Genomic DNA, 71334 nt, shown 5'->3' with positions numbered 1-71334 from the left:
TTCTTCCACGTGTTCCCCACATGGCTTCTCGCAAACAGAACTTCTTATGGCTTTCTTGCCACTCTTCCATAAAGGTCAGATGGTGGAGGTGGAGTTCCCGACTAATAGTGGTCCTGTGGACAAAATGGATTATAAAGTGGTGCTGCGCTGTTCCCAGCAGAATGTGAAAATATGCTGCTATATATAAATTCAATGAGTCAATGATGGCCATAAAGTGCAAGGAATTTTGCTAATACCACCGTTACACTGCTAAGGTAGTAATACAATATATAAAGATAAAATAATAAATATTCATGTGCAAAGTCCAACAGCTTGCCAATAACACCTTAAAATTCCAAATAAATCGTGACAGCTCTTGGGTTTCCTAGATGCACACTCACAGCATTTAATGCATTGTGCCTCAACAGATGGAACCAATTCTACTAGATCTATACTAGTGATTTGTACACCACATACTAATTTGATTGACGCCTTGGAAGTGGGTTCTTTAAAGTTTATTTCACAAAATCTTACATTGTCCTTGCTGTTGAAAGCATGGAGAACTCAATCCTTATTGCAACACATGGTTTGCACTGTATGCTCCTGTTTGGGAGAATGAGAATTGCAGGAGTTTAGACACTTTTAGTAACTGGTATTGGACCCCTATCCCAACTATACCTCTACAATAAAAATCTTTTCCAGAAGTAAAGCTGGATACACATTACACAACTTTTGTTCAATTTCCTTTAGATTTACCTTCAACTCTGTAGTACAAGGACACACCCGATTGCCTACAAATTAAAAGGCTTTAGGTTTGATCTCATATTAGTAAATCTAAAAAAAAAAAAAAAGGAAAGTTTAACACAGAAAAAAATAAAAATAAAATAAAAATGCATAAGTGTGTCGCCAGCTTAGGGCTGACCATATATTTTCATGTACAAACTTTTAGATATACCAAAATCCTATCATATGAAATCAAACCTAAACTTTAATTTGTAGGTAAGTAGATGGGCCCTTGCAATACATAGAAGGTAAATCTAAAGGAAAAGTCAAGAAATGTTGAGAAACGTTGAGAAACGTCAAGAAAGACTCCTGGAAAACGGAAAATTGTATACTCACCTTTCCGTAATTTTCCTTTCCTGACGCATCCCATGGCAGCACACACACGGGGTTGTGACTCCGCCTCCACAACCTGATAGGACTGGTTAGCTATAAGATTTGAAGAGGAGTCCACCGTTGCATTCTCAGTAACTATCACCTTAGAGGGGTGGGATCTGTGTGCTGCCATGGGATGCGTCAGGAAAGGAAAATTACGGAAAGGTGAGTATACAATTTTCCTTTTTCCTGACGCATCATGGCAGCACACACACTGGGAAATAACTCGCTACATGGGAGGGTGCCTTTCAGAAGTTTTTTATTTACTCAAGTACAAGATATGGATGAGTTTGATTGAATAATTGATCTCCCGAACTCAACCGTAGTTAATTGAGCCGGGTCTATTCTATAGTGTGACATGAATGTGGTTTTTGATGACCAAGTTGCTGCCTTGCAAATAGTCTCTGGTGATACTCTGCTGTACGCTGCCCATGAGGCCACCATCGCCCTCGTTGAATGCGCTTTCAGGTTTCCCGGTATTGGAAGGTGTTGAACTAAATATGCTTTCTTGATTTTGACTTTAATCAACCATGAGGATATTGTCCTTGAAGAAGCTGCTTGACCTTTTTTGGCGCCATGCGGAATGACCAGGAGGTTTTCTGACTTCCTGAATGGAGCGGTAGCCTCCAGGTAGGCAGATATTGCAGACTTCACGTCCAGAGGGTGTGGATTTCCGTCTGTGTTGAGAAAAACAGGAAGATTGATCTCTGGATTAAAGTGGAAGCTGGATGCTACCTTTGGCACAAACTGTTCCGAAGGTCTGAGTACGACCCTGTCTGGGAAAAAACTAGGTGTGGTTCTTTGATTAATAGAGCTTGCAGCTCGGAGACCCTTTTGGCCGATGTGATTGCAACTAGAAATGATAGTTTTAGTGTCAAGTCCCATAGGGATATTGATCCCCCCGTCGAGAAAGGTTCTTTTGTTAAAGCTTCCAGGACGATCGACAGGTCCCAGGTCGGAAAAATTGGTTTTCTAGGAGGCCTTATTTTTAGGCATGCTTTCTGAAACTGAATGATGAGGGGGTTTAAAGCCCACTTGATTCCTGTCATTGCGGATATGGCAGAGACGTGAACTTTTAAGGTGCTTGACCTTAAACCTTTCTCTAGACCTAGTTGTAGAAATTCTAACACCTGAGAGACTGATGGAGAAAGGGGGTTCCAGGACTGTAGTTGGGCTATTGCGGAAATTTATTTTCCAAATCTTATTATATATGTTGCTTGTCGATTTCTTCCTTGCTTGTTGTAAGGTGGATATAACTCTTAATGAACAACCCTGATCTAGCAACATTTCCCTTTCAGTTTCCAAGCCGTCAGGTGTAATCGCTCTGGTGACGGGTGTAGAAATTTCCCTTGTGAGAGCAAGTCTGGGAACAGCGGAAGTGGGAGAGGCTCTTCTGTGTTCAATTGCAGGATGGTCGGAAACCATGGTCTTCTGGGCCAGAAGGGCAACACTGCTATTACCGTGGAAGACGAAGTCCTCAGTCTGGCCAGAAACCTGGCTATCAAGGGCACCGGAGGGAATATGTAACCTAGGCGAAATTCCCAAGGATGGTGGAGACAGTCGATCCCTGTTGCTGCTGGATAGGCGGTCCTTGCTAAGAAGCCAGTACATTTGCGATTCGCTGGAGTTGCTGCCAGATCCATATCGGGAACACCCCATTTGCGTGTCAGAAGAGTAAAGGCCTTGTGACTGAGAGACCACTCGTTGTTTGAAATAAATATTCGACTTAGGTCGTCCGCGAGTTGGTTGTGAATCGCGGGTACGTATACTGCCTTCAGATCCGTCAGGTAGACTTGAGCCCACTCGATTATAGGTCGTACCTCCTGCATTAGGACCTTGCTTCTGGTGCCCCCTTGCCTGTGGACATAATTCACAGCCACTGTGTTGTCCATACGCAGGAGGACACTCTTCCCTGAGAGGAGGGGACTGAAAGTTAGAAGTGCTTGCCATGCAGCCCTGAGTTCCAGAACGTTTGAGACTATCCCTTGTGGACAGAAGGGCCAGCGGCCCTGTGCTCCCCGATCTAGATGATACGCTCCCCAGCCAAGGTAACTGGCATCCGACGTTACTATTTCTGGGAGTGGATGAACGATGGGACGACGGCGTGTTAAATTGCTGGTTTGATTCCACCAACGTACTGACTCCTTGACTGTCCTGGTGATTGTTATTTGTTGTGACATTGACACCCCGTTCCATTGTTTTAGGAACGAATTCTGGAATACCCTCGAGTTCCATTGAGACCACTGAACCATTAGAAAGGTTGATGACATTGAGCCCAGAACGCTTAAGCATTTTCTTGCAGACAGGTGGTCTACTGATAGTAGCGTTCTCACTTTGCGGATAAGAGGATGAAGTTTCTCCTGGGGAAGCCCTACTGTGTTGGATCTGGTGTCCAATTCGGCTCCTAGGAAGACCATCTTCTGTACTGGGACCAGGCTGCTCTTCCTCCAATTCACTATCCACCCGAATTGCTGGAGCGTGGAAATCAGAATTGAACGATGTCGTAGAAGTGTTTCACGATTGTCTGCTAGAAGAAGAATATCGTTGAGATAGTGTAGGACTCTTAGACCCCTTTCTCTCAATAGTGCTATAACCGGAAGTAACACCTTTGTGAAGGTCCTGGGTGCCGTTGATATCCCAAATGGGAGGCTTTTGAATTGAAAGTGTTGCCTGCCTATCGCAAAGCGTAGGTACTTTTGAAAGGTTTGATGCACTGGAATGTGTAGATAAGCGTCGGACAAATCGACCGAGAGCATCCAATCTTTCTCCCCTATTGTTAGTAATATTGATTGGAGACTCTCCATCCTGAATGATTTGACTAGAATCATTTGGTTTAACTTTTTTAAATCCAACACGGGCCTCAGGTCTCCTGTTTTCTTTGACACCAAGAAAAGGGGAGAGTAAAACCCCTCTCCTCTCTGCTCCTGTGGAACTTCTACGATTGCTTGCTTCTGGAGCAACTCCATAATGTATCTGACCAAAAGCTTTCGTTTCAGGCGCGAAAAGGGTAGTTTGGTAGGTCTGTAGTGGTTTTTTGGCAGTTTTCGCTTGAACTTCCACCTGTGACCTTGCTGAACGGTGGATATCGCCCAGGGTTCCTTTATTTTGTCTATCCATACTTGGGCAAATAGCCTCAGCCTCGCACCTACTATTGCGGGCTGGGCATGCGTGGTATCAAAAAGATTTTTGTTGCTTGGATCTTCTGTCCGACGGTATTAGACCCGATTTTCCCCCCGTGACTTTGATATTGCGGAATCTAGTTTTGAACCAAAAAGGTTAGTGCCATCATAAGGGATCTTACACCAGCTGGATTTGGAAGTTGCATCAGCAACCCAAGGTTTTAGCCAGAGAGCTCGTCTGGAAGTTACTGAGGCTAGCATTGCTCTTGCTGAGGACCGTATAACGTCCACCGCCGCCTCCGCTACGAAATCACCCGCAAGGCTGAGTTCCTGCAGTGCTGAAATAATTTTGTCTTGGTCTGCTTCTACAATTAATTTTTCAACGCCAAACGTCCAGGAGGTGATGGCTCTACCGACCGCTGCTAGAGCAATTGCTGGCCTACAGGCCCCCCCCCCGCTGCTGAGTAGGCTTTCTTAAGGACGAGATCGATTTTGCGATCCATCACATCCTTAAAGGTTACGGCGTCTTCTATTGGTAGGGTTACATGGCGCGCTAAGCGCATCAGTGAGGAGTCTACCACGGGGGCGGAGATAAGAGGGTTCACTGCTGGCTCTTTTAGGGGATAGAGCTTCGCTAATCTGTTGTTTAAGCCGGACTTCTTTTCTGGTTTTTGCCATTCATCTTTTATGAGCTCCTCTAGCTCTTCAATAAAGGGGGAAGACCTCAGGGTCTTTTTTTAGGTTAGGGAAGTATTTCCGTAACTTAGGCGGGACGTCTCTCTCTTCCTCCCAACCGATCGCCTCCTTAACCGATTTCGCAAATGGGTTTATTAATGCAAAGCCGAAAACTGTAGGGGCCAGGGGATCCTCATCCTCTGGGGAGTCATCTGGATCCTGAGGGGTGTGAGAGGTTGAGGCTGAGTTAGATGACCTGATTGGATCATAAGCTGTCACCTGTAGGATTGTTTCTTTAACTGAGTCTCTTATAATATTGGAGGCTTCTCTAGCGTCAGCTTCCTTGTCCCGAGTTGCTTCCTCCAGACAGATTTGGCAGACAAGCTTACTAGGTAATGCTTGCGCTCCACAGACCCAGCAGGTATTAACCGCAGGACAGGTATGGTGCTCCTCTCGGTGTGAGGATGACGCTTCTCTGCGATGACGGGAAGACCTTGACCGACTTCGCCGAGAGTGAGAGTGTCTTGAGGGGGGAACGTTCCTTTCTTTTAGAATGGGATGACCCCGATGACCTGCCAGAGCTACCAAAATGAAAGGTATTAGTGGCAGTGCTCTCTTTTTCTCCTCTTCACTACTTACCAATCCATACGTCCCCTTACCTTGTGGTTCTACGATGGTCTACTAAGGCAGCGGTCTCCATAGGGAAGAATAGAGTACACCTGTGACCAGAGGTTTTCAGTGTAAGAGCCAATGCAGAGTATGGGCAGAAGGTGCAGACACAGAAATGAATGGCAAAGTACATAAAGATGATAGAAAAAAGGATTACCAGAGATCAGGAGGACTTGTCTTGCAAGGCAGCAGGCTGTGTGCAGAGATCAGGATGGTAGATGATGTGGAAAGCACAAGCAGCACTTCAAAACGAAAATGACATTTTTTAAATAGCCCGCCGTCGCCGGAGGAGTGACGTCACCGCCGCGCATGCGCACTGGCCGGCTGCGCCGTCCTGCGCCATCTTGGATGCTGGCAAATGCAGAGGGCAAGGGGAAAACGTCACTTCCTGAGCGCCGAGCGTCCGAACGGAACCGCCATGATGGAGAGGTCACAGCGCCGTGGAACTACAGGGCTCAGCGTGCCCAGAGGGGGAAAAAAGAGAAAAAAAAGAGAAGAAAACTGAAAACTGAAAACGGAAAGTAGGCAGAAAGGGAGGCATGCCTGGGAGGTAAGTGGAAGCACAACAAATAGGAGGGGGGAGACTGCTGCAATTATTAAAACCTTTTTAAGGTTTTTTCTCTTAAAAGTCCGCTGATTTGTAATTTTGCCCCTGAGACCACCAGAGTGGGGCTCCCAGCGTTATGGCTCATTTAGAGACCGTACGGACAGGGACTTCCAGGTAGGAGAGGCTGAACCTAGCTGGGGTAGTGCGGTAAGGGGTTCCATGCTAACCGATCGCAAAACGTATTGACCTATTCAGGTGAGGGAAAAAAAGGAGAATGCAACGGTGGACTCCTCTTCAAATCTTATAGCTAACCAGTCCTATCAGGTTGTGGAGGCGGAGTCACAACCCAGTGTGTGTGCTGCCATGATGCGTCAGGAAAACATGTTACTGGTAAGTTTTTCAGGACAGAACCTGAGATCGTGGCTCCTCCCAACAGTCCAAGGAAACACCTCTTTCACCATATTGTGAGACTGCCAGCACATGCCAGTCGTAGTCGAGTACCTCCAAGCCCAAGCTGGAACACATATCACACACGCTCGGGTCGTTGCTGTACTGAAGACTCCTAGAAAACAAGTTACCGGTAAGTTTAACTTGAACGTTTAACTTGAAGTTTCCCTAAATGTCTTTCAGGACAGCACCTGAGAGGATAACCAAGATTTGCCCCCATTAGTGAGGGACAACAGCTTACAGGACCTTTCTGTCGAAAGGCCCGATTGCTTGATGATTTTTCAGTGGATTTTTTTTTCCCCCGAAAATTCTGATGGTCCTAGAAATAGAACATGTTTTAAATCTTTGACTATCGGGAAAACGACACAAGGGCAGCTATTAGCTACTGGCTATTGAACTTCCTTTTTCTAGTCCCATCGTCACCGCATTCTAAACGATCAGAATTTGGTGTGATCGTGTGTAGGCAAGTCCGTTTCAGCAGAACTCCATCAGAAAAAACAATCATGTCTATGCGGCATTAGATGCAAAGAGGATAAAACAGCGTGTTAGATTGTGAAAGTCTTTAGCCTCCGAGGGGATTAGAACAGAAAGTTGGTAGCACAAGGGTCTTGAGAACGGTTCTGGGTTGATGCCACCTTTGGCAAAAAAAATTGGGCTCAGTCTCAGACAATCCTATCTGTAAATATGGACTGACAGAGCCCACTGTCACTGTGCTTTGTAGGGGGGGTGTGGGCTGGTCTCCTTCCCACAGACTATGGTTCAGCAGAGAACAAGAGACTTGGGGACATAATGGCAATGTGCGGAGGTCTCTATGTAAATTGCATCCCTTCCCCCCTTGATATTTTGTTTAATTATGTTAGGTCATGACACGTAGACAAAAGGTCATGACATGCTAGCGGGGGATGTGCAAGGAGGGGCTGCCTGCTTATAATCCCTTGGTGTGTTTCAACTGTAGTTGTTTTACTACACAAGTGTCAAGTTTACATTGGTTCTTCCTTGTCCCCTACCCACTCTATGCACAAGCTAAGGAGAGCGTCCCTGCGTTTAAAAAGGTGTACATTTTGTGAAGTCAAATAAAGAGGTTATGGCGCTAAACCCGGATAATTGTGTTCAAATTGACCTATCGTCAAAATTGGTGCTATGAAAAAGTGCTATATTAGATTAAAGTGCAAATGCTTCCTAATTATAATTAAATAAAAATCTATAAAAATGCAATCAATATTAAATCATCATATAAGTGTCATCATGCAATAAGTGAAACCCCAAATAATTCATATGGTAAATATTCACATAGGTCATAGCAGATATTGCGTTCTTATGTAGAAATGACAAATTTCTTTTAGACAGCACAAAAACACTACAGATATCCTTCAGTGTCCTTATTCAGAATGAAAATGAACCGTGCAAATAAGTGCAAAGAAAGTGCAAAAAGGCTAGAGGTCAAATCCAAGTTCAGCCAATAGTCCCATAAAGACGCATGTGCATTCGCTACATGTATCCAATATGTGTCCAATATTAATATTTTGGCTGATAATACTGCCACCGCAGACTACTAGTATAAATAGTGCGTGAATTCAATAGGGAACGTTCATCCACTAATGCAAACAGTGTGGGTCTTCAATTGGAAACCTTCATCCCCGGTGCGCCACTCAGTGTTGTAATATGTAAATGCTCTCACCAGAACTTACGCCCCTTATGGGGCTAGATGGACCTTCACAATGTAAGCCACTGTGTCGCTCTCTGGCTGCTGCTGGTGCACTGGGTGAAGTTTCACTGTTCCGTTCGTATAGTCTCCATCAAAAGTTATACATGAGGAAAGACACATCCATAGTGTAATACGTTCTTAAACAAAATCCTTCGTTTATTTAGGTTAAAAACTACTCACATTTATTGTTACAAACACATGCATGTAATCTCCGCCGGTCGTCTCTGTCCGTTTGGATGGGTGCATGCAACGTGGCCATGCCCTACACGTTTCGTCACTCTGACGTCCTCTGGAGCGGCCATATTGGTGCACCTTACGGTCTAAATAGGGTGCAGTGCTCCACTGCGCCTGCGCCAAACTAACAGCGCCATTTTAGATATGGGATGCCCTTAATCTGCTCAGCCCGAATTCAATTTCTTCCCCCTAGGTACATAGTGCCCTCGGAGACAAACCCAGATCGCAATTAAGTCAGATCTCTCATTGATGTTGACAGGTCATATCAGCCTCGGAGCACTGCAGCCTACATTTTGTACTTAAAAAGTTTATGCTCAGGGGCGTGGCCTGGAGCGGCATGAGATAGGACGCATGTGAGCTGAGCTCCGCCGGCCGCATATCCTAATCACTAATCCTGAGACGCAGACTGCATTTTTCTCTCCGTTCTGACTGCTCCGCGAACCGGGCAACCCCAGGGCACATGTCGCAGACGAAACGGAACAACTCAGCGGCCACCAGACTGTCACAATTCCGGCATGATGAAGCAGGCCCAGCAGACCAAGATGGTGCCGCCATGCAGGGGGAGGAGGACGCCCGGAACACAGACACAGCCAGACTCCTTGATGCTATTACAACATGTCAAGAAGCTGTCACGAACTGCCAAACCAACCTCACAGCCAGGATTGCAGAGGTAAAAGTAGACATATCGCTGGTTAGGCAAGATTTTCAGAAACAAAGGGAGAGGGTTACTGAAGCTGAGACCCGCCTGAGTAATGTAGAGGACTCCCTCCCCCCTGCAGCACCAAGTGAATCAAATCCTTCAGAAACAGGATGACATTGAGAATAGGATTCGCAGATGTAATCTACGCTTTATAGGCCTGCCAGAAGGGGTAGAGGGCAGAGACCCCCAGACTTTTTTGGAAAAGCTACTTGTGGACACCTACGGAAGGGACTCATTCTCCCCCATGTTTGCGGTGGAACGCGCACATAGACTGTCGGGTAAGCCTCCCCCACCTTTATTGCTAAGTTCCTAAATTTCAGGGACAGAGACAGCATCCTCCGTCTCAGCAGGGAAAAGGGGAACATCCTTTTTGAAAACAAAACCGTAGCAATCTTCCCTGATTTTTCTTCTGAAGTTCAGAAAAAATGCAAAAGTTTTATTGAAGTGAAAAGACGCCTGCGAATGAAAAACATAAAATATGTCATGCTATTCCCTGCTCGCCTTCGTGTGGAAGGTACGGACCGGGCCCACTTTTTTGAGGATCCTGAGACAGCGTTGTCGCGGCTGGAGCGTCGAGATGCCAACAGATGAGTATATGTGTGCGAATCCGCCCGCCAATGCCGGCTGTTTTCTAGAAGTGCCCCCTCTTCTCTCACCTGGTCATCTTTGACTATATATGTGTTTCTGGACTGGGACCCCTATCTCCTTATACCCCCTGTATGATTGTGCAACTGCACAACAGCACTCCTTACTGCACCCACTACTTCAGGGCCCAAAATACTGAGGTACTGAATGTTACCATGCAGCCCCATGTGGTTTAACAGCCTCCTTTATTTACGCACAATGCTGGGCTAGCCGTGTAGCGGCAGGGCGCCTGACTGCATATGTACATTGCTCACTGGTCATGACAGTCGCCCGCGAGGGTGGTGGCTGAGTCCCCCCCCATGTGTGCTGGAACACTTGACTCTGGACTGGCCTCCCCCGCAGGATGGAGACGGGGCTGTTATGGTTACCCTGGCTGACATCTCCATTGGAAAGTGTGTCCTGCTCTACATGGGGCCCTGTAACATCTAATTGCATATTGCAGCTGATCATACCAATGTCTGTGTTGGAACTTTAACTTTGTTTTTCCCACTTCTTATAGGAGTGTACTTTTCTGAACCCTCCTGGCCAGCGGAGGGAAACAACTAATTAGCAAGCTCACCTTGCTTTGTGAGCACAGTCCTATAGTGTCACATAATACAGCGAAGTTTTACTATGCACCATTCGGGTTGGAGCGAATGGCATAATCCTTCGCTCTCTTATTATGATACCTCCACGGGTACTTTTTTACTGCAATATTGTTCCTTCCCGAGTTGGAAAATGTTTGTGCCCTGTTGGCAGTTAGGGGTTAATGCCCACACTAGTTGGGGTCAGTTCCGGGGAGGGGAGTAGGTATATACGGTTTTCAAGGGTTAAAAAAGTTATTTTTGAGTCTGTATGATTGTTATCTATGGTACAATGTGTGTCTGGTGGGGCCCTGGCTGCTCCGGCCTGGCGGGTTGGTCTGTCTCCTGGAGTCTCACCACTGATTAGTATGCATCCATGGCCACACTGAAATTTCTCACATGGAATGTGAGGGGAATGAGGGACCCTATTAAGCGGTTGGCCGTTTTTGGGCAGCTTAAAAAAATGAAGGCAGATGTTGTGGCCTTAGTGGAAACTCATGCTGAAGGTCCCATGCTCAGAGCGCTCCGGCGCCCTTGGATTGGTTGGGGGTATCACTCCGTACATACTACCCACTCTAGGGGGGTCTCCCTTCTGATTGCCAAACACACGCACTTTGAGCTCCAGGACTCGGTCACTGACCCGCTGGGTAGATTTGTATTTATAAAAGCAAAGCTACATGGGGATGTTTCTTATAATGGCTTTTTATGTACCCCCACCATTCCAGTTTGGTGTGTTGACAGAGGGTTTTAATTATATGGCCCTTCATCCCGCTGCTTCGGTGGTGTGGATGGGGGACTTTGATGTGCTAGACAAATCCCTAGATAGGATGGCGGACCCCACCCAAGCCACGCCTAGCCCCCCACTGACCAGGTTTGCCTGAGTTCTCCGTAATTTCCACTTAGTGGACTCGTGGAGAACCAGGCACCCAACACAGCGTGTATTTACATGCTTCTCTGCTACTCACCATTCTATGTCCTGAATAGACCTCATACTCTTCTCCAAATCACTCCTACCCAGACTCACAGACGTGGGCCTACTTTCTAGATCGCTCTCTGACCACTGTTCATACTGGGCGGTGCTCTCCTTACGACACACTCACCCCTTGACGACGTGGCGCCTCAACCCCTTCTGGTTGACTCTCCTCCCCGAAGACCAATGAGGGGTCGGCTCGATCACATATAGTCTGGGAGGCATTTAAACTGCATGCAAGAATGACCTTACAGACTCAAATTAACAAGGTAAAGCGGTCCTCTGTAGCAAATATAGCTGAGGCAACACACTCTACAGACAGTGATACAGGACTTTATAAATGACCCCTTGGCGGAAAAGGCAGGTAGCCTTAGACTTTGTTCCAGAACACTAGACCAATTGCTCTATGAAAAATCCAAACAGAAACTGTTCTCTCTCAGGCAGAGGTCATTTGAACATGGTGAACGAGCGGGGAAACTGTTGGCTTATCTAGTTCATAGTGAGGAGAGACCCCTTGTGGTGATCTCCCTCCGTTCGTCACAGGGTGCACTTGAGACTGATCCCGTGCGGGTCACGCAGATGTTTCGTGACTTCTTTACCTCTCTCTACACCTCTGCTTCAAATGACCCCTCCCGGATGGAATCTTTTTTGAGGAGACTGCATTTCCCCCAACTGACTGAGGAACAGATTTTAGGACTGGAAGCACCTCTGACACAGGACAAAATAGCATCTGCCATTGCTGCGTTCCCGTCGTCCAAAGCCCCGGGCTCAGATGGCCTACCGATAGAATTCTACTCTACCTACATAGAGCTGCTGGCCCCTAGACTACTGACAATATATAACTCTATATTTGAAAATTCCAAACTTCCAGCGACCATGAAAGAGGCCACTATAGTGTTAATCCCTAAACCTGGGAAGGACCCACACCTCCCGGAATCTTATCGCCCCATCTCTTTGCTGCAGGTGGATGTCAAGATACTTGCTAAGGTTCTTGCCATCCGCCTTAACAAGGTGATCCTCTCGTTGATCCACGCGGATCAAGCAGGATTCATGCAGAGTAGAAACACGTCGTTTAACCTCCAGAGACTATTCATCTCCAGACCCTCCACGGTGACGCCGGCACTAGGATAATAGTCGCCTTGGACACCGCCAAAGCGTTTAATTCTGTTGAGTGGCAGTATCTATGGACCTGCCTGGCCCAGTTTGGTATAGGGCCCAAATTTATTAAGTGGATACGGTTGCTCTATCAGAATCCGGTGGCCAAGGTCTTGGCGAATGGCTGGTCCTCAGAGCAGTTCCCCCTCTCTAGAGGTACTAGACAAGGGTGCCCTCTATCGCCTTTGCTGTATGCACTGGCGGCGGAGCCGTTAGCCATGGCAATCTGTGAGCATGTGGGAATAGTGGGTTTGTGTAGGGATGGGATCACGGAGAAGATCAGCACCTATGCTGATACTCTACTATACCTAAAGGACTCGGATCAATCCCTCCCCCTTGCTTTGGCACTGATAGAAGAGTTTGGCATGTTTTCTGGACTAAAAATCAACTGGGACAAGTCCCAAATTCTTCCTCTGGACAGTTTTCCGCCTCCCAGAGACAGGGCCCTGCTTCCTCTACAGAGGGTGGACACCATCAAATATCTTGGAATCAGGATGACTAGAACCCTGTCAGATTATATTAAACTTAACATAACTCCTCTAATTGACATGATTAAACAGAAGACGCAGCTATGGGCACGCCTCCCGTTGGGGGTAATGGGTCGTACAAATCTGATTAAGATGGTCCTTCTTCCAAAAATTTTGTACATGCTTTGGCACTCCCCCGTCTACCTGGTCCTCAAACATTTTAAGGTAATGGAAGCTCTTTTGAAACCCTTTGTATGGGGTAATAACAGGCATAAACTCCCATGGCAAAAACTAAAACAGCCCACAGACCTAGCGGGACTGGCAATGCCGGACTTTAATTTGTATTATTTAGCATCTCAGCTGTCGCAAATGTTTCATATAGACAAAACAGACAAAGACAGGTTTTTACATTTCCTATGCCCGGCATGGACCAAGCCAACTTTAGACCCGATGGTGGCGATTGTCGGGGGAACGGAGAGGGAGGGGAGAAAGGTGCTCTCCACATCTCTTCTATTCCAGTATAGGAAGGTGTGGCATATTGCCTCTGAAATTGTGCCTTCCACCCCTGCATGAATACACCCCCATATGGAATAATTGGAATATCCCAGAATTTAGACGGATCGTGGATAGCGGAGTGTGGTGTGGGAGGGGCATTTTTTATTTGTCTCACATGCTTTCTGGTAGCAAACTAAATTCCTTTCTTGACCTACAGACTGAATATGAGCTCCCGAATCACTTTTAATATCGATACCTACAGCTTTGTCATGCATATCGTGCCCAATTTCCCCTAGATGATCTATCTTTACCCCCAAACCCACTGATGGCAGCGATAAAAAACCCAGACCCCAAAAAATGTATCTCACAGTTTTATGCTATGTTATCACTTCCTTCCATGACCGTGGCTGCCTACACACTTAAAAGTAGATGGGTGGGGGAGTTGGGGCCTATTACAGATGACGAATGGAGTGATGCGTTGGACACCTGTAAACTAGTTTTGCCCAAACTCCCAAATTTTCATAACGCACAGAGCGTATCTCACGCCGCTTATAATTTCCAGGTACAAACGCACCTATTCCAGTACTTGCCCCATGTGTGCACAAGCACCCGGTACCTTTTTTCATCTTCTCTGGGAATACCCTAAAATTCAAGCGTATTGGTCGCAGGTGGCGAGGTTCCTACATGATACGATGGGATCCCTTGTCACACTTCAGCCAAAGCCGTGTCTTCTGGGTATCTTCCCAGATCCCAATTCAAATAAATACACCAAAATATTTTTCATAAAAACCTGTTTTCTGCACGGAAAATGATTGCCAGAGTCTGGATGAGACCTGATCCTCCAACGGTCTCCCAATGGCTCTGGGAAATTAATGGAGTCTTGCCATTTAAGAAACTTATATACACTCATAGGGGATGCCCCTCCAAATATGAGAAGGTCTGGGACAGGTGGCTCAAAAACTCTGCAACATGCACATAATAGTCTGATTGTAGATGAGTATTGTTCTGTACTTTTGTTAGGTAAATGGAGATGAGGCGGGATAGGTGGATTTATGGAGGTGCTTGTATGGCCCCGATAATTCTAAAACTATGTACTGACTTGATTATCTATGTGAGGCATGTATTTACATTATGTATGAAACTGAGATTATCATAAGTTTCTATGTAGACACCCTTTATTTTTCTGTATGTACCATAAACTTTTTTTTTTTCAATAAAAAGAACTCATGTTAAAAAAAAAAAGTTTATGCTCTGCATGTTTAACCCTCAACACCTGTATGATTTGCCTCGTGATTGGGGGGGTTGAGGACTGGTTATGGCGAGTTTGCCAGCTGTGTTTGGCTAACAGGAGACAGGTCTGGTGGAGGTGCCCAGCCAGGGTATCCGAGATCAGTCACAGTGGTGGCAGCAGCGGGATGTCTCCTGCAGTCCGAGACATCCAAACCTCCACCGGGATTCAAGATCCAGGCAGCCGCGCGAGGAGCAGTACTGGGACTGGCCAGCATGAGAGCAGAGTTTGGGAGGAGGCTGCAAGGCATGCAGAAGCAACATGGGGGACCAGCGATAGAGCGTACCATGCTCAACAACTCTGGCAAGAGATGCTAAGCAACACCATCAGGGGAAGATCCTTCCCATCTCCACAGAGATGTACTGGATGCAGTATCATGCACGAGAGGTGTTCCTGAAGAAACAATTGTGAGACGAGTGGAAGACAGAGCTCGTAAAATTGGTCCCTGAGGAGATGAGGCTGGACGCCAGATACAGAGCCGGTGGTTCAGTTCAACCATGGCCAGGTACAGCAGATGGCAGCCCGACAGAAGGCGTTGACTATGGCAGTGTGGGGCTGCTCCAGCAAAAAAAAAAAAAAAAATCTATAATAATAATGTACGGGGACCAAAACTTTGGGAGCAACGGGGAGTGGCAGCTGGAAGACATACTGGACTTCTGCGATGAGACGTGTGACCTGGAGGAATTAAGAGTTCCTGGCCGAGCAGGAATGGGAGCTTGAAATTGCCTACAAGCAGCTGTATGACAGTGATCAGCAGCCCAGCATGGCTCAAATTGCCTGGGAGAAGTAGTTGACAGTCGAAGATGGGCCCGGGGGGGGGGGATTACCCCTACATTTTCCTGTCCTAACCGCAATGAAAGAAGCAACAAAGATACAGAGGGCACTGCGAGTGCTGGAATGCACCGTAGGTTCCCCAGGCAGTGAGACAAGCTTATAGCATAGAGGTCTCGGAAAGGGGGATGAGATGAGCGCTGGAAGGCTGATAGATGGTGATCAGCAGCAAGTCCAGAGTATCGCATCTGGTGCCCCAGAAGAAAGAACTCTACCTTTGTATCCATCTCCCCCAGAAGAAGCACTGCCTACTGGGAAGAGTGCTGTTGGTCTCTGCCCAGCAGCAGAAAAAAAACAGTCTGGGAGATAGTCCCCACAAGATACCTTCCCAGTGGCGGGTAACTACACTGGGAGGAAAGCAAGTACCTCTTCCTCCCCAACAGCTTAGCACTACCAGTCTACATTCCCTAACAGCTGAACCACTGGCATTGGGGCAGGTTATTCACCTCTCCAATACCTGCAACCCAGCCCCAGATAAGAGGCGTGCAGACAGCCAGTCCCACTATGCAAACAGCGGTTTTTATTCATGGGAGACCATATGTAAGATTTTGCTCCCCAGCACCAGTCACTGTTCCTTTTGCTGTTTGCCTGGGGTGGGAGTTTGACTAACAGGTCCAAACCAGTTGAAGGTCAGGGACCTGCTTAGTCAGTCTTTAAAAAAGGGGAGAAATGTGACAGAACCCACTCTCACTGTGTGTTTTGGAGGGGGCTAGCCTCTTAACCCTCAGACTATGACCCAGCAGATAAGACTCAGAGGCCTCATTACAGTGCCATTTTGTCCCTATGTAAGTTGCATTCCCTTCTCCTCTTGTTAGCGTGTTTGTCAGGTCATGCCACATAGATGAAAGGTGTGGAGACACATCCCAGCAGGGGATGTGCAAGGAGGGGCTGCCTGCTTATAATCCTTGGTGTGTTTCAACTGTAGTTTGAATATAAAAAAAAGTGTTGCGTTTCCATAGGTTCTTCCTTGTCCCCTTACCCTTGTCAGAGTGGGTACCCATTTAAAGGTGTACATTTTATACTTAAACAGTTTATGCCTCAACACCTGTGTTATTTGCCTCATGATATTGGGGGGGATGGTTTGAGGGCTGGTTATGGCAAGTCTGTCAGCTGCAGGTGTTTGGAGAACACGAGACACAGTTCTGCCAGAGGTGCCTAGTCAGGGTATCTGAGATCCATCACAGGGATGAAAACAGGTTCTCTCACCAAAAGAGTGTGAAGCTTACAGACTCTTGGTGCAAATGTATTAGCCACTAGAAAAACAGTCTTGATCAGATTCTGAGAAATCAATTTGAAAAGGGTTCAAGTGTTTGTCAATGCCTACAGAAAGATTCCATTTTGGCCAGCTTTCTTCACTTGGACTGGCCAGAGCCCAAAAATCCCACACCCCTTCCAATCAAAAAGTTCCAAGGCAATAGATCTTTCCAAGAATCTCCTAAAGCTACCACCTGTACTTTAAGCGTACAAACTGCAAGCCCCTCATCTGTGCCAGTCTGCAGAAATGCCAGAACTGAAGCCAAGTCTTTTAAGGGAAAACCTTCCACATGACACCAGGAATTGAAAATCAGGTTTTTGCATAAATAGCCCTAGTGACTACTCTACTGGACAATCAAGTGGCTAGCAAGGCTTCTGAAAACCCCTTATTTCAGTAGCCACTCTTCAGATACCAAGCATTAGCATGGCTACACCCAGGCAGGCCACTGGTCCTTGAGACATAAGATCCTGAGAGAAAGATGCCAAAATGGTCCAAAAAAAATTGGACTGACGTGAAGAACTGTAAAAATCAAGGCCCCCTAGCCAAAAAGGGGTAATCAGTACAGCTTTCTCCTCCTTCCTTTAACACCCTCAGAATCATCTGAAATTATGGCAAGTAATACCCTAGATCAGGGGTACCCAATCTTTTGTAGAGCGAGGGCCACTTAAGAGACTTGGTAACCAGCCACAATGAGTGTAGCTGGTGGACAGCAGGTCTATTTGCCCCTCTGCATATGCAGAGCAGACAAGGACACAGCATGCTCTACTCCAGGGGTGCACAACCAGTGGCCTGGGGGCCACATGTGGCCTGTGACCTTCTGTGGGATGGCAGATTGGCAAGCCCATATCATGGGTTGCAGACTCGCCATCCCCGAAAATCTGTGTTAATGAAGCCGGCAAAGCAAGCAGCTGTGGAGCATAGCTGTATAAGCTGATGCTTGCCACAGGTGGAGTGATACCAAATGCACTCTGCCGGGGACAGCAACAGCAGGCGATACTTGAATGGAAGACTTATTAAAGGTCAGTTTATTACTAAAATTGCAGTGTGCTTATATATGGGCATATCTGTGCAGGGGTTACTGGGCTGCTTTCAAACGAATCCACAGGTACAGTGCACCTTCAGGTTACCTGCACTGAGGCATAGACTTCTGTTATTACCTGTGGATTTGGTGTGCTTTCAGAAAGTGCACCACACCTGCAGGATATAATAGAAGTCTAGGGCAAAGTGCAGCTAACCCACAGGAAAGACACAGGTGCACTGCGCTTCATTAATGTGAAAGGCCACTTTCACACAATCAGTCTGATTCAATCGGACCCTCCATTCACCTCTATGAAACAGCAGATGTATACAGATTTGTGTCCTTTTACACCACCTACCTCCAATCTGATTCTCAAAAAAAATAAAATTTAAAAACAGAAGAGGATCAATCCCCTTCCGTCAGGGCAGATCGGAGGTCCCATAGAGTAGAGTGGGCTGTATCCGTGTCCGCTCTGCATGGACCTTTCATCCGCCTGCTCATTGTGGCCCGCAACCAGTTACCAAGTCGCTTAAGTGGCCCTCGCTCTTCAAAAGGTTGGGCACCCCGTGCTCTACTCTATTGGCCCTCCAGTACTATCTGCCCAGGCAGAAGGCAACAGCTCCTTGTGTTTAAGCAGATCAGAGATAGGCAGGTGTGTAAACAGACAGGAGACAGTTTACATCTGCCACTCTAGTGGTGAACAGAGGGCATTTGGGTCGGCATAAAAAGTGGACCCGATCAGACCGATTGTGTGAAAGGGGCCTAAGGCCACTTTCACACTGATGCACTGCAGTTTACCGGCACCTCCAGTACTGCTGTATAGATCACAGGTTCCCAACCTGCCATCCCCAAGCAGTGTGAAGAACTGAGCTTGCACAAGAGGAAGCAGAGCCGATGCTTCCTGTATAGCCCTCAGTTCATACTGATGCTTGGGGATCGTGGGTCAGGAACCCATGAGCTGGGTTTGCCAAATTCCACCCCAAAACAGGAGCTGGCAGGCCACATGTGGCCCAGCAGTTGGGCACCCCTACCCTAAATGAAACACCCAGGGCAGCTGCTCCTAGGGAACCATTGTGTCAGTGAAAAGCAACATTATATTTTCTCTGGGAGGAAAAGGATCCAGCTGGGGCTTCCTCAGGCTTTGCTTCTCATCTCCCCCTGAAGTTTTGTCTGACAATGCCACAACTGTGGCATATCTAAACAAGCAGATATGGCAACTATTTCTTGCAAGAAGGAATTCAGAGCCAAGGCAACTGCCCTTAGTTCTCTCCAGTTGGAGAACACAAATTCCACCATCATGAATCCTAAAAACCAAAGAAAAACCTGCAAAAGTTGATTGTCCAATAAATACAATTTTGTATTGCAGACATGTAAAGCAGCCATGGCAAAGAAGGGAAACCCCTCCCCTGGCCCCCCAAAAGTGCTGCCACCCCTCTATATACACACACACATGCGAATATGCTCCCCTTCAGATAGCCTGGGCTAGTGCACCTCCCATCACAGCCGTTTATCCACAGGTTCCAGACTCCATAAATGCTGGACAAGAAATAGGCACCAGCACAGATCCTGCCTCCTGCCCCTGAGCTTGCAGCCAGAAATGCAGTACGCCTGCTGCCCCTCCAGATGTCTCACTTATGGGCTGGAGCTCAGAGCCACCACCAATGTGGTGGTGCATGCACAGAACCACTGGTGCAGCACCGCATCAAAGCATGTTTACCACTACCAAGAAGCAGCACCCAAACATAGAAGGGAAGGCGTGTTCTGTCATATTAGAAGACCCATCAGAATTGGTAATGGAAGTGATGTTCCGTCAACGCCATCTTGCTACACCCCACATTCCATAGTACCGCTACACTGAGAAGGGGGAAGCGGACCTCTTGTTACACCCATCGCAGCTTTGCATTTGTTATTTTTAAACAGGAAATAGAGCATATATGGTGAAATACAGGATTTGGAAATCCAGCAGACTGTTTACATGTTGAATTATAAGGCTGCATTCACACCTGAGCGTAGCGTGTTTGAGCGTTTTTACCGGCGTTTTGTCGCGCGTTTTGTCACGCGACAACGCGCGTTTGCATACAGCGTTTTCCGCCGTTTTTTAACTTCGGCGTTTTTTTTCAGCCAATAGGAAAAATATTTTTCATCTGCTTCCTGAGTACTGTACTTAATGTACTTCCGGTTCAGCATTGTGCTCATGTACTTCCGGTTCAGCATTGTGCTCTCTGCGCCATATCTACTATAAAGATGAGTGACGATGAGATGGCATGTTTTGTGGCAGCATCCGCTGTTGCCACATTTTTTCTGCGTGAACAAGAGAGGAGGAAGAAGAGGGCACGCAGATATTGGATACACCCCGTAATTGCCGATCGGGAAGAGAGAGGGCAATTTTGGGTCATGTACAGTGACCTACGTGACCATGAAGATAAATTTTTGGACTACACCAGGATGTCCATAAAAAGGTTAGTCAAAATAGTTGAATTCATGATGTTTGACATTGTTCCTGTCTTATATTATAATGTCCACCCATAAACGCCATATTTGTTATTTTTTTTTTCACAGCTTTGATGAGTTACTGGGTTTACTCAGTAGTCGTTTGCAGCGAATGGACACATATTTTAGGAACAGTATACCCCCTGTGGAACGACTAATTATCACACTGAGGTAATATTGTCATATTTCTATTAAATTTTTTAACCACTTACCACCTCACGCCAATGTACATCGGCAGAATGGCACGGCTGAGCACAAGCACATACCTGTACGTTGCTTAGTGCCCAGCCGTGGATCGGGAGTGCCCCGCCGGTGGTGCGTTCCTGACCCGGCCCTGAGCTCTGTGACCATGGCCGCAGAACCAGCGGACCTGATCGCCGCTGGTGTCCCGCAATCGGGTCACAGAGCAGAAGAACGAGGAGAGATCCGAGTAGACAAACCTCTCCCCGTGCTTCCTACTGTGGCTGTTACCGATCGGAAAGACAATCAGTGACGTCACATGCCAGGCCACGCCCACTAAAATAAAAAAAGACATAACGTCATACATAAGACCTACACTGCCCCCTAGTGGTTAACACCTTCCTGCCAGTGTCCAAAAATGTGTTAAAAATGTCCGATGTGTCTGCAAAAATGTCGCAGTTACAATAAAAATCGCTAATCGCCGTCATTAAAGAAAAAAAAAAAAGATAAAAATGCTATAAAACTATCCCCTATAAACGACATAAATTTTGTTTTGGAGCCACGTTGCACGTCCACGCAATTGTAGCGCCGCAGTGCCGAATCACAAAAAGGGTCCTGGTCCTTTGGCTGCAAATTGGTTTGGGGCTTAACTGAGATTAAAGCGGGTTTACCCGCTTTTTTTTTTACCCCTGCAAAGCAAAAGGCATAATGAGCTAGTATGCACCGCATACTAGCTCATTATGAAATACTCACCTTAGAACGAGGCCCCGACATCTAGCCCGATCCACGCCGAGGGAGCTGACATGTTCCCTCGGCGTTTCTTCCGGGTATCGCGGCTCTGGCGCTGTGAGTGGCTGGAGCCGTGATATCGTCACTCCCACGCATGCGCGCGGGAGATTTCATTCCGGCCGGCCAGCCACTGCCGGATTTTCAGGCTGAGAATCCCCTTGTGCGCATGCACCGCTGCAGTCAGCAGCGCATACCGAGGGGAATATCTCCGAAAACCATACAGGTTTAGGAGATATTTTTTTTACCTACAGGTAAAACTTATTATAGGCATTCCTGTAGGTAAAAGTCCCAAAAATGAGTATACAACCACTTTAATGAAGAACCTAATATGAATAATTTTTTATATGCCTAAAATAAACACCAATCACACATTTTTAAAGCCAAATAAAAACTTTATTTTTTTTATTTAAAATATTACTGAAATATAACTTTTTCTGTTATAACTTTTTCTGTTCGTTTGTGCGTTTTGCACATATACAGCTCAACAAAGAAATAGAGCTAACGTAGCTCATGAATAAAAAAAAAAAAAATAAATTAGAGACGATGGAATGTTTGGGAGGAGTTGTCTCCCTCATTGGGTGTATTCACCACATTCATTGCATGGCCATATTGTGACCAGTTGGAGGTAGAGGGATTCTCATTTTGCTGCCAAATAGAAGGTGGTGGTGGTGGTGGTGTTGGCAGATGAAAGTAATTTGAAGGTGGTGGTGTTGGCAGAGGAAGGTAATGAGAGGATGGTGGTGCTGGCAGATGGGGCGGGGGGTGATTTGCATAGGGACCATAAGGTGGCGGAGGCTCTGAGGACCTATATGTGGGGGTTGGTGGTATAAAAGTCGCAATATAGCGTATGGTACCTGCCAACATGTCTGCCTGGAGTTCTGATGGTACCTTCTCCATCAGACCTTCCAGACATCTTGCAGAAACCTGCACATGAGACCTGTTGCTGCTAATTTTTTCTGACATACTGGTCATAATGTCCAGCATGCGGTTGAAGTCAGGATCAGGAGCCTTCCTTCTTATTGCTCTAGCAGGTACACGAGCAGAAATAGATAGTGGGGACGTCTCATCTCGCACATGTGTCTCAGATGTAGACCGTGCTGGAGTCGACAATTGGCTCTCCAGATCTCGGCCTCCTTGATCACTTGATGCTTGGCTTGCTTGCTGACTTTCATCACTTGATGCTTGGCTTGCTTGCTGACTTTGATCACCTGATGCTTGGCTTGCTTGCTGACTAGCATCTGTGTCCAAATCCTCATTTGGATTACTGTCCTCCCAGCAGTTTTCAGTCCTGAAAATAGAATTTAATTATTATAACTTTCTCTTTAAATTTTGTTTAATGACATTCGTACACAGATGATAGCTTACCGCCCCAAAGCCAGCATTGGCCGAAGGAATTCCATTTCTTTTGCATGCAGATAATTTCTCGGAGCACATGCCCCAGATCCACTCCTAAATTCCCTTTGCAGTCTTAGATGTCGAGTGTAGGCATCACGTATACTCTTCCACTTTATTTTGAGCTGTTTAACTGTTAAAAAACACATTTAAATATATATGTTTATTTCTTTGTAGGTACCTAGCAACCGGACAATCTTTAGCGAGCATACATTATGCCTTTCGAGTTGGGAAATCCACAGCAAGCTACATAATTCGGGACACTTGCTCTGCCATTTACGACATACTAAAGGATATTGTATTCAAAAAACCGACAGCGGAAGATTGGGCAAGGATCTCGGATGTTTTCTGGCAACGCTGCAACTTCCCCAACTGTGTTGGAGCCATCGATGGGAAACATATTCGTATCGTAAAGCCCATGGGTAGTGGAAGCCAGTTTTTCAATTATAAGAAATATTTTTCTTTTGTTCTAATGGCAGTGGCTGATGCCAATTATTGCTTCAGCTACATCGACATTGGAGCATATGGTAGCAGCGCTGACTCTGCCATTTTCTCACATTCATCATTTGGACACCGGCTGCGCAACAATGCTCTGGACCTTCCAGAAAACAGGCCACTCCCTGGCACAAATGGCCCTCCCCTACCCAGTGTTTTTGTTGGAGATGAAGCCTTTGCTCTGAGTGAGCATCTGCTACGGCCTTACTCGGGGCACAACCTGACGGAACATAGGAGTGTGTTCAATTATAGACTAACTCGAGCACGTCGCGTTGTGGAATGTGCATTTGGCATATTGGCCAACAAATGGCGGGTACTGCACACTCCGATTGGTCTCAACATGCAAAATGCAATTTGTGTTGTCAAAGCTGCATGTGCCTTGCACAATTTTGTTTGCCAGCGGGATGGATTTGACTTTGAGGACCCAGTCCATGAGAACATGGAAAGGGCTCATTGGACCGGTGTTCGTGGAAGCAGGCAAGGGACACAGGTCAGGGATCAATTTGCCTCCTACTTTATGTCACCAGCAGGACAGGTCCCATGGCAGCTTGAGGCAATCTAATAAACTTTAGTTCTTTGTAAATACAACCATAGTATATACTATGCTGTACTGATTTATTATTAAAAATGCTTGGATGTATTGACAAGAAGTCCCATGTTTTTTTTTTAGAAATATATATTTTTTTTTATGCAGTATCCTTCCAATATCCACTAGGGGTCAGAGTGTTTCATCATGTATTTAGGACATTCTGATAATACTATACTCATACTCCCATGCATAGTCCCCTTTCACACTGTGGCATTGTTCAGGCAGAAGCAGTGAAGGAGCAGTGTATTCACTAGCTAGCGCACCGCTCCAGTGTGAAAGCCCTCCGGCTTTCACAATTGAGAGAAAGGAGCCGGTATAGCACCTGAAAATACGACTACTTTCACTGCACTGTGAAAGCAGGAGTGCTGGAGCGGGGCACTAGCAGGACGGTAAAAAAAGTCCTGCTAGCAGCATCTTTGGAGCGGTGAATATCGCTCCTACCCATTGAAATCAATGGGCCAGCGTGGCTATACCACCGGCAAAACGCTGCTGCTAGCGGCCGCTAGAACGCTGGCAAAGGGCCGCTGCAGCGGTGCTTTGTGTGCGATTGCGGCCCTTTGCCAGCGTTCTAGCGTCCGCTAGCAGGGCAGTTTTAACCCCCGCTAGCGGCCGAAAAGGGTTAATGCAGCGGTGCTTTGCATGTGATTTTAACCTTTTTTCAGCCGCTAGCGGGGGTTAAAACTGCCCTGCTAGCGGCCGCTAGAACATAACCACAATAGGGACATAATAGATTGATTAGTACATTATAAGGCCCTTTTCACACTGGGACAGTGCGGGTGTTGGTGGGTTGGCGCTTTGTCGTTATTTCGTATGTGGTATGCGGCGGCTAGCGGGGCTGTTTTAACCCCCGCTAGCGGCCGAAAAAGGGTTAAAATCGCATGCAAAGCACCGCTGCATTAACCCTTTTCGGCCGCTAGCGGGGGTTAAAACTGCCCTGCTAGCGGCCGCTAGAACGCTGGCAAAGGGCCGCTGCAGCAGTGCTTTGTGTGCGATTGCGACCCTTTGACAGCGTTCTAGCGGCGGCTAGCGGGGCTGTTTTAACCCCCGCTAGCGGCCGAAAAAGGGTTAAAATCGCATGCAAAGCACCGCTGCAGCGGCCCTTTGCCAGCGTTCTGGCGGCCGCTAGCAGGGCAGTTTTAACCCCCGCTAGCGGCCGAAAAAGGGTTAATGCAGCGGTGCTTTGCATGCGATTTTAACCCTTTTTCGGCCGCTAGCGGGGGTTAAAACAGCCCTGCTAGCAGACGCTAGAACGCTGGCAAAGGGCCGCAATCGCACACAAAGCACCGCTGCAGCGGCCCTTTGCCAGCGTTCTAGCGTCCGCTAGCAGGGCAGTTTTAACCCCCGCTAGCGGCCGAAAAAAGGTTAAAATCGCATGCAAAGCACCGCTGCATTAACCCTTTTCGGCCGCTAGCGGGGGTTAAAACTGCCCTGCTAGCGGACGCTAGAACGCTGGCAAAGGGCCGCAATCGCACACAAAGCACCGCTGCAGCGGCCCTTTGCCAGCGTTCTAGCGGCCGCTAGCAGGGCAGTTTTAACCCCCGCTAGCGGCCGAAAAGGGTTAATGCAGCGGTGCTTTGCATGCGATTTTAACCCTTTTTCGGCCGCTAGCGGGGGTTAAAACAGCCCCGCTAGCCGCCGCATACCACATACGAAATAACGGCAAAGCGCCAACCCACCAACACCCGCACTGTCCCAGTGTGAAAAGGGCCTTATAATGTACTAATCAATCTATTATGTCCCTATTGTGGTTATGTTTGCAGGGGTTTCTCTTACCTTTCTCATCCTTCACATGGCCAGTTAGGTCTGCCCAGTTTGTAAAAAGTTGGATGGCAATCTGGTTCCATGCCCTTCTCTTGCTCGCTCGCAGTTTGTAGCATGGATCTCTCATATCATATAGACAGGGGTGCTCCTTCACCGTTCTTATGAACCTCTCCTGCTCTAGGAGACATACTGTCTCATCCAGTTCTTCATCCATATTCATGTTCTCCATGTGAGCTAAAAATGGTGATCTGTGCACTTCCTGTGTATTTTTTTTATGTCCTTTATGTCATTTCCTTATTTACATTATGTAAATCATATTTTTTCTTGAGCAGATACAGCGTCAAAACGCCCGTAGAAACGCTCGTTGTCGCGCTAAACGCTCGAATCGAGCGTTTCCATTAGTTTCTATGGGAATGAAAACGCCCAAATCAGCCCGATTCGCGCGACAAAAAAGGGTCCGGAACTTGTTTGAGCTTCAGGCGTAGGGCTTCAGGCGACATGGAGTGGAGATGTGAACCATCTCCATTGAGAATAATGGATTTTGTCCCCTCAAGCGTTTTGTAGCTTCAGGCGTAGGGCTACAAAACGCTCAGGTGTGAATGGGCTCTAAAAGCAGGTGTTCCATAAGATTAGCAAACCTGTGAAGTCAGCAGGTTTGACGCTGCTTTTAACCACTTCAATACCGGGCCATAGTCATAGTCAAATGACGCCCACAGATGGGATCTCCCATCCTGGGTGGGCGTCATATGACATCCTCGGTATTTTGCCGCTCCTGCGGGCCCCCAGCACGGTGATCGTGGATGAGGTGTGTCCCTCGGACACAGCCCATCCCCGATCTGTGAGATTTCCATCCCCATCCACCCCCCCCCCCCCCATACATGTGACCGACCGTGTCCAATCACAGCCAGTCACGTGTACTATGCACATTCACAGCGCTCTTGCACACGCCTAGGGCGCGTGCAGAGCGGCGATCAGGGATGCAGCTTGTCACCCTGACACAGCCCAACCCCGATCGGCTGTGTCCAATCACAGAACATAAACAATCCGCAGTAATGAGATGTTACCGGGTTCTCTTCACACACTGATTGTAAGGAGGAGATTGCGATAACATCTCGTTACCGCCTAGTGTACACCAACACACACACACTGATTAATACCCCCCCCCCCCCCAATAAAGAGGACCTGTCACCAGCCATCAAAGTACCTGTCACCAGCCCATCAGAGTACCCAAGTACCTGTCACCAGCCCAGAGTACCCAAATACCTGTTTGCAGACCATGCCCCATAGAATACACGTTGAGGTGTTTGCTTTCCAAAATTGGGTCATTTTGGGGGTAATTCCATTGTCCTGGTGCTCCAGAACCTTCAAAAGTGTGATAAGTAGGAACGAAATGAGATGTGTAATTTATGCTCCTACAACGCCTGAAGGTACTACTTCCATGTTAGACCTCTGTATATGGCCAGGCTTTGTAAAAGTCTCACACATGTGGTATCGCAATACTCAGGAGTAGCAGAATGTGTTTTGGGGTGTAATTTTTGCTATATACATGCTATGTGTTAGAAATATCATATAAATGGACAACTTTGTGTGTAAAAAAAATAAATAAATAAGATTTTAATTTTCTTTCCACGTTTTCTGAAGACTTGTGTAAAAAAAATTAACCATTAAAAAGACTCAATGCTTCATAGAATATACTTTGGGATGTTTGTTTTCCAAAATGGGGTCATTTCATGGGTAATTCCATTTTCCTGGTGCTCCAGGGACTTCACAAATTAATAGGTCGTCAGGGGTTCTAGAGGCATAAATGACACCTCTAATTTCCTGACGGTGCTCCCTGCATGTTGGACCTCTGTGTGGCCAGCCTGTGTAAAAGTCCCACACATGTGGCATCGTCATACTCGGAAAGAGTTGCAGAATGTATTTTGGGGTGCAACTGGAAGTATGCATATGCTGTGTATGAGAAATAAGACAATTTTGTAAAAAAAAAAAAACATTTTCCCCCAAGAATTGTGGGAAAAGGTACCAGTTACTTACTGGTAGCTGTCTTTCTGGGAAATCTTCCAGGACGGCACACCTTAGAGATGAGAGGCTCCTCCCTACAGGAAACAATCAATCGACAGCTGTTATAAGTCCTCATCCTTCCCCTTGATCCTCAGTTTGTTGAGAAGTAACTCCTGAACCCGGTTCACAAGGGAAATCATTCCTCATAGGCACTCACCTTCTAGTGTTTTACAATTTTCCCTCCTCCAACGGGCGGGAAGTAGGCCTGCCGTCCTGATAGATTTCCCAGAAAGACAGCTACCGGTAAGTAACTGGTACCTTTCTCAAGTTATCTTCCAGGACGGCACACCTGAGAGGATAAACAAGTATCTCAGGGTGGGGCCACTGCAAGACCCTCTTGGCGAACCTTGGTTCTGCAGTGAGCTTTACCTCCACTCCATATGCTTGATGAAGGTATCTTAGCTGGATCAGTCGGCAGGTCTGCTCCACAGATGTCCCTGCCTTTTCTGCTTCGGATGCGGTATCTAGGTGGAATGGGCTCTTAAAGATGGAATCAGAAACATGTTAAATTTGTAGGTTAGCAATGTTGCCTGTCTCACATCTAACAACCATGGCCTATTGTGCCTGTAGGTGCTACTTAGAACCACTAAAAAGATAAATCAGAGACCTGTGTTGTAAGACAAGGACACTACATTGATCAATAAGAGGGCCTGTGTTAACACTACCCTGTTCAGGGAAATAAAACTACAAAAAAAAAGGGGGGGGGGGGGGTTGGGGGGATACTGACAGACAACCTTTTTTGTCCCCTTTTATCTTTATGTCAGCAAAGACCAAAGGGAAGCCTACTTAAGGGTAATAGATTAACAGAAGCTTGATCCCTGGGTTTAAGGCATGCCCAATCTATGACTTTAATCTCCTGAAGCAGGCTCTCAGGCGTAAGTAAAGTCCCTAGCAGGAGTAGACTACCCATATTGCTACGTCTAGTTTTGCTAGAAGGGCGAAATGAAGGCCATGCACCGAGCCAAAATCTATTCGATCGGGTATACATATTTATACTTCATCCTCAGGCCCTAATACTCCTCTGAACAGAACTCTCCAAGTGCTTACTAAACAGGGCGATATTATCCCCTTTCTCCAGTGTCCCATAACTCTACAGGGCTTCAACCCTAGGAAATGGTTCTGGCATCCCTGAATGTAATGGAGGTCGAGGCTTTCTGACATGTGACATCTGCAGCCAGAACTCCTGGCCCCTCCATGGAAAAGAAGGCTGAAATAAAAAAAAGGTGATACATGTATTATCACATATAAAAATATAGATTGTGGGCACGGCACAATAGATTTAGACAGAAAGGACACAAGCATAGACAACAATGTTGTGTACCTGAGTGTGACTAGCTAAACCGATATATCAAATATGAGAAGAGACCCAAATCTGAACCTCAATGTAGACAAACAGTCCTCACAGTCTGGTTTTCTGATGTGCTGCCAAGATGTAAAAACATTAGAAATACACAGCATTTAGGGTTTGCTTGTGTCTTAAAGTGCAGCTAGCTAGGTCATAACCGATATATAAATACAGAAAGGGCGGTAACCCCCTTTATGTTTGTGTTTTACTGATGTACAGCAAAACAAGGCTATAAATATAAAGACAGAAAGACACAAACTTCTATGTTGCGTATTTCTGACAAACCACGAAATACAGTTATAAGATCAATATAAACACCAACTCCCGAGTTGTGCATTTCTGCTATGCCACAGGGTAAAATATGGAACACAAGACAATCCTTTCTGTCATGCACTTCTGTAGTGTAGTTCAGATAGAACCAACACTGAGAAAGGACACAAGAAACCTGCAGCATTGTGTTTTTCTGAAGAGCAGTAAGGCAAGGCAAGGCAATATGAAACAGAAAGCACCAACAAGCTTCAATCTCGAGTATTTCTGCTGTGCAACATAAAAACAGACACAGAGGGGGAAAAACAAAAACACCACAGAGTCTTTACAGCTGCAATCTTTCTGGTCTGCTGCAAAGTAAGACAACTCCATGATGAGTAGGGATGATCTTCGTTTTCGAGTCGAACATATGTTCGACTCGATCATCAGCTGTTCGCCCGTTCGGCGAATTCCGAACGTTATGGGCCGTTTTGCGCCAAATTCGTGTGGCGCTCACGGCCCACAATGCACTGCGATGGCACAGTGCATTGCTGGCTCATGATTGGCCAAGCATGCACTGTGACCCCGCATGCTTGGCCAATCACAGCGCCGGCAGCGAGGAGAGCCATGATCGGCCACAGGCAGGATGCCTGTGGCCAATCATAGCTCAGGCTGTGTAGTACACGCCCCACACTATATAAGGCCGCCAGCGCGGCGGCCTTGTGTAGTGTTTTGGCGTCTGAAGCAGTTAGTGGGTGTTCTGTGTACCTTCAACACAGTATACACCGATCGTTATCGGCCGATTTTCGTTCTTGCTCTTCTGTAGTGGTTGTTGTCTGCGTGCCCTGACCGCAGTATACACCGCTATATTCACCTATATAGCTAGCGATATATCTATCTTTTATAATAGAGCTTGCAGTCAGCGGTAGGAGCTTGTGCGTGCTGTCTGCGTGCTCTGAACCCAGTACACACCGCTATATCCACCTATATAGCAAACTATCTTGCTCGTTTTAAATAGAGCTTGCAGTCAGCGGTAGGCGCTTGTGCGTGCTGTCTGCGTGCTCTGAACACAGTACACACCGCTATATCCACCTATATAGCAAACTATCTTGCTCGTTTTAAATAGAGCTTGCAGTCAGCGGTAGGAGCTTGTGCGTGCTATCTGCGTGCTCTGAACCCAGTATACACCGCTATATCCACCTACATAGCTCTTCTCTATTTGAGCCATCTGCAGGAGTTATTGGAAGTTGTGTGTGCCTCCAGCACAATATACACTACCCAATTGCTGTTTTTCCCAACTCCCTTCAGGCCATTACCATGTCTGGAAGGCCAGCAAGGAGAGGCAGACAGACGCGAGCCGATAAAAGAGGGCAAGCAGGCTCTGTGTCTAGAGACAACAGTGCTGGTCGTGGATGCGGTGCATCGTTATCATCAGCACGTGGCCATGGGACACACTTGTCCTTCTTTTCGGCAGCTGGACATGTTGAGCCGCAACATGCCAACGACTTGGTAGAGTGGATGACCAAGCCCTCTTCAACCTCCTCATCCTCTCTCACCCAGTCTCAGGGTACTAGCAAAGCAGCTGCCAACGCTTCGTCTTCCCTACTCTCAATGTCATCATCAGTGACTCCTTCCCTAGACCCACCACATCCTCCTGAGGAGTCTCCTGAACTCTTCGAGCACAGTGTTGGGTACATGCTACAGGAGGATGCCCAGTGTTTTGTAGGCTCTGATGATGATACTCAGCTAGAGGAAGGCAGTAGCGTGAATGCAGAGAGAGGGGATGCTCAAGAAGGACAGCAATCTGGCAGTCATGTTCCACAAGCTGCAGCATACTGCCAGGTTTGCTCCAGCGCCGTCTGAATCACACCGCAGAGCCCCGCCTGTGCAGGGCGCTGCCTCTGCGCGTTATTCTAAAAGTTCTTTGGTGTGGGCCTTTTTTGAGACGAGTGCATCAGATCGCACCGCTGCTATTTGCAACATATGTCTCAAGCGTATCTCGCGTGGCCAAAACATCAGCCGCTTGGGCACCACATGCTTGACCAGACATATGTTGACCTGCAATGCAGCTCGTTGGCAAGCGTACCTCAAAGACCCACACCAAAGAACAAAGATGACCTCTCCTTGCTCCTCATCAGCTGGCATCTCCAACCCCACTAGACCTTCAGTCCTCTCTGAAACCTGCTCTGAGAGGAATGAAGGTGTAGAATTAGGTGTGTCACAGCCAAGTGCTTCCGGGCACTCTGCTAGCAGTACACCCACGATTATAGCAGGCAAATGTCCCTGCCCCAGCTGCTGGACCGGCGAAAGAAGTTCACTCCCAGCCATCCACATGCCCAGCGGTTGAATGCTAGCTTGGCTAAATTGCTAGCACTTCCAACTGCTGCCTTTTCAGTTGGTAGACTCGGCCCCCTTCCGTGAGTTTGTACAATGTGCGGTTCCTCAGTGGCAGGTCCCCAAACGCCACTTTTTCTCACGGAAGGCGATTCCGGCTCTCTAACGGCATGTGGAAGGCAATGTCCTTGCCTCGCTGGACAGGGCGGTCAGCGGTAAGGTGCATATTACCGCTGACTCATGGTCCAGCAGGCATGGACAGGGACGTTACCCGTCTTTCACGGCCCATTGGGTCACTCTTCTGGCAGCTGGGAAGGATGCAGGACAAGGTGCAGTAGTGTTGGAGGTTGTTCCGCCACCACGCCTCCAAAATGCTACTATTGGTTGTGACACACCTCTCTCCTCCATCCCCTCCTCTTCTTCTTCCTCCATGGCCTCTTCCAGTGCTCTGTCCTCAGAACCAGCGGTGCTCCGTAGGCTTTCCAGTGGCTACGCAAGTACGCAGGCAAAACGATGCCATGCCGTGCTTGCGCTGGTTTGTTTGGGGGACAGGAGCCACACTGGGGCGGATGTTTTGTCAGCTCTGCAGGGGCAGGCCAAGAGGTGGTTGACGCCACGCCAGCTTAAGCCAGGAATGGTGGTTTGCGACAATGGCACCAACCTCCTCTCCGTCCTCCGACTGGGACAACTGACCCATGTGCCCTGTGTAGCCTGGTGGTGCAGTGGTTCTTGGGCAGGTACCCGGGCTTACAGGATGTCCTGAAGCAGGCCAGGAAAGTCTGTGTGCATTTCCACTGATCATTTAATGCCTGTGCTCGGCTGGCTGAGCTCCAAAAGGAGTTGAACCTGCCCAAGAACCGCCTTATATGTGACATGCCCACCAGGTGGAACTCAACGTTGGCCATGCTGCAGCGGCTGCACACGCAGCAGAGGGCCATCAATGAGTACCTGTGCGACTACGGCATCAGGACAGGGACAGGGGAGCTCGGTTTTTTCTCACCACGCCAGTGGAGCATGATCAGGGATGCATGCACTGTCCTGTCACCATTTGATGAGGCCACAAGGATGGTGAGCAGTGACAGTGCATGCATCAGTGACACTGTACCTCTTGTCCACCTCTTGGAGCATACGCTGCGTGGAATAATGGACAGGGCACTTGAGGCAGAACAGAGGCAGGAAGAGGAGGACTTCCTTGCCTCTCAAGGCCCCCTTTATCCAGACAGTGTTCCTGCTGTGCCACCCATCACACAGGAAGAGGATGAGGAGGAGGATGATTGTGTCAGCATGGAGGTGGAGGCTGGCACTCAGCATCAGCAGCAGTCTTGTAGGGATGATTTACAGTCCCAAGAAACCCGTGGACTTGTACGTGGCTGGGAAGAGGTAGCTGCGGATCATGTTGTCCTTAGTGACCCAGAGGACTCCGGACCGAATGCCTCAGCTAACCTATGCTGCATGGCCTCCCTGATCCTGCAAAGCCCGCGGAAGGATCCTCGTATTCTTTGGATCAAGGAGAGGGACCATTACTGGCTGGTCACTCTCCTTGATCCACGGTACAAGGGTAAGGTTGCTGACCTCATCTTGCCATCGCAGAGGGAGCAGAGGATGAGACATCTCCGGGAGGCCTTGCAGAAAGGTCTGTGCAACGCGTTCCCAGAGACTGGGAGGTTACAAACTCCTGGTCCTGGACAACGTGTTGCTGAGGCATCGGTCAGAAGGAGCGATGGAGAAGGTGGCCGTCTGACTGATGCTTTCAGACAATTTTTTAGTCCGCAGCCCCAAGGTATGATCGGTTCCAGCAACCATCGCCAGCGTCTGATTTACATGGTGCAGGAATATCTAGGGGCAAGGTCAGACTTGGACACCTTTCCCACCGAAAATCCTCTGGCTTACTGGGTCTTGAGGATGGATCACTGGCCAGAGCTTGCACAGTATGCAATTGAGCTACTGGCCTGTCCTGCATCCAGCGTTCTTTCGGAACGCACCTTCAGTGCTGCTGGTGGCTTTGTTACCGATCACAGGGTGCGCCTGTCCACCGAATCAGTTGATCGACTGACCTTCATCAAGATGAATCAGTCTTGGATCACCTACAGCTACCAAGCACCTGAAGCTGATGTAACTGAATCATTTTTTTTTTTGAAATATCACATCCCTTCAAGACTGCCTATGCTGAGTGACCGTCTTGTTATGTTGATTGTCTATCCTCTTCCTCCTCCGCTGATATGTTGGAAGAACATTTCTGGTTCTGGGTGATGCCATCAGCCCAATTTTTCTGCCCCTGTTTAACAGGGGCGTTTAATTACAATTTTTGATGCAATGCTTTGCAGCAGGGCTAATTCCTGCACTAAAACTAGAGTATATGGGAGAGGTTGCAGTGTCGTGGCACCAGCACAAGTGCCTAAGGCCCAATTTTTCTGCCCCTGTTTAACAGGGACATGTAATTACAATTCTTGATATAATATTTCACAGGAGGGCCCGTTCCTGTGCCCACCCAGAGTAGCTGTGAGGACTTATAGTGTTGTGTCACCAGCACCACAACCACCAAAGGTCAATTTTTCTACCACTGTTCAACAATGGCATGTAATTACAATTCTTGATATAATCGTTCACAGCAGGGCGCTCCAGCACCCACCAAGAGTCACTTTGAGGGCTTACAATGTTGTGGCAAAACCAACACCTTGTTCCGCCATTTTTGTAGAGCATATAACGCAGGCCCCTACTTTCAAACATCCAACTTACAAACATCTCCTATTTGCAAACGGAAGGAGACAACAGCAAGTGAGATGAAAAAAGATGGACGACAAAACAAACTATACAGGGGTGATAACCCTTCCCTATGTTTTCCAAAAAGCTTAACCACTTCAATACAGGGCACTTTCACCCCCTTCCTTCCCAGCCCAATTTTCAGCTTTCAGCGCTCTAGCGCTTTCAGTGACAATTGCGCGGTCATGCTACACTGTACCCAAATGAAATTGTTATCATTTTGTTCGCACAAATAGAGCTTTATTTTGGTGTTATTTATTCACGACTCCGTTTTTTTTTTTTTTGCGATATAAGCGCAAAAAAAGCGGAAATTTGGGGAAAAAAACAATATTTTCTTTTTTCTATTTGAAAAGAAATCCAATAAAATCAAATTTTGTCATAAATTTAAGCCAAAATGTATTCTGCTACATGTTTTTGGTAAAAAAAATTCCGTTAAGTGTATAATAATTGGTTTGTGTGATCACGGACATATGTACGCAAATGATCATGTACATATGTGTGCAGGTGATCACGTACATATGTGTGCAGATAATCATTGGGACATGTGATTTTAGTGGGACATATGTGGGGGACATGTTTTTATTATTAGGGACATGTGTTTTTATTATTTGGGGACATGTATGTTTTGGGGACATGTGTGTTTTGGGGACATATGTGGGGACTGTGTTTTCACTGTGTGGTGTGTTGTGTGTTTACACTACACTGATGATCAGTGAGTAAAAAGCTGTGAAAAGCAGCCCATACTCACTGTTTATCAGCCGGCTGCAGCGTTCTGCTCTCCTCTTCTCAGCGGTGACTTCCGTGTGAGGAGAGGAGAGCCGATTGCCTAGCAACCGGCTGTTTGTTTACATCACATGACGGCCGTGATTGGACACGGCCGTCATGTGATCAGGAGGGCCAATCACAGAGCCCTCCTGCCGATCTGAGATGTGCCGTGTCCGGGTGACACGAGCACATCGGGATCGCGCCGCTGCGCGGGCGCGATCCCGCTGCTCCTGAATGACGTTCCTGAACGTCCTATCAGGAGCAGGCGGCTCCCACCCGCCGTATATATACATTGGCCGGGTGGGAAGTGGTTAAAAATAGTTTTTTTTTACTGGAGCTACACTTTAAAAATGTACCAGTTGAAAATTACAAACAGATTCTACTTAACACAACAAACCTACACAGTCCCTGTCTTGTTTGCACCGCCTGTATACTGCTGATCTGAGTATATAGGGCCTGGGGGCCACACGTATTTGCTTTTTTAATATGGGTACGGGGTTCCTCTTAATATGCGTACAAGACCTAAAGGGGCTGGTAATGGGCAGGGAGGGCTACCCATGCCATTTTTCTCAATGATTTTCAACCATATTGCAGGAACCAGATATAACATTAAAACCGCAAGCAGTTTTAAATGTAATTTCCGTTAAATGTCATTTTGTTCAGGGACTGTTCTAAACACGGGAAACACGTGGCACTTCACAGGCATACTACAGACACCCCCCAGGCACGATATTTAAAGGAATATTTCACTTTTTTTTTTTCACTTTAATCGTCTTTAAAATCAGTGCGCCCGCCAAAACGGCCATTTTTAAAAACATTTTAGGCATTGACCCATGTCCCCTGAGGCAGGAGCCAGGTCCCCAAACCCTTTTTAGGACAGCATCTTGCATATTAGCCGTTAAAATGAGCACTTTTAATTTCGAACGTTCGAGTCCCATAGACTTCAATGGGGTTCTAAAGTTCGTACGAATTTGGGGTCCATTCGAAAGTTCTGGTGCGAACCGAACCGGGGGGTGTTCGGCTCATCCCTAATGAGTATTGCTGCTGCGTAGCAAAACCTCAACCAGTAGGGAGAGAAGCTTAGGGCTTCCACAACCGTGTGACCCAACCCGCGACTTGGGACTGCAAGACGCATGAGAATTCATACACTATGGCTTCCAATGGGTACCATTTGTGTCTGTGCGACTCCAACAGTTCCTGATTCCTGGATCCACAGACCTCAAGGTTGCACAGGTCGCAGGGAAAATAGCAATTTTCAGGTTGAACAAGTGAGGGGGTCCCCAATGCTGTGACTCCCTGGAGGAGTGCAGTCAACAACCCCCTACTGTGTATCCCTAAGATGCAGAAGGTAGATCAATAGGAAACACTGCTCACTGCTGTGCCCGATATACAAACGATAAGGCAGTAAACATAGGACATACACATTCAATCTTTGTGTATGTCTGATTTGTAGCAATATACCAATACTGAGCAGAAATGCCACCATCCTCAATGTGTCTCTCAGCTGAGCAGCAAAAACAAAATCAGAAAAAAAAGACAAGCAACCTTCACTGCTGTGTCCTTTCTGATATGCAGCCAATAAGGCAGTATATGCAAGACATAAAAAGGACATACAACCTTCAATCTATGTCTGATGTGCAACAATATAACAATTCTGAATAGATAGCACATCCATATTGATATAGTGATTTCGCCTTGCGACTCAACATGTCAAATCGCATGGCTAAAAATCGGCATGACACCACTTTGTGGTGCTGCTGCACGGATTACCAAAGGCAGTATATGCACTACCCCTGGCAGGGGTTCAATTTGTATTTCTGCTATGTAGCCCAACAAATTCAAACCATCAATTTTCACTGCTGCCTGATAAGGCAGTAATACAGGATACAAAACCCCACAGACCTTAATCCTGTATATGTCTGATGTGCAACAATAAAACACTCTGAATAGAGATAGCACATCCATATTGAAATGATTTGTCATGCGACTCAACGTCAAATCGCATGCTTAAACACGGCAGCCATTGCCGTTAACAGCACTGTCTGAATCAGCACAATGCCACTTTGCGGCGCTGCACCGATTACCAAAGGCAGTATATCTACTACCTCTAGCCCAGGTTCAATTTGTATTTCTGCTATGCAGCCCAACAAATCAGGACTGTTGCCTGATAAGTAACCAACAAGCCAAAGCCCCACAGACAGATCTCAATCTTGATTATGTCTGATGTGCAGCAATATAACCGTTATGAGCAGAGATGTGACCAGACTCAATGATGTGCATTCCTGCTGTGCAGCACAAAACCAGAAAGTACAGACCACTTTCACTGTTGTATTTTTCTGATCTGTAGCCAAACAAAGCAGAACCTTTAGGATATAATGGACAGCAAACAAGCTTCAATGCATTTCTGATGTACAACAATATAGCCCTTATGAGCAGAGATGTCACAAATCTCAATGTGTATTTCTGCTGTGCCACAAAAACATCCCAGCAAGGACAAATCTTCACTACTGAGGTCTACTGGTGTGCAGCCAATAAAGTCATGGTCTATCCCTTTATGAAATAACCAACAGGTAATTTCCTAGGCATAGCCTGGGCTGTAGATACTAAACCTTCAACCATTTTAGGATTTGTTCCTTCACTGGTGGTGGACACCCTACTATAGTAGTTGTCCTACCTTACCTCCATAGACTGAGCAAACACTAGCCAGCTCATACCCAGGTGGGGTTGATTAGCAACTAAAGTCTCAATGACCCCAGCCCTAGAGACCAATTTAGCCTGGGGGGGGGGGGGGGTAAATAGCTACTTGCAGGCTTCAAACAAGCAATCATGTAGCTCTTGCATAGGTTTGCACAGAAAATCCTCAATTAAAAGGATGTAGGAAGCGATCTATGGTGAAACACCTTTAGATCTGACCCCATATAATGGCTACTAAAAAAAACGGTCTTCAAAGTAATCCATTTCAGGGAGACTGAACCAATAGGCTCAAATGGGCTCCTAGTCAGGGCCTGTAAGACAGTAGATGGGTCCCAGCCCGGGCAGCTTCTAGATACTACAGGTGGAGCAAAAGAGAGCTCTAAAAAAAAAACCCGATTACTAAAGGGATCTGATGCCAATGGCTTCTCCAAAAAGACCAACGTGGCCACCTGCACCTTCAGGGTGCCGATTGCCAACTTACTATCAGCACCTTCCTGTAGGAGTTCCAGAACTGAAGCAATTTGACTTGGTGACCTAGCTGAAGTCTTGTACCAGGAGTTAAACACCTTCCAGTATTTAAAATATATTGCCCTGGTAACTTTTTTCCTACTGGACAATAAGGTAGCAACCAGCCTGTCAGAAACTAAGGCTCACGGCTTGGTTTCTGAAGAGCAGCTCTTGAAGAAGAGGTTTTTTTTCAAAGTCTTTATGGACTAGAGGGCCCTGCTGCAGAAGATCTTGTCTCAGGGGGAGATGCCAGAATGGTCTTTGTTGCATCTGAAGAAGGGCCGAGAACCATGGTCGTTTGTACCAGAAGGAGGTGATCAGAATGAACCCTGCATCTTCTTCCTGATCTTCCCTAACACCCGGGGAATCAATTGAAAACGGGGGAAAAGGCATAGGCTAGACGAAAATTCCAGCTGTGCGCTAGTACATCTACTCCCAAAGACCTCTCGTGCCTGTTAAGAGAGAAAAAGAAGGACCTGGGCATTTTCCTGAGTGGCAAAGAGATCTACCTCTGGCTGGCCCCATCTCTCCCCAATCAGTCTGAAGAATTCTGGATTCAGACGCCACTCTTGCCTCTAGAACAGTTCCTGCTGAGAAAGTCTGCCTTTTTGTTCAGGGACCCCTTTAGGTGGACTGCTAAGGACTGAGTAAACCGCTATGGCCAGCCCAGCATACCTTTTGCCAAAACCTGTAGCGCCGTGCTTTTGGCTCCTCCCTGTCTGTTCACATATGTAGTGGCATTGCCGGACAGAATCAGGTGTCGCTTCAAACCAAGTCTGCAAAGGCCCATATCGCCTACTCCTCTGCTTTCAGTTCCCTCCAATTTGAGGACCTCTGTGCCTCTTCTATGGACCATGAGCCCTGGACCCACTGGGTGTCCGCATGGGTCCCCCCAACCCCAGGCGCTGGCATCTGTTGTCAGCCAGACCTGGACGGGGAAGGACCATAACAGGCCTTCTGAAAGTAATTCTGGGTTTCTTCACCACCACAGATCCCTTCTCACTGAGGTGTGGATCCTCACTAGATTGTCCAGAGAACTCCGACGATGATCCCAAGCCTCCAGCAGGAAAGCCTGAAGGGGCCTGAAGTGATGTTTCGCCCATTGGACCGCCGGAATGGAGAAAAGTCAATGTCCCTAGAACCAACATCACCTTCCTGATGGGTTGGGGCTGGTTGCACTGTAACTGCTACACCCTGGACCAGTTTCTCCCGGCAGGAAGATTTTTTTGGTCTATGGAGTTGATACGAAACCCCAGGAATGTCACTTCCTGAGCGGGCACCAGGTTTGACTTTTGAAAATTTATGACCCAGCCTAGCTTCCTTAAGTGGCCGCAGGCTCTGTCGAGGTCTTTTTGCAACCCCTCTGGTCTGGGCGAAAAACAAGTCATCCAGATACGGGATCACTGAGATTCCCTCCAGGCGAAGGCGGGGCTAATGCTTCTGCCATAACTTTGGTGCATACACTCAGGGATGACGACAGACCAAAAGGGAGAGCCCTGAATTGTAGATGAACAACCCTGCTCCCTTCCCTTAAAGCCAACTCCAGAAATCTGAGAACCACTCCAAATCGGGACATGAAGGTACGCATCCTGTAAATCCACGGAGGGCATATAGCATCCTGGGGACAGGAGGTTTCTTACCAAAAAAAAATAAAAAATAGAATCCAGCCGAAACCTCTTGTACCGTACTGACTTGTTTAGCCCCTTGAGGCTTAAAATTAGGACGCAACTTTCCCGAAGGTTTCCTGACCAGGAACACATGAGTAAAATCCCTGACCTAACTCCACTGCTGGGACCGGCGAGACAACCCCCTGAAACATCAGGTCCTGAATTGGGGCCTTCAAAGCAAGGGCCTTGACTAGGTCCCTGGGAACATTGGTGACCAGGAACCTTTGAAGAGGGCACTCGGTAAACTCGATTTTGTAACCCTGGGACACCATCCTCAGGACAAACTGATTGGGAGTTTTTTCCTCTCAGTGGGAGACCATAACTCTAAAAGTCTCCCCCCTACTCTGACCAAAGAGTCATTGTGACTTGGAGGATTGATGACTCCTCCCCTTTACCCTTGGGTTTCTGTGCCCAAGATTTCCTCCTGTTTTGCGTCCAAACCTCCGCTTGACCACTAGGCCCCCCCCAAAAAAAAATAAAAGCTTGCGCGCCTGCACCGGCTTTTTCTTTACAGGAAAGGAGTTCTTCCTGTCCGCTGTTCTGTGCAGAGTTGGATTCTATTTTGGACCAAACAATAAATCCCCCGAAAAATGTAGGCCACAGAGCCCATTTTCGAGGCCGCGTCCCCTGGCCAGGTTTTAAGCCACAAGTCCCATCTAACCGAATTGGTCAGGGTGGCTGACCTAGCTGACATACGGAGATTCTGCCGAGGCATCAGCAATATAGGCAATAGCCACGGACAGAGTAGCAAAGGAATCCAGGATCTCTTGCGTAGGGGAATCAGCCATAATATGAGATTTTAAATTGGTTAACCCATGGTCCAGATTCCTTGCCACAGGTCGTTGTCATGGCTAGTTTCAAATTTATCACTGTCAGGCCCTTTTCAGAAGCAGATCCATCTTATACATAGGTTCCTTTAAAGTGCCCATATCTTCAAACACTAGATCCGCTGATTTTGATGCTTGGGGAAAAAGCTGAATCCAGCTTCGGAACCTTGTTCCACACCAAGTCTGGGCTATCTTCAAAGGGAAATCCCTTCCTGTGCGATCTGGGGAAAAAAAATAAATAAAAGTTTTCCTCTGGCTCCAACCATTCCCTTTTAATCATGTCGGACACCAGGGAGTGCACCGGGAAGGTGCGAGATCTGGAATCTCCTAGGCCCGCATACATACGATCATGCAAGGATAACTCCTTTTCAATACCCAAAGTGGCGTAAATCACTTTGAGGCCCCCCCCACTTCTTCCAATGACAATTTGGACTTGGAAGCTGAGTCCTCTTCTTCCTTAGAGTCCGATTCCTCTAGGGCAGTGATGGTGAACCTTGGCAGCCCAGATGTTTCGAAACTACATTTCCCATGATGCTCAACACTGCAGAGTGCAAGAGCATCATGGGAAATGTAGTTCCATTTCATCTGGGGTGCCAAGGTTCGCCATCACTGCTCTAGGGCCAATGAAAAATAATCCTTTGAGGCGTCCTGGGACAAACCTCCCCCACAGCAACTGCGAACCTCCCGGTTCTGAAGGGGACTGCTGAACTTTAGACTCCTGACGTTCCAGGTTCTTCTAACAGCTTAAAGGGGTAAGAAAGGAAATAGACCTGGCGCTATACCATATACTACTACAAATCTGTGCGTGAAAACTGTTATGTATAATTTTCAGCCTGCTGGCAATTAAATGGAAATCATAAAATAAAAACTTTGTAATGGTCAGCGTGCTGGCAATTAAATGAAAAACAATTGCCAGCACGCTGACCATTACAAAGTTTTTATGCACAGGTCTATTACTTGCACTTTAGTATTATTGATAGTAATATTTGGATGAACATTTCCTATTTTATGACTTATTTTGCGATTTCCATTTAATTGCCAGCACGCTGAAAATTATACATAAGAGTTTTCACGCACAGATTTGTAGTAGTATATGGTATAGCGCCAGGTCTATTTCCTTTCTTACCCCTTTCAGTATTTTTCCACCCGTTTGGGTGGAAATAAATAGAGGCTGCTCTTACCCAATTTTTTCATTCATTTATATATATATTTTTTTATCTTTTGTATTGAGTGGCCCATAGTGCAATCTAAACCCCCCCTAATCTTCTAACAGCTTAGACCTGAAAGGTTGCTTTAAGCTCATCCTTAATGGACGATACCAAGTCACCACATGACGGGGACTCCTCCCTGACTAGGCTTGCGATACAAGTCGCACAGAGCCTTTTGGTCCAGGTTTCGCAGAGTTTTTCCTTGCAAACAGGACATCTCCTTTTGATAGTATGGGCAGAGCTCTTCACCTAAACAGAAGAGACAAAAAAAACAAGCTGTTTTTTGCAAACAAATGCAAAACACCCAGGGGCAACTAAGGGAGCAAAACCACCATTCCCCAGTGCCCTTGCAAGCCGACACCCCCCAGAATCTTCCACCATTGCACACCTAGCAAGGGGAAGGGGGTGCGTGGGAAAGAAAGGGTTCCCACCAGGTGTCTCCTTTCCAACCCCCTCAGAGGAAACCAAGACTGGAATGTGGTGGGAGATGTTTTTAAATGGTGGAATGCTGGGAGGAGCCATGATCTGATGCTGTCCTGAAAAACATGGGGGGTATTTGAAATCAAGGCACACTTTGCCAGTTCAGGAGGATGCTGCCAGAATGAAGTAGGGCTCCATTACAGTATATTAACTGCTACACTACTACTAAGGGAGTATGGCTGAATTTATACCTTTTAGTAAGCCAATCCCAGTAAACTGGTGTCTCCTTCAAGCTAAGCTTATTGCACAAAGGTGGTCACCACCTTTACCACCTACAGGCATACCCCAATTTAAAGTACACAATGGGATTTACTAAAGCTGGAAAGTGCAAAATCAGGCTCACTTCTGCATAGAAGCCAATGAGCTTCTAATCCCAGCTTGTCCAATTAATATTTGGTAATAAGACCTGGAAGTTCATTGGTTTCTATGCAGAAGTGAGGGATTTTGAACTTTCCAGCTTTAGTAAACAAGCCCCATTATGTACTTAAGTGGGGTATGCCTGTACTCAGACTGGTTGGAGGGCTGTTAAATAGGACAGTGAAGCAAATTAAGCAGGGATGCTCAAAGACCCCCATAGCTTTACTTTCAATTCATAAATAACTTGATCCCAGATATTGGATGGGCCACATGTGTCATAGATGGTATGGAATTACACACAACTAAAGCACAGGCAGGAAAGTGTAAGTGAGAATTTTAAATTAGCTTACACAAGACTGAATGAAGGTTGTATAATGGACAATATAGGGGTATTGCTCAATTTACACCAGCAATTGTTTATATAGTGTAGTACATCAGGTGAGGGTATTTTGAGTGGGGTGGAGTGGTCAGTTTATTTTCTTGTCTGCCATTTTTATAGAATGCATGGTAAGAAAAAAAGTTTACGACAAATTGAGTAAAAAAAATATGTTTAATATCCTTTTAATACATTTCCAAAATAAACCATCACTTAACATAAGCATTCAGCTGGAAAGGCACAGGTCTCAAGCACTATTACCCCTGGACAGGCTCCATGTACTGACACTGGGGGAGAAAAAAAAAAAAAAGTTAAGTTTGGGTGGACAAACATAAAATTATGTTATAGGCAATTTCTTGTCTCAGAATATTAAGCTTTTCTCAGAGAATCAAACAATGTAGGTAAAATACAAAATCATCATTGACAAAAAAAAAATAAAAAAAAAAAGAGACTTGAAGACTCACCAATAATGTTTAGCCTTAACGTTGCTAGTCGACAGATTCTAGGGGAAAAAAAAAAAAGTGTAGGCTGTGTAAGCAATACATATAACCAAGTGGCCATTGAGTGAGATTTTCTAAAAAATCAGCAACGACTGCTTGGTGATTTTTACCAACAGGCAAGCCTTTAGAGTTAAATGAATATCTCTTAACACATGTATTGTTTAGGAGATATTTACCCTAAATGCAGCCTGTTATGTCACTGGTGCATACTAGCACATTATTCAATTACATTTTTTAAAAAGCTGCAGTTTACTATTGCTTTAAATGGTCATATCTACTGAACTCAGCAGTCAGATCCATAGTTTTGTCATCATAATGCAGGTTCGGGATAGACTCATCATTGTTCAGATACATGTTAATGACCATCACAATAAATCTCAATTCAAGACTGCACATCCCAGATGGCCTGCTGTATCATCCTAAAGTCAACCAGCTCAGTAGAAAAATATAAAGCACGAAAACGACTACATTAGCAGTAGTCAGTCCAGCAGAGCCAATTCACGCTTACAACACAGATATCAGGGATGCCCAACTCCTAATACCCAATGTTATGGTGCCAGGCAGTTTTTAAAGGGTTTGCTTGTAGAATAGGAGCATTTGAACAGGAGCACTGCCACAACCCAGAAAAGTGCAATGTTAACAGAATGAAGACTGAAGGCTGCACAGCATGTGCTAAAGTGTTCCCACCCCTGGCTGTTGAATAAAGTTCAATACAATTGAGTCCAGTTGCAATTTTCTTGGCAATGATTGCTGGCTTTTGTAGGGGTGGGAAATTGTTAAAGCAGTTGTATACCCCTTTGTCCATTTAGGTTTAAGAGAATCCTGTTTAACATAAAATTTTAGGAGATGGCCACTGACAGATCATGCCAGGATGGACACTGTAGAAGCGATGTCATCATGGCTCTGGCCACTCACAGCACTGGAGCCCATGAACCCAGATGAAAAATGCTGAGGGAACATGTTAGAATGAAGCTCACTACTGAGGGGACCAAGTTAAACATTTCATAATGTGCTAGTATTCTATTGTCTTGCAGGGTTTTCAGCAGTTTACTACTGCTTTAACAGCACACATAAGGCAAGCTGAACAAACAAAGCACAGGGTAAAGCTTAAAATGATAGACCTTATTGTTTTAAATTGGGTCACAGCCAAGCCAGTCATCTCAACTTACAGTAACAAAAAAGCCCACATACCTGAATCTTGGGACATCCTTAGATCACAAGCACAGCAGCAGGTACACTACAGATTCAATCTGTATCACAACCTGTGTAGGAAAACCATAATTTTTTTATTTTATCCAAGCATATTTCACTATATAAAATATGCATCAAACTACACATCACAATTCCTCTAGTCAATACATATTGGTCCCCCCACCTCTCAACTCCATGAATTCTGTTTTCTATTTTTTGGAGTTTTCCCTCTAATCTCCAGTAATCATAACCTCAAAATCTCTTTAAATTTCTGCCAACACTCCCCCCTTACCTCCTCTCCACCAATTCTTAATCTCCCCGCGTTGTGCATTCCAGCAACTGCAATTACCCAGTCCTGGATTTTAGGGCTCTTCCTGTGGCCATCTTTGGAATAAGACTTTCTGCCACGTTCAATAGATGGGGCAATAATGTTTATTTATTGCTTCACTGGGCCCCCTGCTCCATGGAATATACAAACCCACAGGTCTTTTAATAGTTTTGCTGTTATTTCTATTAGCTGCAAGATATTTTTCAAATAATTTTTAATTTTGGGGCAAGTCCACCACAGGCAGGCCATTGTTCCCTTAACCTTACAGCCTCTCCAACATTACTGGGATTTCTCTGGTTGACATTTACCCAATTTATATGGTGTTACGTACCACCTTGTCAAACACTTATAAATTCATTTTGGTTATCTTAGTATCTATAGCCAAGCTATGCGTTACGTTAAAGATCGTCCCAGTCTTATTTCTATACTCCAGTGACCCAACTCTTTTACCCATTGAAATTATACATACACATTAAACAGAACGTACCAAGATTTGCACTAGGATTCTGCAGAGCATCAGCAAAGCCATCTGGCAAAATCGTCAAAGCCTTTTTCAATGAGGCTTGGAAGACCATCGTGAGAATAGACATCATTTGCACTGCATAATCTACAACAGGGATACGCAATTAGTGGACCTCCAGCTGTTGCAAAACTACAAGTCCCATCATACCCCTGGGTGCCATGCTTGTGGCTGTCAGTCTTGTTATGCCTCATGGGACTTTTAGTTCTGCAACAGCTGGAGGTCCATTAATTGCATATCCCTGATCTACAACCACCAACAGGCCATCCATTGCATGCATGTAAACTGCACTGATACATTTACAAATTTCTAGCTGGGGGGGTTGTTTGTGAAAGTAGAAAGGCAGGCTACTTCAATTTGCAAAGGGCTCAGGGCAATAAGTAAATGGAACAAAGTTTACTACAGGATTTCATGGTGCACTCAATGACTGTACAAACCTTTAGTAGTTAGCAAGGCTCCACCAGCTCACACGATATCCAAGGCCAAAATCTCATGTGCCCTGCAAGACAGAAGACTAAGTTACATGCCTAGGCATAAATAGCTAAAGCCAAACTTAAATGCCTTGACAGATGTTATGTTGAACTCAGCAGTCAGATCCATAAAATTGTGTCATCACCAATTCAGGTTCGGGATAGACTCATCATAGTTCAGCTAATCTGACAGTATCCTGGTGAGTGAACAAAAAGCCCAAGACCACTGCAAAGTCAGTTTTGACAGCATCTTGTATACCGATTGTCCACATGAGTGGACAATCGTAAAAAAAGTTCAGCAAGTCAAATTGTTTATTTTATGCTTGTAGCAAAATCTAACATAACTATAGAATAATCAAATACAAAAAAAAGCAACTGAATTACAGCTAAACACAAGCCATTCCTACCTCAAAGGAGACAGATTTCGCACTACTGTAGTCTATAGAACTTTGAACTTCCAACTTTTATCAACCTAAAAAATAAAGAGGATTCAATATCTGACAGACATCCGCTTCCAGTTATTTTATTTGCAGTTTAGCATCAGTTAAGCCTATTGGCAATGTCGTCAGAGCCTCACCACCGAGGCTTGGAAGACCATCGTGAGAAAAAACATCATTTGCATAAGAGACAGAGTCCCAGTTCACAACCAGCACGGAATCAGGGTTTCTCACAGCACACACTGGTTCACATTGACATCTGCAAACTGCAGGGGAGACAGTTAATGGCACCCCGAAGATCAGATTGCAGTGTGAATGGTCAAATGGTGCAGGAATCAGATTTCAGTGCAGACCAAAGGGTTCCTGGCCCATTTTTGGTGCAAATGCAATGCCAGTTTGTATGGCTGAATTTGCATCACACAGACACCACATGTGATCTGCACAACAATGTGGTGTGAAACACATGCAATGTCTGATTGCACAAGTGCAAACTCAGCTTTAGGGGTTTTACTAAATCTGGAGTACAAAATCTGGTGCTCGAAGGATGATAGCCAGCATATAACTAGCATTTGTAATTAAGCTTTGAAAAAACCGTGGAAGCCGATTGGTTTCTATGCAGATTTTTGCACTCCCATAATTAAACCCCTTCAAAGTATAGGGCTACTCTTAACTTTGGTTTTCATGCTGCTCCTTTGATGTGAAGCCATGATCAGTCAAGTAAAATCCATGACCAAATTGGATAACAAAAAGTTTTCACCAACGCAAGAGTTTGGCCAATCAAATATGTCAGTTGGAAGCTTTGGTGCATGAACTGAATTGGCATAGCTTCATTCTTCATGACTGAGCCATTAATATTCCTGGCTATGCTCTTTTGGAAAGACAGGGTGGGGGTGGTAGTGTGCAAGAAGTGATCTCAAAGTGAGTAAAAAAGGGACCTAGATTGAGTGGTGAGGCATTAAGGGTGTGTACTACAAAAATTGGAGTTTGTTAGACTTACCAATGTTAGTGCAGGCTTTGCAGAGATAGAATGGGCTGCAAAAGTGATAATTGGGGGGCCAACTATCCAGAGATTAACTGTTCCTGCAGTGCCATTCCAGTTGAAGAGCAAAAAAAATGTATAATCCTATTACAGGAGTTTGTTCCAGTTCGAGGCCCTGACTTGGAATTATGCACTGCTGGACCTGGTAATCTCAAACTAGGCAAAGCTCATTACTGATCATTTAACACATCTGGGGGTAGTAGTGATCATAACACGATTTCATTTAATGTTGGCTGTAAGCAACAAGCATACTGGAAAGAAACACCAACTTAGCAAATTTTCCAAGGATGAGGGCTGCTGCTCACCAAGTCGTAGGCTGGGAGGGGATATTTGCATCAATGAACACAAATGAGAATTCAAAGAGACTGACCTCACTGCAAAGTATATTACCATGGACAAGAAGTTTAAAATACCAAAAATGAAGCCTGTGGATCACAGCCAAGAAAAAAAAAAAAAAAAAAAAAAAAAAGAAAAAACCACCAGGTGTTCCCCTGGCCAAAGGAAACAGACTGGCATGTGGTGGGGAGAAAAGCCTCTTTATAAAAAAAAAAAAAGTTTTGACAACTGGGAGCCATGATCTCTCAAGACATGGTCACAAGACGTTTAGGGAAAACTGGTGTGGTCAACTTTACAGGAAGATTTACTCCTAAATCAGTATTTGTAATGATGGTGCCCTGCTCTATTTCAAAATTGCATCAACTGCTACCTCTACTAAAGGGTTAATTTTTATTCCAAGACCCATGTTGCAGCAATGAACTTCCTTGTAAAGCACATTGAATGGAAATCTAGGGGAATGAAACAGTTGATGCATGTCATTTGTTCCCTTATTTTTGGTCCTTGTCAGGATTTTTGTAATTGTGCAAAACATAGAAGTCTAAAAAGTTCAGATTTGGGTGGTGCCTAGATGTTGCCTGGTGTGGGATTCACCTGGTACTCTACACATCTTTTGAAGATGTGCTGCATTGCACAGTTATTTGTTGGATATTTTAAATACAAAATCCCACTTTCACTAGGTCCTAAATGGTTTGCTGGGTTATATGGCTGAAGTTACACATTTTAGTAGACAAATCCCAGTAATCTGGGGTCTTCATACCCCCCCAGGCTCAAGCTTATTGCAGAGGTAATCACCACCTACTCACTTGGATTGGTTGGAGGGCTTTTAAAGATATGCTAAGTGCAGGAAGTCAAGTAGGGGCGCTTACAAAAATGTAATAAGCTATGGGGCCTTTGTTCAATTACACAAATGCCTATATCCCAGGTATTGGATGGGTTACATGCTTAGTCAGATTATGGTATTTTTAGCTTATGAATTTCACATAACTAATCACTGTTAAGTAGAATTTTTCCCCCTGCTCTGGGCTACTTATCTAATTATATTACGCAAGCGTTCATACACAATACTACCATGAATGGAGGATATAGGGGTATTGATTAATGTACACCAGCAATTGTTTGTGCATGGTGACGTATTCAGGTGATCTCATTTTCTTGTCTGCTGTTCACTGAATGTATAAGAAAAATGAGAAGTAACACATGTTAAATACATTTCATCATACATCAAAAGCATACCATCACTCATGCGCTCAGCTGGAAAGGCACAGGTTGAGCATTATTCCCCTTGACACAGGCTCCGTGTGCTGAAACTGGGTAAAAACCTCAAGTTAAAAAATTGGATGGACAAAAACATACAAGATGTTATAGGCAATTTGTCTCAGAATAAGAAGCTTTTCTCAGAAATCAAACAATGTAGGTAAAATACAAATCATCATTGACAAATATTAAACATATATAATCTTAAATGAGAAGACTCACCAATAAGGTTTAGCCTTTACTTTGCAACAAGTTCTGACAAATTCTGCAGAGAAATAAAGTGTAGGCTGTAGATAAGCAATATGTATACCAAGTGGTCATTGAGTAATTAAAGCAGTAGTAAAGGCCGTTTTGTGATTTTTTTACCAATAGGCAAAATGTATCTCAAAATGTGCACCATTTAGGGCCGGTTCACACTGCGGGCGATGCGACACGACTTGCCGCAGTGTGACAAGTCGTCCCCGTTCTGTACAATGGAACCGTTCTGAGAGGAGCGACTCGAGTCGCTCCGACTCAGAAAAAAGGTTCCTGTACTACTTCTGGGCGACTTGCATTGACTTCTATACAGAAGTCATCTGCAAGTTGCGGCGAGGCAAGTCGGTGTCGCCTCGCCTGCAGTGTGAACCGGCCCTTAGGAGATTCACCATGGAATCAGCCAGGTATGCTACTTGTGCATACTAGCACATTATGCAATTGTTATTTTTAAGCAGCTGAAGTTTACCATTTCTTTAAATAGTCACATTTCCACTACTGAACTCAGCAGTCAGATCCATAGTTTTGTCATCATAATGCAGGTTCGGGATAGACTCATCATTGTTCAAATACCTGTCACATGAACATAGCAATAAATCTTTAAGAAAAACTGCACATGCCAGATGGTGTGCTCCACCATCCCAAATTAAAATTGAAGGAAACCATTTCATTAGAAAATAAACCAGGAAGGAACACAAGCAGAGCCAATGCACCCTTTCAGTACACAAAGATACAAGGGATGTCAAATGCCTTTTGCCTGATGTACTGGGCAGGTAGCCTTTTTAAACAATTAGACCTGCTGCAGGGTTTACTTGTAGAATAGGAGCATTTGGGCAGCAGCATTGCCACAACCTGGGAAAGTGCACTCCCATACTATGTATCCTGGGCACTGCTTCCCATCTGCAGGCATAGCATGGGGCTGCCGGGTAGAGGGGGAGGGAGGATAGGAGATAAGGAGTCAAAACCCATCTTATTCCTGACATAGCAGTGACGCATACAACTTGTCATTGCATTACATTTCCCAGCCTTTATGGCCAGAGAAACAGTCAGTGCATTACATTCAGTAGCACACAGGGTCTTAAAGACCCTGGATGTCATTAAAGAGAACCTGTAACAAATAAAAAGTTAGTGTTAAACCTCTAAAGTTTTAGACCTGGCAGTAATGTGACAGGAGGGACTACCGTTTTATCCATTAGGGGTCTTTTAGGGACTAGAGCTTGATATGGCTGCTCAGCACGTGCTTAGACAAATAGTATATTAAAAAAAAAAATAATCAATCCACCACCCCTGGCTGTGGAATAGTTACTCTGTGCAATTGAGTTACATTTTTGGGAAATGCCAATTGCTGGCTTGTGGGGAATGGAAACATGGTTAACAGCAGACACTTATAAAGCAAGCTGAAAACAAATAGAAGGCAAAGCTAAAAAATGCTAGACCTTGTTTTAAAATGCATCACGGTTAAGATTTGCATCACAATAAGTGTTACAGTAGGGAAAGGGGCCCCCTCTCCCCCTAGAAAGGAATGCTACTTCAATTTGCAAAGCACTCTGGGTAATACAGTATATGGAACAAAGGTTACTACAGAATTTTATGGTGCACTCAATGACTATACAAACCTTTTAGTAGTTAGCCAAGCTTCACCAGCTCACACAATAGCCAAGGCTAACATCTCATGTGCCCTGCAAGACAGAAGACTTAAGTTACATGCCTAGGCAAACATGTCAAGGCATTCAAGTTTGGCTTTAGCTAGAGATGTTATGTTGAACTCAGCAGTCAGATCCATAAAATTGTGTCATCATAAATTCAGGTTCGGGATAGACTCATCATTGTTCAGCTAATTTCACAGTATCCTGTGAGAAAACAAAAAGCCCAAGACCACTGCCAAGTCACAGCATCTTGTATACTGGTTGCCCACTTAAGAGTAGACAGAAAAATAAGTTCAGCAAGTCAAATTGTTTAATATTTTGTGCTTGTAGTAGCAGAATATAACATACCCATAGAATAATCAAGTATACAAAAAAAAGCAACTGAATTCTAGCTAAACACAAGCCATTCCTACCTCAAAGGAGACAGATTTTGCACCACTATAGTCCATAGAACTTTGGACTTCCAACTTTTATCAACCTAGAAAATAGAGAGGATTCAATATGTGACAGACATCTGCTTTAAGTTATTCCATTTATAGAGGCATGCAGTTTAGCATCAGTTAAGCCTATTGGCAATGTCGTCAGAGCCTCACCACCGAGGCTTGGAAGACCATCGTGAGAAAAAACATCATTTGCATAAGAGACATTGAGTCCCAGTTCACACTGGAGCAATGTGGGAACCAGTACTGAATCACAGGGTTTCACACCACACACCGACATCTGCAAACTGCTGGGGGTGACCCCTCCCTTTTTGTCTTTTTTCTTTTTTTAGAATAAGGCAGCCGTTGATACTGTTATTCTTGATTTAATTGTATCTTATGACGGGTGATCTTGGGCCTTTGGGGGATCTTTAGTGGTTCGGACGCAGGTATACTGGATTAGGTTGAAGGTAGGAGGGAAGAGTGGGAAGTGGGGCTGATAGTAAAAAGGAATATCTGGCGAGCGTTAGATAAAGGGAGGAGGGTCTCCAACCCTGTCAAAATGAGGGGAAAGACAAGTAAAGTTAACAAGACAGCCACCCCGGCTACAAGTCCGGTCGGGATCCAAAAATATTTAGCTGCAAACTCTAGTATAAGAGAGGATGAAGGGACTGACAGCCCCAGAACAGATAAATCTATTCGCCCAGGCCCAAGTAGACAGAAGGGGGAAGAGGGAAGGGGGGTAAAAAATACCACGAGTAAGTCAAGCGAGATTAAAAAAAAAAGCGGGGTAAATTTACAGAATGTAGAAATAGACCAGAATAATTCCCGGGGGGAGGGGGAGGTGGTTAACAGGGAGACAGAAGAAATGATTCCGGATAGCCATAGAGAAACCCTCCAACCCCCACAAATCAGGGAGATGCTCTCTGAGATGTTCTCGAGAATGGAGATCTCCCTAAGGGCAGATATCGCAACAATAAGAAGTGATATAGGTTTGGTATTGGGGAGAGTTGAGGAGTTAGAAAACAGAGTTGAGTCTCAAGAGATTAAGATGGAGGGAATCTTAGAGCAGATAACAGCTCTCCGGAAATCAAATAGAGCAATTAGATATAAGCTGGAGGACCAAGAAAATAGAAGTAGGAGAAAGAATATACGGATAAAAGGTCTCCCCGAGTCATATGGTGGGTCGGCTCTGGGCGAGATAGCTCAACAGATTTTTAACCCTTTATTAGATAAGGAAGTCACAGCCCCTTTGAAAATTGATAGAATACATAGAATGACTCTACCCCGGGGGATTAGAACAGAAGCACCTCGAGACGTTATAGTGAGATTTCACAATGTAGTAGAAAAAATGCAGGTAATGAGAAGAGGGAGAACACAGTCTGGGGTGGTCCATGAGGGCACGGAACTGCAGATCTACCCTGATTTAGCGGGTGAGACATTGGGAAGGAGGAGATGCTTAAAACCACTTACTGAACTGCTGAGAGCGGCGGACATCCCATATCAATGGGGATTTCCTGCATGCCTCATAGGAAAGAAAGAGGGACGATCTGCAGTTCTGCGCTACCCTGAAGACCTCCCAGAATTTTGTGAACAGTTAGGTATAATCCCTGCCCCTCAGATAGAATGGAGTAGTGAAGATGTATTAGGGGCGGAAGGGAATAGTACCCGGGGGAGGAAAGGGCAGGGCCGACCAATCAGGGGGAGTCGAAAGTAGATTACTGGAATTGAGCTGAACTGATGAATTTGCACTGAGAGTTGAGGGGTGAGGGGGGGGAATTGGGGGGAGGGAGGGAGGGTAGGCGAGAGGAGTCTTGGGCGGATTAAGGTTCAAGCTCCAGGGATACTATGGGGGTGAGGCGAACACAAACAGCGGCCCACCAATGCCATAGGCTTAACGGGAAGGGGGGTGTCCTACCCAGTCTCATGAGACGTTCCGTTATAGGACAAAGGGGGTTCTGGGAGGGGAGATGGAGGGAGGGAGGGAAAGGGAGGGGGGTGGTTTTCGGTTGCTTTTTTGGGCTCTCACTCGGTCCTCCCATGGGACTAGCAGGTACAGGCACCACTGGATCCACTAGACGCTTAGGAGGAAAGGAAAAAAGAAAGAAGAAAGGGAAAGAAAGAAGGGAAGGAAAGAAAAGGAAAAAAAAAAGAGAAAAAAATAGGGAGGGGAATTATCCCAGTAGAGAGGTATGGTAGTCCTTAATGTTGTTACGTATAATGTAAGGGGTTTAAATTCAAAAAGGAAAAGATTCCGGGTAAATGACGAACTGCAATATATGGACGCAAATATAGTGTGTTTGCAGGAGACGCATATAACATGCACTTCTGGGGTTAGACTGAATTCGGCCAATTACCCGGTGTGGTTCTACGGGGATTCCCCATCCCCCTTCTCGAGAGGGGTTGCAATAGGGTTCAGTAGAACAATAAGATTTAACCTAGAAGAGCGACTGGTGGATCCGGAGGGTCGTTACCTATGCCTAAAAGGTATGCTGTTTAATTCTAAATGTACAATTGTTAATATCTATGCCCCAAACAAGAATACGGGTCGATTCGTGAAGAAAGTTTTGAATAAAATAGAAGATTTTAAAGAAGGGAAATTAATTTTGGCAGGTGATTTCAATTGGAGCATGAACCCCAAAATAGATACTACAGGGGTGGGGCCTAGGATATCTGAACATAAACTGAGGTCATTTTCAAGAGTATTAACTGCATACCAATTATATGATACTTGGAGAACACTGCACCCTAAAGATAGGGATTATACATGTTTTTCCTCGGTCCATGGTTCCTTTTCCCGTATAGATTATATCTTCCTGGAGCATTCATTTTTAAGGGCACTTAAGAAGGCTGAAATAAAGATAAGAACTGTTTCAGATCATGCTCCTGTGCTGATTCAGTTGGAGATCGGGGGGGACCATGGACCGAGGACGAATTGGAGACTGAATGAATCTCTATTACAGGACAAAGATACAGCAGAAAGGATTGAGCAGGAGATTATACAATTCTTTAGTCTGAATGACATCCCGGAAACATCTAGCCCTGTATTATGGGAAGCGCACAAGGCAGTTATAAGAGGCGTATTAATAGGGATTGGTGCAGGGAAAAAGAGAGAGAGGGAGAAGAAGAAATCCCTATTATACGAGGAAATTCAGAGATTGGAACAGTTGGGGAGACCATGGGGGCTTCAGGACACCCAAGATTTAATAACAAAAAAACGTGAGTTAGATGATTGCTTAGAGCAGAATAGGAGATCGATCTATCATATTTTGGGAAGAGAAAGGTACCAATGGGGGAATAAATCAGGTAAATGGCTGGCTAGGAGGGTGAAGGAAAAGAAAAATAGAACTTTCATTCCAAACGTAAGAAATGCTGCGGGGGACTTACAAAATATGCCAGACGATATTGTTAACACATTCTTCACATATTATCAGGGCCTATATAATATCGGGCAACAGGATAAGGGTGAGAATCAAGTAGAGGAGGGAATAAAGGAATATCTAAATCAGTTAGATATCCCCAGGGCCAGGCAATTAGAAATGGAAGCATTAGAAACCCCAATAACAAGGGCGGAGGTTGAGAGGGCGATCAAAAATACAGCTAAAGGAGGGTGCCCGGGGCCCGATGGTTTCCCGATCTCCTACTATAAACAATTCCAAAAACAGCTAGTCCCAAGATTATGCGACTATTTTAATGCAGTGGGGAAGGGTCAAGCATTTCGTGAAGAAACACTTCTGACACATGTGGTCCTGATCTTAAAAGAGGGAAAAGACCCGGCGGCAGTAGAAAGCTATAGGCCAATTTCTTTATTAAATTCAGACATTAAATTGTTTGCAAAAATTATTGCAGAGAGATTGGGACCACATGTGCCAGAATGGATATTGCAGGATCAGGTTGGATTTATTGAGGGGAGAGAGGGTCGGGATAACACATTAAAGACCATTATGTTATGCCAAGAAGCGGTAAGACGGGGCACCCATGCGGTGCTCATGTCAATAGACGCGGAAAAGGCATTTGACCGAGTGGGGTGGAGGTTCTTGTTTGAGGTTCTGGAAAGGTATGGAGTGGGGGACCGTATGAGGGGTTGGGTAGACGCCCTTTATACCCACCCTAAAGCTAGAATAAGAATAAACGGGGCCCTGTCCTGCCCCCTTGAGTTATTCAATGGGACAAGACAGGGCTGCCCGCTATCCCCATTATTATTTATACTGTCACTAGAACCTCTGTTGAGGGCCATTAGGATGAATTCAAACATTTATGGGATAAGGGCTGCTGACAGGGAGTTCAAGGTTGCGGCGTTTGCCGACGACCTTTTGCTTTATATTTCCAACCCTGGGTCTTCCATACCAGCACTAATGGAAGAACTATCAAGTTATGGGAAGGTCTCTAACTTCAAGGTTAATACATCTAAATCCGAAATTCTGAATCTGAATATTTCTATAACAGAGCAGAGCCGTCTTCGGTCTAAATTCCCCTTTAGATGGTGTGGGAGGGAATTGGTCTACTTGGGAATAAGGCTGACAGCAGAGGTGAGTGATCTGTTTGAGGCCAATTATATACCCTTATTAAATAAAATTAAACAGAATTTGGAAAGGTGTCAATATAAAGCTCTATCATGGACAGGTAGAATAAACGTAGTTAAAATGTTTATTTTACCAATCTTTTCCTATACATGCCAAATGATCCCAATAGTGTTACCACAGGTTTATTTAAATAAATTAAAAATCTTGATTAACAGATTTATATGGAAAAAAAAAGCGGCAAGGGTGGCTCGGAATACCCTGATCAGAAGTAAAGAAAGGGGAGGGTTGGCAATGCCGGATCTCCAAAAGTATTATGAGGCTATAGCAATCTCTCGAATACCGGACTGGATTTATAATAAAAAGGGTAAGGACTGGGCTGAATTAGAAATTAAGTTAAGTAGAAGGGATTTAGGGGAAATAGTATGGATACCTGCAAAACACAGAGAATTAGGCCCTAACACAAGCACACTCACAAAAAATTTATTTCAGATATGGGACACAATAAACAAACGACATAACTGGGAACACAACTCACCACTAATGCCACTACTGGACACTAAATTCTTTATCCCAGGTCAAGAGGAATATTTATATTATAGTAGTTGGGTTAAGAAAGATAATATTAAAGTACAGGAGGTGATGGAAGGTAATAGGATGTGCACATATGAAGAAATTATAGGGAAATGGGGACATAAACCATTAGACAAATGGAGATATTTTCAATTATATTATTTTATTCAGTCTTTACCACAGCCACTACGGGGTATGGAACAACTTAGACCGTTGGAGAAGCTATTAGTGAACCGACAGTGCCTTCAAAAAAGAATCTCAAAATTTTATAAAATTCTAATAGAAAGAATAGAGCAAAATTACCCTCCCTATTTAGAAAAATGGGAAAACGAAATCGGGTCCTTAGGTGATGATGGCCATAGAAATAGGATAATTAGACGAACCTACTCGGTTACCGTAGATTCGCAAACACGAGAGATGTCATATAAACTTTTAACAAGATGGTACATAACCCCACAACAAGGAAATAAAATATGTAGTGCGACCCCCCGGCTATGCTGGAGAGGCTGCATGGGGGAGGGGTCTTTTGCCCACATATGGTGGCTGTGCCCTAAGATACAGATATTTTGGGATAAAGTAATAGAAACTATTTTTGAAATAACAGGGGAAAGGATTAGGAGGGATCCATGGGTATGTTTGTTTCATGATATAGAAAAAGGAGAGAAGGAGTATGCGTATTCCTTGATACCCTCTTTATTAAATGCTGCTAAATCATTGATACCGCTTAGATGGAAAAGAGCTGACCCGCCCTCAATGAGGGAGTGGGCAGATAGGTTAGAAAAGACTCGAATCATAGAAGAGTCAATGTACAAACTGGATAACTTGGAGGAAAGGTACCAAAATAAATGGCGTCTTTGGGTATTGTTTGGTAAAACTGAAAGCTATCTGAAGAGGATTGAAAGCTAGTTAAAAGGAGTCCCATGGAGTAGGATCGAGTGAGGGAGGGGTGGGAAGGGGGGGGGGAGGGAATAGGAAGATAACCTGTATAAGAAATGATGTTGTATTTAACATGTGAAATAGTTTATATATGAATCGTGGTTTTTTGTAAATTTTGGAAAATCCTATAAATAAAGAATTAAAAAAAAAAAAAACTGCTGGGGGTGAGTTAATGGCACCCTCAGATCAGTTTGCAGATTGCAGTGTGAACAGTCAAATGGTGCAGGAATCAGATTGCATAGGTGTGAAGACCCATGTGATCAGATTTCGGTGCAGACCAAAAAGGTCCTGACCCATTCTGGTGCAAGTTCTGCCAGTTTGTACGACTGAATTTGCCTTGCACATAATCTACAACCACCAACAGCCCTTCCATTGCATGCATCCAAACTGCACTGATCCATTTACAAATTTCTAGCCAGAGGGGTGGGGTTGGTGTAAGAAAGGCAGGCTACTTCAATTTGCTAAGGGCAATAACTAAACGGAACAAAGTTTAGTACAGGATTTTATGGTGCACTCAATGACTGTACAAACCTTTAGTAGTTAGCAAGGCTCCACCAGCTCACACGATATCCAAGGCTAAAATCTCATGTGCCCTGCAAGACAGAAGACCAAGTCACATGCCTAGGCATAAATAGCTAAAGCCAAACTTAAATGCCTTGACAGATGTTATGTTGAACTCAGCAGTCAGATCCATAAAATTGTGTCATCACCAATTCAGGTTCGGGATAGACTCATCATAGTTCAGCTAATCTGACAGTATCCTGGTGAGTGAACAAAAAGCCCAAGACCACTGCAATGTCAGTTTTGACAGCATCTTGTATACCGATTGTCCACATGAGTGGACAATCGAAAAAAGTTCAGCAAGTCAAATTGTTTATTTTATGCTTGTAGCAGAATCTAACATAACTATAGAATAATCAAATACAAAAAAAGCAACTGAATTACAGCTAAACACAAGCCATTCCTACCTCAAAGGAGACAGATTTTGCACTACTATAGTCCATAGAACTTTGAACTTCCAACTTTTATCAACCTAAAAAAATAAAGAGGATTCAATATCTGGCAGACATCTGCTTTAAGTTATTCCATTTATAGAGGCATGCAGTTTAGCATCAGTTAAGCCTATTGGCAATGTCGTCAGAGCCTCACCACCGAGGCTTGGAAGACCATCGTGAGAAAAAACATCATTTGCATAAGAGACAGAGTTCCAGTTCACACTGGAGCAATGTGGGAACCAGTACTGAATCACAGGGTTTCACACCACACACCGGTTCACACCGACATCTGCAAACTGCTGGGGGTGAGTTAATGGCACCCTCAGATCAGTTTGCAGTGTGAACAGATCCCCAAGACCCATGTGATCAGATTTCAGTGCAGACCAAAAAGGGTCCTGACCCATTTTGGTGCAAGTTCTGCCAGTTTGCAAGACTGAATGTGCATTGCAGACATCACATGTGATCTGCACAGCAATGTGGTGCAAAACACATGCAATGTCTAATCGCACAAATGTGAACCCAGCCTTAGGGGTTAATTTACTAAAACTGAAGAGTGTAAGATCTGGTACAACTGCATGACAGCCAGCATCTAACTAGTGTTTGTAATTGAAACTGCATAGAAACCAATCGGCTTCCAGGATTTTATCAGAGCTGCACCAGATTTTGCACTCCTTAGACCCCATTCACACCTGAGAGTTTTGTAGCTTGAAGCCTGAAGCTACAAAACGCTAGAGGGGAAAAATTCTATCATCAATGGAGATGGTTCACATCTTCACTACATGTCGCCTGAAGCTCAAACAAGTTCCGGACCCTTTTTTGTCGCTCGAATTAAGCAGATTTGGGTGTTTCTTCTTTTAACATTGGTGACCTTTTGCCCTGCACAAAATAGCCACGAATCTCGGTAAAAAATACTGCAAAAACGCTACGCTCAGGTGTGAATGCAGCCTTATAATTAGTAAATCAACCTTTTAAACACATACAGGACTACTCTTACCTTCAGTTTTTAAGATGCTTCTTTCAAGTCAAACCACAATCAAGCAAGTAAAATCCATTACATCGGATTCCTAAAACAGAAGATATAATTTATTAACCTTCTAAACCCAAAACATATCCTCTACAACAGAAAAAAATGCACAATATATGACAATTAGTGTTTATTCACCAATGCAAGAATCCAGCCAAGCAAATTGCCATTGCTGAATAGCATCTTCTTTCAGCATGGCTAGGCTATTAATATTCCTGGATATGCTCTTTTGGAAAGAGGGTAAAACAGGGGTGGCAGTGTGTCTGACATGACCGCAAAGTGATTGAAAGTACCTAGATGGAGTAATGAGGCATTATGGGTGAACTGCACATGGGTGTGCTTACCACAAAAGTAATTGGAGTTTGCTACAGACCTCCCAGTGTTAATGTGGAGACAACGCTCCTTGCAGAGATAGAAATGGCTGCAAACCGTGATGGGAGGGGGATTTTAACTACCCACAAATTGACGGAGTAAAGTCACAGCAGGAACAGTTAAAAGGTAAAAATGTAGTGTTTTATGGTTTAGTTAATTGAGGTCCCAAATAAGCATGTTTTGCTGGACCTGGTAATCTCAAATCAAGCCATCCACATATTGTGGGGCTTCCCTGGTAAACTAGTGTGGGCATCCAAGGGGGGCTGCACTGATAATTTTGGGGCAGATTAAAAAACACAAATTGCAAAAACATTACATTCTTTTCTGTAGCTTCTCCATTGAAGTACATTGAACCAAAAAAAAAAAAAAGGCACCCTTTTGGATTAAAAGTCCCTGACTTTTTCCAAATATGCAGCAGCAAAAAAAAGCACAGGTATGAACGTGTCCCATAGGAAACCATATAAGTGAACTGCAGTGCATTTCTGCAAAAAGCACCAACATAGATGTGAACCAGGCCTAAGACATTTAGTAACATGAGATTAAAAAGGCTAAAATTAGCCCTTTATAGTAATAAAAAAAAAATCTCACTACTGGAAACTTTTTTACTGCAGAACAGTGAAAGTAATATTTATAGTAGTGATTATATTGTTACACTATAAATGGCTCATTTTAGTTTTTTTAAACCCCATTATGTTAGTGGCCGATTATAAAAATAGTAAAATCGATTTCATAATCGATTAGTTGTTTCAGCCCTAGTAACTATACAAGGTTAAAGTGGTTGCAAACCCTTACAACACACTTTGACCCTACAAGCTTAGATTAAGGCTTACCTGTAGGTCCAAGAAATATCTCCTAAACCTATACGGTTTAGGAGATTTGCCGAAAGACAGGCACCGCTGTCTACGGCGCATGCGCCATAGACAGCGGCACACTGAGTGCGCCGCAGTCAACGGCGATACGCCACGAGTGGCAGCTCCCGTACCCAAGCGGGAGTGACATCATCGCGGCTTCACCGAATGACAGCGGCGGAGCAGCGAGACCCACCAAGAAAATGGATGCAGCGGACAGCGGTGACTTCGCTGGCTCCTGTGTCAGGTAAGTGTCACATAATGGGCTACTATGCGATGCATAGTAGTCCATTATGCTTTGCAGGGAATCAGAGAGGAAGTAAACTCATCAGGGTTTACTTCATCTTTAACCCCCCAGAAGCTGGAAACCACTGCAGTTACTACCCCAGCAATGTCCACTTAGTTCCAGGTCCCATGATGAGCGGTCCACCCGTTACATTGTGAGTACAGGGGGTTGGCTACACAGTACAAGCACCAGAGAAAGCCTTTTCATTCTCAATGAATGCAAGATGTAGCCAGTGGTCCTTCCCAATCAAAAAAATGCATTGCAGTCAGAAAATACAAGGCGATTTTGAGTGAAACCGATAACAGATCACTCCCTGCGTTGTCCAAAGAACACTTAGCATTCATTCGGGACATAAGAGTTATTCTCTGAATGGCACCCATTGTGTATATTACAGAAGGGACTGCCATACGTCGGGCACGGCCTAGCAGTACCAGCAGACCAGCGAACGTATAAATCCTATGGCCGGAGTTACGCTAAAAAGACGCACGTGCTCATACAGCAGCGAGACTCCATGTGGGAAGGCGGGAGCAAACCAAGCCGCACTGCTGTGTGTAAGACGAACATAACCCTTGAACCTAGTTAACGTTTACAGAATACCGTTCTACTAGAGGCCGCTGCCACGTTCCATCACCTCCTTACCTTCCATTGCAGAAGTCGGAAGAAAGAGAACACCAGCCCACTGCGGGGCCTGTTTTATAGCAGCAGCGGGAGGAAGTGATGCCACGAAACTGGCAGATGGGAGTGTTGCTGTGCTTATGTTAGGTATTTGAGGCTCTATAGCAGATCGCCATTACTGGAAAGAGGGACGTCTCGCGAGACTGATAAAGGGAAGTTTCAGGGACTGGAGCCATGTTTGTGTAGCTAGTAAGCTAGTAGCACAACACATAGGTGCTGAGGGAGGAAGGCTTAGTGTAAACATCAAGTTCCTCATTGCTGATCTGACCATTTTATTTGGCTGGCTTGCCATGCTTACCCTCTTTTTTCTTTAACATTTTGAATCTGATTTAATAGTAGATATTAGCATGCAGTAGTGTTTTGATTGTGTGTGAACATGCTATATCCCTGCTTAACCGCTTCAGCCCGGAATATTTTACCCCCCCTTCCTGACCAGCGCACTTTTTGCAATTCGGCACTGCGTAGTTTTAACTGAAAATTGCACGGTCATGTGATGTTGCTCCCAAACAAAATTACTTCCCTTTTTCCCCCACAAATAGTTTTCTTTTGGGGGTATTTGATCACCTCTGCGTTTTTTATTTTTTGTGCTATAAACAAAAAAAGAGAGGCAATTTTGAAAAAACGCGTTATTTTTTAAATTTTGCTATAATATAATAAATTTATATAATTTTTTTTTTCCTCAGTTTTGGCTGATACATATTCTACATATTTTTGGTAAAAATCGCAATAAGCGTTGATTGGTTTGCGCATATTCGTGTGACACTCACGGACCACGTGCAGTGCATTGCTGGCTCACGATTGGCCAAGCATGCACTGTGACCCCACATGCTTGGCCAATCACGCCGGTGTCCTATCATATAAGGTCCCCATCCGATAGTGTCCGCTGTGTACTCCGAGGATGAACGGCGCTTGCGCCATGAGTCCAGGTTATATCCCCACTATCCAAGTGGACATAGAGTAAGAATATAAAAGAGCCGAGCGTATAACCCTTATTGCTGGCGTTCTGTAATACAGGCACCTGCAGCAGATAAAGTGGGTGTTGTGTGCCTCCAGCACAGTATACACCTGAAGCTACCCTTTATTACTGGTGTTCTGTAATACACGCATCTGCAGCAGTTAAAGTGGTTGTTGTGTGCCTCCAGCACAGTATACACCTGAAGATAACCCTTATTGCTGGTGTTCTGTAATACAGGCATCTGCAGCAGATAAAGTGGGTGTTGTGTGCCTCCAGCACAGTATACACCTGAAGCTACCCTTTATTACTGATGTTCTGTAATACACGCATCTGCAGCATTTAAAGTGGGTGTTGTGTGCCTCCAGCAAAGTATACACCTGAAGCTATCCTTTATTACCGGTGTTCTGTAATACAGGCATCTGCAGCAGTTAAAGTGGGTGTTGTGTGCCTCCAGCACAGTATACACCTGAAGCTACCCTTTATTACTGGTGTTCTGTAATACACGCATCTGCAGCAGTTAAAGTGGTTGTTGTGTGCCTCCAGCACAGTATACACCTGAAGATAACCCTTATTGCTGGTGTTCTGTAATACAGGCATCTTCAGCAGTTAAAGTGGGTGTTGTGTGCCTTCAGCACAGTATACACCTGAAGCTATCCTTTATTACCGGTGTTCTGTAATACAGGCACCTGCAGCAGTTAAAGTGGGTGTTGTGTGCTCCAGCACAGTATACACCTGAAGCTACCCTTTATTACTGGTGTTCTGTAATACACGCATCTGCAGCAGTTAAAGTGGGTGTTGTGTGTCTCCAGCACAATATACACCTGAAGCTACCCTTTATTAATGATGTTCTGTAATACAGGCATCTGCAGCAGTTAAAGTGGGTGTTGTGTGCCTCCAGCACAGTATACACCTGAAGCTACCCTTTATTACTGGTGTTCTGTAATACAGGCATCTGCAGCATTTACAGTGGGTGTTGTGTGCCTCCTGAACAGTATACAGCTGAAGTTACCCCTTATTGCTGATGTTGTTCTGTTTCTGTAACACAGGAAGGCAGCTGCAATAATTACAGTCGGTGTACTGTGTCATCTGCTCAGTGTGCACCTAAAGCTACCCAATTGATGGTTTTCCCATTTCCTTGCAGGCCATTAGTATGTCTGGAAGGCCAACAAGGAGAGGCAGACAGTCACGAGCCAATAAAAGAGGGCAAGCAGGCTCTGTGTCTAGAGACAAAAGTGCTAGTCGTGGACGCGGTGCATCGTCATCAGCACGTGGGCATGGGACACGCTTGTCCTTATTTTCGGCAGCTGGATGTGTTGAGCCGCATCATGCCGAAGACTTAGTAGAGTGGATGACCAAGGCCTCCTCATCCTCCTCATCCTCTCTCACCCAGGAGGATGCCCAGCGTTTTGAAGGCTCTGATGATGATACCCAGCTAGAGGAAGGCAGTAGTGTGAGCGCAGAGAAAGGGGATGCTCAAGAAGGACAGCAATCTGGCAGTCATGTTCCATCAACTGCAGCATACTGCCAGGTTTGCTCCAGTGATGAAGAGGGAGGGGATAATGAGGTCACTGACTCCATGTGGGTGTCTGATAGGAGAGAGGAGGAGGAGGAGGCACATCTCCGAGGCAGGATGCCCTCCAGGGGCCAGCTTAGGGGCAGCACACGACTGAATTACAACGTAGAGCTCCGCCTGTGCAGGGCGCTGCCTCTGCACATTATTCCAAAAGTTCTTTGGTGTGGGCCTTTTTTGAGACGAGTGCATCAGATCGCACCGCTGCTATCTGCAAAATATGTCTCAAGCGTATCTCGAGTGGCCAAAACGTCAGCCGCTTGGGCACCACATGCTTGACCAGACATATGTTGACCTGCCATGCAGCTCGTTGGCAAACGTGCTTTAAAGACCCACACCTAAGAACAAAGAGGACCTCTCCTTGCTCCTCATCAGCTGGGATCTACAACCCCACTAGACCTTCATTCCTCTCTGAAACCTGCACGGAGAGGAATGAAGGTGTAGAATTAGGTGTGTCACAGCCAAGTACTTGCGGGCCCTCTGCTAGCAGTACACCGACGTCCGATTGTACCAGGCAAATTTCCCTGCCCCAGCTTCTGGACCGTCAAAAGATGTTTACTCCCAGCCATCCACATGCCCAGCGGTTGAATGCTAGCTTGTCTAAATTGCTAGCACTTCAACTGCTGCCTTTTCAGTTTGTAGACTCGGCCCCCTTCCGTGAGTTTGTGCAATGTGCGGTTCCTCAGTGGCAGTCCCAGCTCTCTACTGGCATGTGGAAGGCAATGTCCATGCCTCGCTGGACAGGGCGGTCAGCGGTAAGGTGCATATTACCACTGACTCATGGTCCAGCAGGCATGGACAGGGACATTACCTGTCTTTCACTGCCCATTGGGTCACTCTTCTGGCAGCTGGGAAGGATGCAGGACAAGGTACAGTAGTGTTGGAGGTTGTTCCGCCACCATGCCTCCAAAATGCTACTACTGGTGATTCTGACACACCTCTCTCCTCCACCCCCTCCTCTTCTTCTTCCTCCATGGCCTCTTCCAGTGCTTTGTCCTCGGAACCAGCAGTGCTCCGTAGGCGTTCAAGGGGCTACGCAAGTATGCAGGCAAAAAGATGCCATGCTGTGCTTGTGCTGGTTTGTTTGGGGGACAGGAGCCACACTGGGGCAGATATTTTTGCAGCTCTGCAGGGGCAGGCCGAGAGGTGGTTGATGCCATGCCAGCTTAAGCCAGGAATGGTGGTTTGCGACAATGGCACCAACCTTTTATCCGCCCTCCGACAGGGACCACTGACCCATGTGCCCTGTGTGGCTCACGTCCTTAACCTGGTGGTGCAGAGGTTCTTGTGCAGGTACCCGGGCTTACAGGATGTCCTGAGGCAGGCCAGGAAAGTCTGTGTGCATTTCCGCCAATAATTTAATGCCAGTGCTCGGCTGGCTGAGCTCCAAAAGGAGTTGAACCTGCCCAAGAACCGCCTTATATGTGACATTCCCACCAGTTGGAACTCAACGTTGGCCATGCTTCAGTGGCTGCACATGCAGCAGAGGGCCATTAATGAGTACCTGTGTGACTACGGCACCAGGACAGGGTCAGTGGAGATAATTTTTTTCACCACACCAGTGGGGCATGCTCAGAGATGCATGCATTGTCCTGTCACCATTTGAGGAGGCCACGAGGATGGTGAGCAGTGACAGTGTATGCATCAGTGACACTGTACCTCTTGTCCACCTGTTGGAGCATTACACTGCGTGGAATAATGGACAGGGCACTTGAGGCAGAACGGAGGCAGGAAGAGGTGAACTTCCTTGCCTCACAAGGCCCTCTTTATCCAGACAGTGTTTATGCTGTCCCACCCATCACACAGGAGGAGGAGGCTTGTGTCAGCATGGAGGTGGAGCCTGGCACTCAGCAGAAGCAGGGATGATTTACAGTCCCAAGAAACTCATGGACTTTTACGTGGCTGGGAGGAGGTGGCTGCGGATCATGTTGTCCTTAGTGACCCAGAGGACTCCGGGCCGAATGCCTCAGATAACCTATGCTGCATGGCCTCCCTGATCCTGCAAAGCCTGCGGAAGGATCCTCGTATTCTTCGGATCAAGGAGAGGGACCATTACTTGCTGGCCACTCTCCTTGATCCACGGTACAAGGGTAAGGTTGCTGACCTTATCTTGCCATCGCAGAGGGAGCAGAGGATGAGACATCTCCGGAAGGCCTTGCAGAAAGGTCTGTGCAATGCTGGTCCTGGACAACGTGTTGCTGAGGCTTCGGTCAGTCACAGAAGGAGCGGTGGAGAAGGTGGCCGCCTGACCGATGTGTTCAGACAATTTTTTAGTCCGCAGCCCCAAGGTATGATCGGTTCCAGAAAATATCGTTACTGCCTGATTTACATGGTGCAGGAATACCTAGGGGCTAGGTCAGACTTGGACACCTTTCCCACCAAAAATCCTCTGGCTTATTGGGTCTTGAGGATGGATCACTGGCCAGAGCTTGCACAGTATGCAATTGAACTACTGGCCTGTCCTGCATCCAGGGTTCTTTCGGAACGCACCTTCAGTGCTGCTGGAGGCTTTGTAACCAATCACAGCTTGCGCCTGTCCACCGACTCAGTTGATCGACTGACTTTCATAAAGATGAATCAGTCTTGGATCACCACCAGCTACCAAGCACCAGAAGCTGATGTAACCGAATAGTTTTCTTTGAAATGTCACATCCCTTCAAGACTGTCTATGCTGATGGTGAGTGACTGTCCTGTTATGTTGACTGACTATCCTCTTCCTCCTCAATGATCCTGCTGATAGCTCGGAAGAACATTTTTGGTTCTGGGTGACGCCACCAGTTTAACAGGGGCGTGTAATTACAATTTTTGATGCAATGCTTTGCAGCAGGGCTCATTCCTGCACTCCAACTAGGGTATCTGGGAGAGATTGCAGTGTCGTAGCACCAGCACCAGTGCCTAAGGCCCAATATTTCAGCCCCTGTTTAACACGGGCATGCAATTACTATTTTTGATGCAATGGTTTGCAGCTGGGCTCATTCCTGCACTACAACTAGAGTATCTGGGAGAGGTTACAGTGTCGTGGCACCAGCACCAGTGCCTAAGGCCCAATTTTTTAGCCCCTGTTTAACAGGGGCATGTAACTACAATTCTTGATATAATATTTCACAGCAGGGCCCGTTCCTGTGCCCACTGAGAGTAACTGTGAGGACTTACAGTGTTGTGGCACCAGCACCACCATCACCACAACCACCAAAGGCATGTAATTACAATTCTTGATATAATCGTTCACAGCAGGGCGCTCCAGCGCCCACCAAGAGTCACTTTGGGGGCTTACAGTGTTGTGGAAACACCAACACCTTAGGCCTACATTTCTGCAGAGAATATAGGGCAGGCCCCTACTTTCAAACATCCAACTTACAAATGTCTCCTACTCGCAAACGAAAGGAGACAACAGGAAGTGAGATGAAAAAAGACGGAAGGCCCAAAAAACTATACAGGGGTGATAACCCTTCCCTATGTTTTCCAAAAAGCTTAAAAATAGATTTTTTGACTGGAGCTACACTTTAAAAATCTACCAGTTCAAAATTACAAACAGATTCTACTTAACACAACAAACCTACACAGTCCCTGTCTTGTTTGCACCGCCTGTATACTGCTGTTCTGAGTATATAGGGCCTGGGGGCCCCACGCCTTTCCTTTTTTAAATTTGGGTATGGGGTTCCCCTTAATATCCGTACAAGACCCAAAGGGGCTGGTAATGGGCAGGGGGGGCTACCCATGCCATTTTTTCTCTCAATGATTTTCATCCGTATTGCCGGAACCAGACATTACATTAAAACCACAAGCAGTTTTAAATGACTTTTTTTCCAGTTAAATGTCATTTTGTGCAGGAACTGTTCTAAACATGGGAAACACATGGCACTTCACAGGCATACTATAGACACCCCCCAGGCATGATATTTAAAGGGATATTTCACTTTTTTCCACTTTAATCGTCGTTAACCACTTGCCGCCCGCCATATAGCAAAATGACGGTGGCAAAGTGGTTTTAATAACCTGACCCCCGGGGGCATGCATCGTGGCGATTGTTGTTGCGGGGTGTCAGTCTGACACCCCGCAACTACGATCTCGGTAAAGAGTCTCCGATGGAGACTCTTTACCACATGATCAGCCGTGTCCAATCGCGGCTGATCACAGTGTAAATAGGAAGAGCCGTTGATCGGCTTTTCCTCACTCGAGTCTTACAGGGGGGTCTGTGCTGATCAATTATCAGCGCAGCCCCCCCGAGGATGCCCACACTGGACCACCAGGGATGCCCCCAGACCACCAAGGATGCCCAGCACCAGGTATGCCACCCTAGACCACCAGGGATGCCAGTCAGTGCCCACAATGGGAGCCAATCAGTGCCCACAATGGATGTCAATCAGTGCCCACAATGAGCATCACTGATTGGCATGCATTATTGTTTGGCACTGATTGGCATCCATCAGTACAATATAATACAATACAATGCCGCCTATCAGTGCCCATCCGTGCCACCTATCAGTGCCCATCCATCCTCATCTGTGCCGCCTAGCCATGCCTATCTGTGCCGCCTATCCATGCCACCTATCCATGCCAATCCCTGCCAGCTATCAGTGCCCATCCGTGTTGCCCATCAGTGCCACATATCAGTGCCCATCAATGCCACCTCATCAGTGCCACTTCATTGGTGCCACCTCATTGGTGCCCATCAGTGCCGCCTTATCAGTGCCCGTAAGTGCAGCCCCATCAGTGCCCATCAGTGAAGGAGAAAACGTACTTACCGTATTTATCGGCGTATAACACGCGCCGGCATATAACACGCACCCCAAGTTTAGGAGGGAGTTTTAAGGAAAAAAACTTTTAGGAGGGAAATTTAAGGAAAAAAACGTACATTTAAATGCCCATCAATGCAGCCTTATCAGTGTCCATCTGAAGCCTCGTTAGTGTCATTTGCAGCCTTGTCATGCAGCCTGTCCGTCATGCAGCCTGTACGTCATTGCAGCCTTGTCATGCAGCCTGTCCATCATTGCAGCCTTGTCATGCAGCCTGTCCGTCATGCAGCCTTGTCATGCAGCCTTGTCATGCAGCCTGTCCACCATTGCAGCCTTGTCATGCAGCCTGTCCGTCATGCAGCCTGTCCATCATTGCAGCCTTGTGCATCGTTGTCAGCCTTTATTTTTTTTAAATGGCGCCGCTGAGATGTCCTGCGTATCTCGGCGGCGACCGGTAGTTCTCGGCCACTTTCGGCCGTACTGGGCAGCTTTTGGCCACCTTCGGCCATACTGGGCGGCTTTCGGCCACCTTCGGCCTTTTCTCTGCGGCTCTTGGCCGCCTTCGGCCGTACTCAACGGCTTTCGGCTGCTCTCGGCCCTTCTCATCGGTTTTCGGGCAGGAAGGTGTTTAAGTGCCTGGTATTGAAGTGGTTAAAAATCAGTGCTCCCGAAAAAACATCAGTTTTAAAAAAAAAAAATTGGGCATTGATCCATGTCCCCTGGGGCAGGGCCCGGGTCCCCAAACCGTTTTTAGGACAATATCTTGCATATTAGCCATTAATTAATTAGCACTTTTTATTTTGAACGTTCGAGTCCCATAGACTTCAATGGGGTTCTAAAGTTCGTACGAATTTTCGGTCCATTCAAAAGTTCTGGTGCGAACCGAACCGGGGCGGGGGGGTGTTCAGCTCATCCCTAGTCGCCACTATCTTAATGGTGATCTGCATCCCTAAGGGGTTGGAACCAATTTTGAATGGGGACTGTATAGTCAAAATACTGATCGTCTACATATGGTTTTCTAGATGGACCATAGTAGTTGGAACAATAATTGTCCACACATGCTCCTCTAGGGGGGCCATTATGTGAGTAATTCTCACTAGGTTGAATGTAATTAGAAGGTTTTCCATTTTTAAATTTCCGACTGGGAGATTTTTTTCGGAAATTTTTTTGGTGCTTCTAGGATTCCCATCATATATTACCTGTCCAAAATTCACAAGGATTCGGTCCACCCCCCCGAGCCAACCAATTATTAGTGGGATAGAATCCCTGACATCAAGGGCAGGTAAATATATTGATGGGTTCCTTCAACTACTAGTAAGTTCATTACTGGCCCATATTAAAGATATCAAACGCACCATTAATCTGCTTAAGGATTGTATGTATAGGGAGGGCTTTTGGTTGGTCACAGCGGATGTGACATCCCTGTACACCATGGGTGCTCAACCTGTGGCCCTCCAGCTGTTGCAGAACTACAAGTCCCATGAGGCATTGCAAGCTACTGACAGTTACAAACATGACTCCCAAAGGCAGAGGCATGATGGGACTTGTAGTTTTGCAACAGCTGGAGGGCCACAGGTTGAACACCCATGCTGTACACTATAATCCCACATGACTGGGGGTTATCATCAGTGAATTACTTCTTTGAAAAAGACACTACGCTGTCTGGGAGACAAAAAGGGTTCATCATGGAACTCTTGGAGTATGCCAATACGCATAATTTTTTCTGGCATGGTAATAAATATTACCTTCAGAGAAAGGGTGTGGCCATGGGGGCAAAGTTTGGCCAACCTTTTCATGGGTAAATGGGAGGAGGACGTCATCTATGCCGATAGGAGACCTGAATTTGTTCTCTGGGCCAGGCATATTGATGACATCCTCCTCCTATGGGATGGTACCCTTGAATCCCTACAAATGTTTATGGGGCATACAATTAAAGTATGTGGCCAGTCAACATGCTATTGACTTCTTAGACCTGACCATTTGGAGTGAGGGTAATGTATTGTTGACATCTACTCATTTTAAAACTACCGATCGAAATTCTTTCATACCCCGAGACCGTTGTCATCATAGCTCATGGCTTGATTTGGTTCCCAAAAGCCAATTTATACATATGAGACGGAATTGCACACGAGTCGAGAACTTTGATGCCCAGACCATAGTCCTTAGGGATAGACTGGTGGATAAAGGTTATGACATTTCCATTCTCAATAAG

At 45.7% G+C, this 71334-nt stretch overlaps 2 long non-coding RNA genes and 11 other non-coding genes across 16 annotated transcripts; all 13 read right to left on the bottom strand.

Moving 5' to 3' along the window:
* Positions 1 to 22025: 22025 nt before the first annotated feature.
* LOC143933911 (uncharacterized) lies at positions 22026 to 34543 on the bottom strand. The gene is made up of 3 exons (XR_013263169.1): positions 28044 to 34543; positions 22742 to 22901; positions 22026 to 22664 (listed from the first exon to the last, which is right to left on the bottom strand). It is a non-coding gene; the product is annotated as an uncharacterized LOC143933911 (long non-coding RNA).
* An 8852-nt stretch (positions 34544 to 43395) lies between these two features.
* On the bottom strand, positions 43396 to 61897 carry LOC143933910 (uncharacterized). Of its 4 annotated transcripts, XR_013263168.1 has the most exons (14): positions 61826 to 61897; positions 59651 to 59720; positions 58630 to 58694; positions 58193 to 58254; positions 51627 to 51691; positions 51184 to 51246; positions 50037 to 50140; positions 49538 to 49580; positions 49295 to 49368; positions 46657 to 46721; positions 46217 to 46278; positions 44932 to 45002; positions 43705 to 43742; positions 43396 to 43527 (listed from the first exon to the last, which is right to left on the bottom strand). It is a non-coding gene; the product is annotated as an uncharacterized LOC143933910 (long non-coding RNA). The 4 variants fall into 4 exon arrangements; XR_013263167.1 differs by lacking the exon at positions 50037 to 50140 and having other exon boundaries at positions 43396 to 43521; positions 61826 to 61893; XR_013263165.1 differs by lacking the exon at positions 50037 to 50140 and having other exon boundaries at positions 61826 to 61892.
* LOC143934708 (small nucleolar RNA SNORD34) lies at positions 43595 to 43669 on the bottom strand. Its single transcript, XR_013263347.1, has one exon. It is a non-coding gene; the product is annotated as a small nucleolar RNA SNORD34 (small nucleolar RNA).
* On the bottom strand, positions 44021 to 44086 carry LOC143934716 (small nucleolar RNA SNORD50). The gene has a single exon (XR_013263355.1). It is a non-coding gene; the product is annotated as a small nucleolar RNA SNORD50 (small nucleolar RNA).
* Positions 45767 to 45857, bottom strand: LOC143934712 (small nucleolar RNA SNORD35). Its single transcript, XR_013263351.1, has one exon. It is a non-coding gene; the product is annotated as a small nucleolar RNA SNORD35 (small nucleolar RNA).
* On the bottom strand, positions 46360 to 46428 carry LOC143934715 (small nucleolar RNA SNORD50). The gene has a single exon (XR_013263354.1). It is a non-coding gene; the product is annotated as a small nucleolar RNA SNORD50 (small nucleolar RNA).
* LOC143934711 (small nucleolar RNA SNORD35) lies at positions 46781 to 46870 on the bottom strand. Its single transcript, XR_013263350.1, has one exon. It is a non-coding gene; the product is annotated as a small nucleolar RNA SNORD35 (small nucleolar RNA).
* On the bottom strand, positions 49430 to 49502 carry LOC143934706 (small nucleolar RNA SNORD34). The gene has a single exon (XR_013263346.1). It is a non-coding gene; the product is annotated as a small nucleolar RNA SNORD34 (small nucleolar RNA).
* LOC143934717 (small nucleolar RNA SNORD50) lies at positions 50069 to 50134 on the bottom strand. The gene has a single exon (XR_013263356.1). It is a non-coding gene; the product is annotated as a small nucleolar RNA SNORD50 (small nucleolar RNA).
* Positions 51331 to 51399, bottom strand: LOC143934713 (small nucleolar RNA SNORD50). The gene has a single exon (XR_013263352.1). It is a non-coding gene; the product is annotated as a small nucleolar RNA SNORD50 (small nucleolar RNA).
* Positions 51761 to 51850, bottom strand: LOC143934710 (small nucleolar RNA SNORD35). Its single transcript, XR_013263349.1, has one exon. It is a non-coding gene; the product is annotated as a small nucleolar RNA SNORD35 (small nucleolar RNA).
* LOC143934714 (small nucleolar RNA SNORD50) lies at positions 58336 to 58404 on the bottom strand. Its single transcript, XR_013263353.1, has one exon. It is a non-coding gene; the product is annotated as a small nucleolar RNA SNORD50 (small nucleolar RNA).
* LOC143934709 (small nucleolar RNA SNORD35) lies at positions 58765 to 58854 on the bottom strand. Its single transcript, XR_013263348.1, has one exon. It is a non-coding gene; the product is annotated as a small nucleolar RNA SNORD35 (small nucleolar RNA).
* Positions 61898 to 71334: the final 9437 nt, after the last annotated feature.

This window comes from Lithobates pipiens, unplaced genomic scaffold (assembly GCF_037356315.1).
Source record: "Lithobates pipiens isolate NorthernLeopardFrog02 unplaced genomic scaffold, aLitPip1_a1.2 Scaffold_27, whole genome shotgun sequence".
Classification (NCBI taxonomy): Eukaryota; Metazoa; Chordata; class Amphibia; order Anura; family Ranidae; genus Lithobates; species Lithobates pipiens.
Note: the sequence above shows the minus strand (reverse complement) of the source record. Positions and strands in the feature narration are given on the sequence as shown.